We start from the raw sequence: 70,146 nt of genomic DNA on the forward strand, positions 1-70,146 counted from the left end.
TAATTTCCCCAGGTCATTTAGTAGTTTGATTTAGCGGTTTTTAGAAGCATGCTAGTTCATCTCAGCTTGTGGGAATCAGGATGCGATTCCCACAAGCGCTCTCCAGGCTGGGGGATGTGTTTGGGATGTATTGATAAGGGCAGATTCACGGAGCAGGGATGTATTGATAAGGGCAGATTCACATTCTTTGGGATGTATTGATAAGGGCAGATTCACGGAGCAGGGCCTGTCATTTCTTGAATCACTGCCTGGAGTAGCACGTTCTTGTTCACCACCAGTGCCTTGTCTACATGGGGTGGCTACACCGGAGTAACTGAAGTTAGGTCACCTGCAACTGCCTTTGCATCCACACACCACCGGTGTTGAAACCCAATTATTTGGCTTCTCAGGTTGCAATAAGTAATGCTCCTCCGGAGAGGTGTAACAGCACTTTGCAGTGTGCTTGTTCTCTTGAAGGTTTGGGTGGACACCTTCCCAGCTGGTCTGCCGCTGGCAGTCCTCCAATGACTGTCCCACGCTGCATTGCTTCACACACCGGATCAGCCTGTCCATCTACCGCTGTGCACTCCACGGTGCCAGGGACATCTTGACTGGCTGTCACCACTCTGTTTAAATGCTGGTGGGCAGCCAGGAGGGCCCCTTTCTGATACCAGGTAGTGAGGAGTTCATCCACTCATAATAGCAGTGATAGGTCTCCACCCTGTGCTCCCACATGGACCCTTGCAAAGCTCCCAGACTGGACTGTCCTCTTCGCATAGCTGCACATCCTGTCCCATCTGGAGCAGAGTCTCCAGAACGCAGACATCTACAAGGCACGGTTGGAGCAAAGCCAGGCGATGGGGCACGCCCTGCACTGGTCCCACCGCTGAGTCAAACCCCTGGCGCTCTGGCAGAGGGACCTGAGAACAAGGGACCAGAACAGGACTGCCCCAGTGATGTCTACAACCTGCCCAAATTATCAGCCACTGGACCAGATTTTGGCAAGGGATGTCACCACCGAATCAGAGAATGAGGCGGTGGATAGTTATCCACGAAGCACCTCAGACAACACAGAAAGCCGCCATGAGAATACGGCAAGCACCCAAAACCCACCGAAAGCTCCCTTGACCCCACAATAGGCCATGGGCTCCGACCAAAGGAGCCAAGGACGGTAGGACCCAGCAGATATGGACATGACACAAGAATCCCATACAGACAACCAACCTGAAACTGCGTCAGCAGAGCGCTCTACCAGCAGCCTGCCTAAACCTTCTTCAGGAGCAGCGGGAGCTCTGCCATGTAGCGTTGTGTACTTTTCATGGGGTGTAAAGTCCGCATGCTATTGAAGCCACAAAAGGTGGGTCTACACCGGAGCTGGAGGCATAATTTCCTCCGAGGGTAGATCTACCCGTGTTAGCTTTGATTGAGCGGGCACGCTGAAACCAGCCGTGTAGCTGAGGCCGGATGGGCTAGCTGTCCTGAGTACGTAGCGAGGATCTTGAATGGGATTGCACTGGGACAGTCCAAGCCACCTGCCCACAGCACCAGGGCTCTTTTTTAGCACGCTAGCTCAATCAAAGCATGGCCATCCACTTGAGCTGGAAATTCCACCCCCAGCTGCAGTGGAGATGTATCCGAAGGGGTTAACAGGGAGACTCGCTCCTCAGCTGGGGCTGATTGCTGGCCTTGTAAGAGCTGGGCAGATCAGGGCACAGAGGTGGCTGCCAGAGAGACCCCTCCTGCAACAGACTGTCAAGGAGCTGGGCAGGAAGTTGGATTTCCAGAGAGGATCAGAATGTGGGTTTGGGAGAAACCCCCAGAAGAGGTGAGGTAGGACGCAGCAAAAGACTGGGAGAAAATGGTTTCAGACACTTCAGACAGGGTCCCTGGGTTGGAACCCAGCGGAGTGGGTGGACCTGGGTTCTTCTACCACAGCAGAGGGGATAGGAAGGACTTTAGAAAAAAAGGGATCAGGTCCCCCCAAGGCCTGGCTCCTGATCCACCAGGCTCTTTACTGCCCTGGAAGGAGAGAGAATATTAACGACCAGACTGAGGTCATAACAGGGAACCCCTAGATTGGCAGGACTGGGAGGAATGGACCCAGACTTGCTGAAACACCCAGCAAAGCAACAAGAGGGCAACACGTTACCTAGGATTTTTGTTAACTCACATTCATTTTGGTGCAGTTTATCTGAAGATTATCACCGAGGTACAACTCAACCCATAAATGGATTACCCCCCCCCCCCCCCGATCAGTTCCTGATAAAAATTAAACAAAACCAGATTTCCCCCCGGGGTACAGAATATTCATCACCCACAACATCCCCTGGCCTCAAAGCGAGAGCCCCTTCCCACCCCTGACCGTGTTTCCTTGAGCACTTGGGGCATGTTGCAGAGGAACCTGCTCCGCCTATCCATCATGTTCAGAAGTCTCTCCACGTCCCACTCCTGCCCAGCCTCCGGGCTCTCTCCCTTGCTCTCACACGTGTGCAAAATACAGCCGGTACACGAGGCACCTAATGCAGTGAAGCCTCCGCCCTGTCATAAAGCCACCCGCCCCCCTTCAGCCTTCCGAAAGTGCCCTCCACTGACCTGCACCTAGAATCATCAGAGAATCATCGACTCTCAGGGTTGGACGCGACCTCAGGAGGTCATCAAGTCCAACCCCCTGCTCAGAGCAGGACCGACCCCCACCTACCCAGGCTGTCGCTGGGTTGCCGCTTTCTCCTGTCCAACCAAATGATGGGATGACTCATGACTAAGGCTAAGCTTTTGTCACAGATATTTTTAGTAAAAGTCACGGACAGGGCCACGGGCAAAAAAGAAAAATTTGGGGAAGTCGTGACCTGTCCGTGACTTTTACTAAAAATATCTGTGACAAAATGGGGATCTGTGGGTCCCCACACCCCTGAAGAGGGGCAGCTGTGCAAGGGCTAGCAACCACCTGCAGCAGTTGGGGACTGCAGGGTACCCCTGTCTGCAGCTCCGGGGTCCGCTGCAGGGTACCCCTGCTGCCAGCCACTGTGGGAGCCACAGTGGCTGACAGCTTGGGGGCTCCCCCGCTGCCCACAGTGGCCCAGGGCTAGGGGGTTCTCCCACCACTCACAAGCTTGGGGGTTCACCCACCCCCCACAGTGGCCGGGAGCTGCAGGGCCACCAGAAGTGGCAGGGGAACCCTGCAGCTCCCTGCCCCCGCAGGCTGAAGTCACGGAGGTTGCTGGGAGTCATGGATTCTGTGACTTCTGCAACCTCCGTGACTAAATCTTAGCCTTACTCATGACTGCACTAAGGTCGACCGTATTCTGGGGAACACTCAACAGGCCTGAGTTTCTAGATACCCATCTTTTCTGGATGACCCCCTTGTTAATACTGGTGGGACATTATCTGATTAAAATATTACCATATAGATCAGTGTTGCAACCACTGTTATATATTTGCAGCAAATCTTGTACAAAGGTTGTCAAGTGAGGTGTCTATGGAAAGGTTATGATTTGCTGGGTATGGTTATGTTATCTGAATACATGTATCATTTTTGTATTTGAAGTTATAAGTATTGGCTCTATACCTGGATTTCAAATGTTTGCTCTTGGGGTAACACCCAAAAGGTAGCTAGCCAGCACGTCTTGGCAGGACTGTTCAAATTGAGTGGCCCATCGAAAGAACATTTCACTAACAATGCACCATGGGAGACGCCCCTCTACATTTAATGGAATGTCCTGCTGTGACTAGGTAAAATGCCTGGACATGGGGCTTGCCCATGTGACTCCAAACTCCATCTTGTTGCTGTAATTTTCCACAGTAAGAACAATGGGTGTCCCTCCGCATGGCAGAAGAGATAAAAGGCCCTGGAAACACCTCCATTTTGCCTCTATCCTGCTCCAGCCTCTATCCTGCCCAAGCCTCTGGAATATGGATTTATACTAATGCATTCTAACCAAGAGATCGAGGATCTTCCAATGATTTGGAAGCAACCAGAGACTTGACTTAAGCCAGCAGTTTATTCCATCACTGCTACAAGCCTAAACCATGAACTTTGCCATTACTGTATGTATTTGATTCCTTTAACCAATTTTAACTTTCTTTCTTTCTTTCTTTCTTTCTTTCTTTCTTTCTTTCTTTCTTTCTTTCTTTCTTTCTATTAAACCTTTAGATTTTAGAGGCTAAAGGATTGGCATCAGCATGATTTTTGGGTAAGATCTAAGTTACACATTGACCTGGGTGTGTGGCTGGTCCTTTGGGATCAGAAGAACCATTTATTTGATGAGACTGGTTGTAAAGAACCACTCACCTTTAAATCCAGTGTTTTGGGTGGTAATACAAGGACTAGGAAACTGCTTTTATGACTTCTTGTTAGCCGGTGTGGTGAAACAGAAGTTTACTTTTGTTACTGGTTTGGTATATCCTGTGGGGAATTAGCCACCAGTCTTGGGGTTTATCTGGCCTATTTCTCAGCAGTTCGTCCTGAATTTGGCATCCTCAGTTGTGACCCACCGAGGCATGGTCACAACTGGTGATCCTTTCTAGATTGACTAACTGGGCCTTGTAGCCTCAAGGAGCAATGCCCCTTCCTGTTAATAAAGTCTTTGGCCTAGTGTGAGAGGCAAAGAATAGGCACATGTGTCCCATCAATAGACTCTCTGCAGTTCGGGGAGCCCCTCCATGCAAAGCCATCAACAAGCTCTTGTGTGTTGCCAAGCTATATGAACTCACATGGCGGCATCCTCCTTATAGCCATTCAAACCCTGACACAAGGGTGAGACAGCTGATCTACCAACACCAAATTGGCTAGCTACTGACTAGTAGCAGTCAGATGTGGTGAGCTTCCAGGTGGCGAACTCAACATGCTTCTCCATGCTGAGGGGAATTCTCATGTTAGTCTTCTCCAAAATATCTTGATTTGGAGATCCTGGCACAGTGCCCCTCGGGAGTTGTAATTCAGATGCCCCTTCTTCCCAGTTCTCCTCTATGAGCTGGGACCCCCAGCGGGACAACATCTCCCATGATGCACCATGGCCGGGGACTCCCGTGATTTAACTGCTTCCCATCATTATGAGGGGAGATGGAGGTATATCGTGGGAGATGTAGCCCAGCCAGGGAACCTGACCCAAAGAAGAGTGTGAGGCATGTGAACTACAATTCCCATGAAGCACCATGGCAGCATTTCTAAATCAACGTGTTTCAGAAATATTGTGGTGTCCAATTTTTCAATAAAAAGTTTAAATTTTCCACAGCAAAGAAGCCCATTTTTGGACCAGCTGTTAAGGCTTGGAAATAACCGGGTGTTCCCAGTGCCTCAATCATTGGGTATTTTACAAAAGTAAACAGACACACTTTAAAAGCAGCAAAGAGTCCTGTGGCACCTTATAGACTAACAGATGTATTGGAGCATAAGCTTTCGTGGGAGAATACCCACTTCGTCAGATGCATGTAGTGGAAATTTCCAGAGGCAGGTAAATTTCCACTACATGCATCCGACGAAGTGGGTATTCTCCCACAAAAGCTTATGCTCCAATAGGTCTGTTAGTCTATAAGGTGCCACAGGACTCTTTTCCACTTTTACAGATCCAGACTAACACAGTTCCCCGTCTGATACCAGACACACTTCGTTTCAGTTTCCTGGACATGGCAACTTTGTCTACAGAGATGCCGCATGTATCACTGCAGAGTCATTTTCCAGCTCTATTCTATTCCTCCCTCGGGTGCCTTAAAAGCCTGTGGGATTTTAGACCAGAAATCACAGCCTGAAGCTGGCACCCCAGCCCCAATAAACTTCCCTCTAGGGAAAGTGAAAGGCCTCCTGGGAAAATGGAACAAAGATCCCTTTGTCAAGGGCTCACTCAGGAGCTAAGCCATAAAAGTCTGTGTCAGGTCTCTTGTTTAAGAGAGATTAGGGTAATTGCTCTGATCTGCCCTGATGGTATCACGGGTTGTGCGAATTGCATGATCTGTTTCATGGAAAGCAGAACAATAAAAAAGGCTCAAAGGAGGGAGGGGAAGGAGCTGGGGGTCCTGATGAAAGGAAAGCCATAAGGAGGCTGATGTCCCCTACATGTGTGCGTGACGCCCCCCAGTGATGTGGTGGCCAGATGCTATGTGGAGCATGTGTGATGATTGGGGATGTGGCTGCAGAGGGCAAAGGTCATTGTCTCTTTCGGGAGGCAGGGCTTAGAACTGCAGGGAGCATCTGGCCTGGGTGGCTGTTATGTCCATCAATGGCTGTTAGCCAAGATGGTCAGGGATGAAAATCCTTACTCTGGGTGTCCCTAGCCTCTGTTTGCCAGAAGCTGGGAATGGGCGACAGGGGATGGATCACTTGACGATTCCCTGTTCTGTTCATTCCCTCTGGGGCACCTGGCACTGGCCACTGTCGGAAGACGGGATACTGGGCTAGATGGGCCATTGGCCATTCTTGTGTTCTTATATTACATTTGTGTGCAGTGTTTAAATAGTATCGTAGAAATGCTGGGCTGGAGGGGACCTCAAGAGGACATCAAGTCCAGCCCTGTGCTGAGGCAAGGCCAATTAAACCTGGAGACCATCCCAACCTGTTCTTCAAAACCTCCAGGGGCAGAAATTCCCCAACCTCCTTTGGAAGGCTGTTCCAGAATATAACCACCCACCCTTAGATCAATAACTGCAGTGTTCAATGCAAGCTGTTCGTGCTGTTATAAGGAGAATGACACAGGCACGGGATGGGCCTAGATAAAACACTGAGGGGTAGAAACTAGGATTGACCCAAGGGAGGGGATTGGAGAGCTGCTAGCACTCATCAGCTCTTGGCAGCAGCAGTGGGTGGAATTGACCCATGGGCATCTCACCCGAGCCCCTTTGCACAGCCTTCCAGGGCTTGGGTGGTGCTGGGTGGTTTCACCCCTCTGGGAAGGTTTCCACGAGACCCTGGTTGAAGAATACTGCCCTTCTCCACATTTGCCCTGTGGCTGCCAGGCTCCAAGACAGCAGCTGCATGTTGGAATGGGGGCCAGGATCCTGGCCCATGTGGGAGCCTGGGGCCCCCACATTACCCTGCAGCGTGGCTGTCACTGGTGATTTCATCACTCTAGTGAGGTGGGGCTGGAGTCCATCTGGCCATGACCCACCCCAGCCAGCCATGGGGAAAACCTGCTCTCACATGGATGCTCTCACATGGATGCAGGCCTCGTTGAAGCCAATTTGGATGGACAAGTGTAACTGAGAGCAGAATTTGGCCCAGTTGGACAAATGCAAACCAGGGTTTGTTAATGCAACACATTATTGCAAAGGAACAAATCGGCCTCTGCCAGTCGCACCATGTAACAGATAAACAGAATTTGCCCCACGGTGTTTGTCAGACCCGGTGGGAAAAATCAAATGCCAGTTCAGACCCTCCATTGGTGTAAATGGGTGTAGTGCTTCAATGGATGTGTGTCAGTTCATACCCACTGAGCATCTCCCCCATAGGTTCTTCTCCATGAGCATGGCAAGGCAGAAATCCCAGATCCCCCTGAAGACCATAACACAGAATAAGATGCTGGGAAATGGGTTAGAACAACTCAGCCAATTTGACTTCTCCTCATCTATACAGAACCAGACACCTCACTGAATTCTCCAAGCTCACATCTCTCCATTAACCTGGGTCAGGGCTGGATTTACACCTTACATGTCCCTAGGCACAGCACCTTCTGTGCCCCCCCCCCCCCCGCCTAGAGCTGACCTTCTTGTTTTCCATAAAAAATAAACCTTTTAACTTTTAGGCGCTCCTAGAATGAGGGCGCCCCTAGGCACGTGCCTACTGTGCCTAATTGGAAATCTGGCCCTGACCTGGTTGAGGGACTGTGTTTGGTGAACTGATGCTTCTTTCTGCGGTCCTGCAAACACTTTGGGCTGAATTCTGTTAGTCTCAGCCACTTGGTGCAACTGGGGCTGAAGTGAATAGTTGGGAAAGACACCAGAATTTGGTTCTGCATATATAAAAATAACATTGGAGCACTGGCCAGATCATACTGTTGGCCTGTCTGGTCCAGTAGCCTGTCTCTCTCGGTGCCTTTATCAGATACTTCCAAGGCTATTTGTCCCAAATCCTCAGCGCTATTTAGGTGCCTAACTCACATCAATTTCAGAGGGAGTAAGGTGCCAAAATATCTTTGATTTCCTAACCGCAGGTAGTTAATGATGGGCCAGAGCTGCTGCTGCTTGTTTTTCTTAATCCTGGAAGCAGTGAGGTTTTACATCCCTTCTAGCTAGCGGTGTTCCTATTATCCATACAAATGCCTAAGCCTTTCCGAAATCCTAGTAAGCTCTTCGCCTCAATAAAATCCCTTGGCATCAGGTTCCATAGTTCATTGTAGATAAAACTGAAGGGTGTATTGTATTCTCTTTGCTGCTGCTGAGACTTGGGACACTACCTCGCATTTGCAAGCGACAAGTTTGCTGTTCTCCAGAATATTTCAGGTTTTCTTTCTTACTCTGAAACCTGTTGCATTTTCTACACGTGTATAAAAAATTATTTAAAAGACAGTGGATGACAGAGATAGAAAGAAAAACTGAGGGCGAGTCTTGCTTGGAGGGGATGGTCTTTTGACAGGTTTATCTTTTAAAACCATAATTACAATCAGAAACCCCTCATCTAACTATCTATACCCACCTGTCAAAAGCAAGTTAATTCACCTTCCACTCACCGTGTGGGGCAGGGGATTGCATGCAGCACATGTGGTCGGAAACAAGCAAACTAACCCAAGTCAGGTTGGTTGGAGATGGGAATGAGATGTAGGAAGGGGGAAAAGTTGGCAATAGCAGCCCAGGTGCTACGGAAGGGAGATCTGCAATTATTGAGAGACACCTCAGAACAGAAAAGGAGGACTTGTGGCACCTTAGAGATTAACAAATTTATCTGAGCATGAGCTTTCATGAGCTACAGCTCACTTCAGCGGATGCATGCAGCGGAAAGGTTCCTGCAGCAACCCACACCAAGCTGTGCTGGATAGGAATGCACAGCAGAGTGTAGCATCTGAGCACTTCGCAAACGTTTGTGAACTGATGTCCACAGCCACCCTGAAAGGTATAGACGGGCTGTTGTCCCCATTTTACAGATGAGGGAGCTGAAATATTTTTGATGTGTTGACAGGATTTAGGTACCTAATTACCACTGAATTCCTAGGAGCTTTGGACAGTAAGGCCCAGATATCAATGGAAGTTAGGTGTCTAAATACCTGTCAGGATTTGGGTCTAATTTCCTGGGGTTCCCCTTGAAAATCCTAACATAAGTGACTTGCCAAAGGTACCACAGGGAATTTGTAGCAGAACTAGGATTTGAACCTAGGTCCCACAAGTCACAGGCCAGCATGTGGGCCACAATCCCAACGTTGCTCTCCTCTGGCTGGGAGACAGGTATTCTGCAAGTCTGAAGGAGAAAACACCTGTTCTCAGGAGCCCAGCACCCTGATTGCAAACCCAAGTGGCTTAGACAGTTTGGTTCTGATAATCCAAAAGCTGCAGATTTGAAAGGGACTGAAATATTTTTTTACTTTTATTTATTATATTTACTTTTCCCCTCCATGCATAGTTAAACTGTGCGACGCACTGCCGCAAGATGCCACCGAGGCCAAGCGGATTCCAAAGAGAATAGACATAGATATGGATATGGATAACAAGTGCAAGTTATTGTAGACAGGATAAAAATATATAAGTAATGTAAACCCTGATGCCTCTGGGAATAAATCAACCAGAGAGAGCCAGATTTTCAATAGAGACCAGCATCCACTGAGGCTCTCCACACTCACACTGAGAACAATAGAGAACATGCTCCACTCCTATTGAGAATAATGTGAGATGCTTGGTACTTTTTGAAATGTGGCCATTTTATTCAGCTGTCAAAGTGGAAGCGGAGCTCGTTGGAAATTCCCAATGGGAGTTAGGTGCCTAAATACCTCTGCATCTGGGCCTATCTGCAATTTCCCCTGAGGGTTGGTTATTCCATAACTGTCCAAGAATGGGATTCCTTGAGTGTCCCCCTGAAGCAGCTCGTACTGGCCACTATCAGAGACAGGATACTGGACTGGGTGGACTATTAATAAAGTCAAATCCTTTGTGTCCTTGTGTATCCTCAGCTTCACTGCTTCTCCTGCATAGCTGCTGAGTTAGTTTCTCTGGGGTTTTATACAATCACAGGGGAGCAAACCCCCTAAACGATAGGCAGGTATGATTGTTAAACCACACACATGGGCAGCCCCTGCAAGGGGTCTGAGCTCAGCTTTCGAAACTGATGGGAGCCCCTTTAACTGCCTCTTCTGAAAGCCCCTGCGTTGGAGGCTGCCTGTCCTGGGTAAAGGGGTGGGGAGCCAGGTGACTGATTCCCACCCACTCAGCCGAGAGAGGGAGCTGAGGCCAGAGAACAAGAGGCTGGTAGAACAGGCTTCTGAGCAGGGAGTCGCCCCTGAAAACCAGGGCAACTTGGTGCAGCGAGCGCGGCGGGCTGAACCCAGAGCAAGCGGCCAGCCAAGCTGGGGCAGACGCCGGCTCCCGCCCGCGCCGGCTGCCTTTTGGGAGGTGCGGCTAATAGGCAAATTACAGCTCTCCGCGCCTGTCCAGGTAGATAAGAGACCATGTGACACGCCCCGGCCGGGAGCAGGCTGCAGGCAGGGGAAAGGTGCGCAGGGCAGGGGCAGGGGTAGGAGCCGGGGCTCCCTTTCCACTTCCTCCGGGCGCCTCAAATCTGCGTCCTGTGCAGAGTGGGGCTTGAACCTGGCTCGATGTCTGGGGAAGTTCCCCCCCTTCTCTGAAAGCCAGGGGAAGCCGGGATGTCTTTGAACAGGAAGAACTGGTCTGCGCTCTCTAGGTAGGCGCTGGGGTTTGATGGTTACCGCTTTCCGGCGGGGGTGGGCTCGGGGGGAAGGCAGGGTGGCAGGTGGGGATGCAGAAGGGGCCGTGCTCGCTGGCAGGGAAGGAGAGTAGCCGGCGTGACTTCAAGCTGGGTAGGGCGAAGCCAGCCCTGCAGCGCCTGGAGGGCTCTCGAGTTTCAGAAGGACAAGCAGCCGTCTGTGCTGCTGGAACGAGGGGTGCTCTTGCACCCCCTGGCTTGAAGAGGTTTCCATTAGATCCTGGCTTTGCAGCTGGGTTCAGTGTCTCTCAGCACCACCGCGCTACAAACTGTTCCTGCGAGCAGCAGCTGAAGGGGGAGAGAGGGACCCTAATGCAACCCCCCCCCCTCCCCCGGAGAAGTGAGCTGTGCAGCGAAGGTGAATGGAGCAGTTCTGCCCTGGGAAGTGACTCTAAAGAGGCTGTGAAGGAGTCCTGTATTCACTGCACCCCAGCCACCATGGCTCTAATCGGCTCTGTTTACTGGCAGCTGGGTTTCTAGCTCCCTACAAGCTCATCCCGGGTTAGAGAGCGGAGCCACTGTCCTGAGTGCTCCTGCAGGGTGTCCGCTGGCAAAGGGAGCAGACTGCTGGCTCTGGGTCTGTGCAGCACCCCGCGCCCTGGGGCTGGTCTCCTGGTGTGGAGACTTCTGGATGCTGGCGCAACACAACTCAAAACAACAACCAAGGTCTGTGTATGCTGGAAAGCGGGTCTCTTTCACCAATGGAACTGGTCCAACAAAAGATCCTGCCTCCCCCATCTTGTCATGGTATTTAGGCACCCAACGCCCACTGAAATGTCATTGATTTCAATGGGAGTTAAGTAGGTAAATACCTTTACAAATCTGCCTCTTAGTGGCTCTGTGACTCAGTTTCTCATCTGTACAATGGGGATAATAGTGCTGCCGGAGTAGATGTATTATTGCGGGAGGGAAGGGGAGGGGAGGGGAGGGGGGGGGACACGCTTCAAACAGAAGTTTGGGGCTTGATGGATGAGGTTCTCTAGCTTGTGTGATGCAGGAAGTCAAACTACATCAGCATAATGTGCCCTTCTGGTCTTGAAATCAATGATTCACTTGGAATTGCTCATGTGATTGTAAAATCTGTGATTCTTCTTCCCCCCCCTCCCCCCCCGCCCCTGGGATGGCTAGTTACACCAGACACCCAATTAGGGAACTGAAAGTCACACGCTGAAGTGGCTCCCTGTGTCAGGGTACCTGTTCCCCACTGAACAAGGGGGTTAACCTTAGCTCTGCTTCCCCCTCCTTTAGCCCCGCTGATCACGGAGGGGAAAGGGCTATATACTGGTGGTTTGGGAGGACACTTTGGGGGACGATTCCATCCCCAAGGGCCATAGAACTGGTGTGACTCCCATGCTGGGGAATCTTTCTGTAGTTCTCTTTCTTATGGTAAAGTCTTTTGATTTCTGGTTATAAACATTATCCCTGCAGGGAAAGCCTGTGCTGGCTTCTGCTGAGTTATTCTACCAACGTACATGAATGAATATTATTATTTACGTTGTAGTAATGCCCAAGACACTAGTTAGGACGGGGGCCTTGTTATGGTAGGTGCTGCACATACAAAGGAAGAGAGAATTCCTGCCCTGAAAAAGCTCACCGTCTAAAACGGACAGGGCAGACTGAACAAATTGCTCCCTGTGACTAATATTGAATATACAGGTTAGTGCCACAAAGCCAGAGGGATTGTTTCTGTTCCCTCATTGAATGAGACGTAACTACCAAAACGACACACAATTCATGAACAGTCAACCTGTATCTGTAGACAAGGAATTATTCATGGCAGAAATGTGCAAATACTTTCTGATAATGAATAATTGGGAGAGTCTTAAAATGGGGGGGGGGGAGGAGAAATAAGATACATTGAATAGTGTAGTCCCATTGTGGATTATTTAATCAGCTATAGTTAATAATTCTCTTGATGGTGCGTGAGCCAGAACAGAATACAGCTCACGAATCAACAGCCACTTTGGCTCTGCGGGGTTAAAAGGCATATAAAATACAACCAGCTTATTTTCATCAAACAAGGGTGAAATGCACCCATGTGCAGAGGCCCAGGAAGAGCCCTACAGCCGACTTAAACAATCCATCAGAAACTGATCAATAACGGAGGGAAAACAGTTTTACAAAAATCAACATTTCAAAATTGTTTCCATTTGGCAGGGTTTGAAACTGACCCATAGGATGTCTCTCTTATGTGTGAAATTGTCCATGATAGTTCTACCAAAATAACTTATTGAAGATTTTATTAATGTTTATACTTAATCACGTTTGAATCTTACCAAAAACCCAGAACGAAGGCTTTGGTACGAGAGACTTTTGAAAACAATTTCTAAAATATGATTAAGTAAATTTGTGGGGTGGGGAAAAGCCTCTTGGGAGGAAAATAATCTTGGATAAACTTTTCATGCAAACATTTTCAACCAGCTCTAATATGAGCTTAGGTAGGTCTGTAAGTGCACCATAGACCTGGTTCTGGTCCTCTCCAGAGGGGTGGATTTCTCTCTAAGAGCCTTCTAGTTAAGGCTCCAATCCTGCAAAAGCTTATACACATGCTTAACGTGATCACAGCTGCAACTAGTAGTAATAATAATACCTAGCTCAATCATAGATCTCCAAGTGCTTTACAAAGGAGGTCACTGGTATTATCCCCATTTTACAGCTGGAGAAACTGAGGCAAAGGAAAGTGACCTTGCCCAAGATCAGCCAAAAGCTAGTGGCAGCTCTGGGAATAGAATCTAGATCTCCTGAGTCCCATGCCAGCACTCTATCTACTTGGCAACAATGTCAAGTCAATACTATCAGGTTTATAAATGCTTGCGGGACCTAAATGTGCAACTGGTGATCAGTACGATGACTGTGCAGTAGAGCACAAGTTTGCACACCTAAGCAACTGATTGTGAGCACAAAAGGCCTGATCTAAAGCCTGGTGATCTCCATGGGATTGGGATCAGGCCCAAAATGCAGTCTGGAAACCTAGCTGTGTGTGCAGTAATTTGAAGATGTGCAAAGCACTGTCAGCAGGATTACACAGTAGCAGGCTTTCGTTTTCTTCTTTTAGTTAAGAAGGCAGGAGGGTCAACTTGCTTCCAAAGTGCAAGGGCTACAGGACCGAATGCCGGGAGATTAGATCTGGCTCTGAATCACTTGTAGGGAAGTTTGGTCACAATGTCTAGTGAACATTGTATCTTTCAGAATCGGGTTATTGTAAAAGAGGGTGGGGCTATCTTTTTGCATTTGAAAAAAACAACACAAAGGGAAGGGTTCATGACTCATGCATGCTACAGTAACCAGCTCATTCAGTTCCTTCCCTCAAATTCTGGTGCCATTTCTCCTCCTCTTTTTCCAAGGGAGGGCAGGTAACTTTCTACCTAGAAAGTCAGGTTTGAAAGGTCTGGGGCTGAGACTTGTAGCTACTTAAATGCTCTTCTCCCCTCCCACCCCACTGGCTCTCTGCTTCTGCTTTTCTCCTCACCCTGTCACTCGAGCTGTCTCCTTTCCTGCCCCACACCTTGCAGCCTGGGAATGGGGAGTTGGGCAGAGAGGAAATGTGCACTTGTGTAAAGGTAGATCACTGGCATGGCAATTTTTAACCCACACAGTGTGACAGCTACAACTCACGGGGTTTGCAATGGCACGAATGCTAGTCTAGGCCTGATTCTGATCCCACTGATTCCAACGGGATCAGGATTGGGCCCACTTCCTCTTGAATGTTTTAAATGTAAAATGTGGCCTCAAGTTCAGAGTTGGCAAAAACCAAGCTTATACTAAGTCATCAACCACATGCTGTTCCCATAATCTTACTATCTATCTTTTTTTGATATACTCTAGTGGAAACACTTGCTCACTTTTTTTTTTTTTTTTTTAACACAAGCATATTCCCAGGAAGAGGTTGCAGCTCACAGCACTGCAGTGCTGTGAAATGCATAAGCATTGAAGAGGGCAGGCCAGGGCACTCCAGCTATGGTCTGTGGATTGCTGTTGGTCAGAGAAACACTTGCTGGTGGTCTGTAGAGACCTAGCTGGTCACCTGATGCTGGCCTGTCCTGTTTGTTTCTTGCAACTGCATTGCATTTAAAGACCGACAAAAATACATCCATACCACATTGCCACTTAAATGTCTAGTTTCCACTGGGCCATTACACAAGCGTGAATGGCAGGGGAGGTGGTGAGCGTATCAACTGATGAATGAAGCTGTGGCCTACACTATTAAAATGTCGGAGATCTCCTGTAAAGAAGGAAATTGATTATAAGCAAAAATGAAACTGATTTGTGATTTCATCGTTTGAGGGCTTATCTGGGTGGGGAAGTTCCACCTGTTATAAACTGGTATAATTATGCTGGTATTACTTAAACTGATTGCATTATATTGCTATAGTTCCCTATGTGGCCGCTCCTACTCTGGAATAGGAGTGGCTTTGTCAACTTAAACCCCTTCCAAAGCAACGTAAACCAAACTGAGGCTTTGTCTACACTACATAAGAACGGCCACACTGGGTCAGACCAAAGGTCCATCCAGCCACGTATCCTGTCTACCGAGAGTGGCCAATGCCAGGTGCCCCAGAGGGAGTGAACCTAATGGGTAATGATCTAGTGATCTCTCTCCTGCCATCCATCTCCACCCTCTGACAAACAGAGGCTAGGGACACCATTCCTTACCCACTTTGGCTAATAGCCGTTAATGGACTTAACCTCCATTAATTTATCCAGTTCTCTTTTAAACCCTGTTATAGTTTTGGCCTTCACAACCTCCTCAGGCAAGGAGTTCCACAGGTTGACTGTGCGCTGAGTGAAGAAGAACTTCCTTTTATTTATTTTAAACCTGCTACCTATTAATTTCATTTGATGGCCCCTAGTTCTTATATTCTGGGAACAAGTAAATAACTTTTCCTTATTCACTTTCTCCACACGACTCATGATTTTATAGACTTCTATCATATCCCACCTTAGTCTCCTCTTTTCCAAGCTGAAAAGTCCCAACCTCTTTAATCTCTCCTCAGTTCCAAACCCCTAATAATTTTTGTTGCCCTTTTCTGAACCTTTTCTAATGCCAGTATATCTTTTCTGAAATGAGGGGACCACATCTGTACTCTTATACCAGAATTAGGCCTGGGCTACACGGGGGCGGGGGTTGAACTAAGTATCTTAGTTTGACTCACCTGGCCGTCCTCACGGCACTGAGTTGACCATGATGGCTCCCTTGTCGACTCCGCTTACTCCTCCTGCCGAGGTGGAGTACAGGCGTCAATGCGATATATCGATCCCCGATAGAACGATCGCTGCCCGCCGGATCGGCGGGCAGTGAAGACATATCCTAAGAGTGTCCACATGAGACATTCTCTTGGTTTAAATTCAAACCTCTGGTTATACCCGTATAACGTTTCTGTGTAGATGAGCCCTGCGCTGAGTCGTGCAAAAGGTCAACAAACAGCATCTGTGGTGGAAAACCAATTTGATTTTTAAAATTCTTTGTTTTAATGATCTTGGCATTATTTGCAGCACAGCGTGGGACTGTGTGTGTGTGTGTGTGAACTGAAAAAAATGCCAATTATTTTTGGTGGAAAATTTCAAAATGTCAGTGGGGGGGGGGGAATAAAAACTATAACAAATATTTTTCTTAGTGTCAAAAGCTTTAATTTTTTTTAAACATTTTTACTGAACTACAGTTTGTCCTTAAAAACTGAAAATCTTTTACCAAAAGGACATTTTTTTTCAGCAAAAAAAAAAAATCACTTTGGTTGGAAAGCCACTTTTCAGTTCTTTGGGGTGTGTATGTGATGATGGAATGTTAATGACCTCTAATTCCAGGCAGAACTGGTAATGATGGTTGCCTGACACCTTCCATTAGAAGAGCTTGTTTTTTAGTTGTAACTTTTTACCATACTTCAGCCATTCAGACTAAAATTTTTCATATCAGGAGTCTACCTCTGTCTGAATTTTTGTCTTTGTAAGTTTAAGGGAAAAGCGTTCAGCCATTTCTGGGGGGGAGAAGAGGAAAACACTTTTGCCCATTATTAAAATAAATAAATAAATCTTACAACTCTTTCTTTAAGGAGCTCTAACTCCAACATGGTTGGAGCAGGGCCTTGGAAATTTGGCAGGGAGTTGGCCTCTATGCCAGGGTGGTAGGTGTTGCTCTTCCTGTGAAAATCCACCCAGACTTGGCCAAGTTATAAGCTTCTAGAAACATCCAAGTTTAACAAACCTCTAGTGAACAGTGTTGTTCTCCAAAAATACTGTTTGAAGTGAGTATACGCCATCTGCCACGGAGCATGCATCAGCCCAGGGATTGAGCAGGACTTGTCCTGCAATTGGCTGTCAGGGACTGCAAAAAGTACCAGGTGCAGGATCTGAGAGCAGAGAATCTGTCTCCTGTGCTCGCAATGTCCCTCCCTGCTGGTTCCTAGGAGAAGTCAGAAGTTTCCTTCCTGTAATGTGGAGGAGTGAGGAGCAGAGACTCCCAAAACAGATGGGGAAGTGGGGAGGGAGGGAGGGATTCTTGCTAGAAGCAGGTGTGATGACAGGGAAAGAGTCTGTGCACTAGAGCAGGTTCCCCTACAGACCTTGGACTGGAAGCCCAGATTCCAGAGTTCTAACCTTGCTGATGACCCAAATTGGGAGACCGTATGATATCATGTGATGGAACTTCTGGTTTGCTTATATCAAACTTAAGGATTTAAAAAATGTAACTTCTCTACATTAAAGGAACACTACCGTTCAAAGTCAAGCGCTTAATTCAGGAATTTCCTAATGTTTACAGTAGCCTGTTCCCATGTAGGTGTCAGGATTACACATCACCCATGATTAGATCTGTGTAATCCACTATGTATTTCGGCTCCTGTTTTCCATCCTGCCGCAGCCGATACCCACTGGGGCGGGACCCGGCCATGTATCTGAATGCGATGCTGTGCCGCTGGCCAATTTCACGCTGCTGTACAGCTCCTCCTTGACCCCTGGGCTGATCACTTGCTCTCTGCCAGCTCCGAGAGAGGTACCCTGGTTGCTGTGCTCCGACAGTGACCCAGCCCACTAGTATCTGACTGGCACGTTCTTGTATGCAGTGTTGTAGCCATGTTAGCCCCAGGATATTAACGGCCAGGTGGGTAATCTCTTTTATGGGACCCATTTCTGCTGGGGAGAGAGACTAATAAAAGAGATTACCTCACTTACCTTGTCTCTGGCACACCCTTGTCTCCTTTCCAAGCAGCCTGGCCAGGCAGAGGACTCTTGAGGATGAGGAGGAACAAGCGAGAGAACGTCGGCGGAGAGACCGCAACCTGAGCTCCGCCACTGACGCGGAGGATGAAGCCCTTTGCCCTGTGCAGGATACCAACAAGCAGGCGGTGGAGAGGTGAGGGAGGAGAGCGGTTGTTCCCTGGGACTGCAGTGCCGGCATCGCCCAGAATGCTGCACATCCACCCAGCTTGTCTTGCTCTGCCGGGCCTGAGCCAAAGCCCACATCTCAGTAGGAGTCCTCCCATTAAACGGGTTTTGGATCAGGGCCGCGGGGTCAGGCAGTTTCAATTCATGGTTCTGAGAAGCAGAAGGGTCTAGTGGCTAGAGCAGGAGACTCTAGGGTGTTAGGACTCCTGGGTTCTGTTCCTGACTCTGCCACAAAGGCACTGTGACCTTGGGTAAATCACTCCCCTGCCCCCTGTGCCTCAGTTTCCCCAAGTGTAACGTGGGGATAATGATATGCTGTTTTGCCGATCATGTTGAGAGCCATGGAGGACCGATGCAACAGAATGATTAATCACTGTTGCTTATGTTAGAAAGCTGAAGGCTAAGATCTTCAAAGCAGTCCAGGGGCATTAGACACACATTCCATTGAAATTACCCATCCAAATCCCCCAGACTCCTCTGAAAATCTTACCCCCCCCCCCATATTTTAATTTGAATCTACTGGTATAAATACCTTCCTCCACCTGCTCTCCAAACCCCCTTCTTCCTCGCCCCTCGGGGTAGTTGCCCCTCCCGAGACGAAGGGTAGGATCCTGCCCTCTTCAGAGCAAGACAAGGCTGCTCTGGATGCTGTCCCCAGGAGACTAGAGCACGTGGCTCTACCTCCCCATGTTGCTAGCTCGGTGCTACCAGGGCCAAGGGATGGAGGCCGATCTGGGATGCGGAGCCCCCACAATGCTCTGCCACCATCAGCCGCATAGGACCACACCGGTACCTAACCTACGCCTGCAGAATATGGATTCAAAGGGGGGTAACAGTACGTGCTGGGTGCACTGGGATAAAAGGGGGGGGGCTCTGTAGGTGTTAATCTGGCATCTCTCACCTGGGCTGCATTCACTTGCTGTCTAACAAGCAGCCTGCCAGCGCCCCTGGGTGTACAAGGCTGTCAGTGCCTTCTCTCTGTCGCTGCAGGCTACTGCGGCTCAAGGAAGCCGAGCCACCAGCGGCAGCCACGGCCGAAGAGGAGATGGCCGAGCGGAAGCTCACTGCAGTGCTGAGACCACAAGAGATCAGGAGGCAGAGGTGGCAGGTGGAGAGCTCAGGAAACCTCAGAAAGGAGAAGGAGCAGCCAGAGAACTGCAGGGAGCCAGACGTGGGAGCAGGCCACCTGGAGGCAGCCCCGTGTCAGGAGTCAGCTCTGGGTGGGAAAGCCCTGGCAGGGGAACAGCACCAGGGGGTGGCCCAGGAGCCAACGGGCCCGAAGGCAGAACAATGTCCAGAGTCGGCTCCGGAGCAGAAGGTCCTGGTAGGAGAATGGCATCAGGGGTCGGCTCAGGATGAGAAGGACCTGATAGCTGACGAGCCCCCGCAGGAGCCAGAGGTGACGGGAGGCCAGCCCCAGGGATCGGCTCAGGAGCAGAAAGACCGTAGTCACCTGGAGGTGAAAGTCTTCTCAAGGGGAGGAAGCCACATAGAACAGAAACCAGACTCCCCGGTTACTCGCCCCTCCAGCCAGCAGGTGAGAGACAAGGCACTTTACCAGCCGTCTCACGATACTTGGGGGTTTTCCCTAAAAGCCCCAGCTCCTGGAGTCAGGCCCCAGATCCTCAACGGGAGTGAGGTGCCTCTGAGGAGCTGGCCCGTGTAACTTTGTGAGTATCCTGGCTTCTGTTTAAAAAGGAGCCGGCATCTAACCTTCTGGAGAAAAGCTTGAAAACGTGAAGTGGGGGCGACCCAAAGGCTCCAATGCTAGACGGCAAAGAGCCTGGGACACATTAATTTAAAAATCGTGACTTGGATCCTGGGCTTGGTGATGCTGCATTTGAGCCTGGAAAGAGCTGTGCTGCAAAGGGGGAAAGGGATGCGGGAGGGGATGTTGCTTCCCCAACCCTAAACTCTGCCTCTAGATGAGGTAGCCCCAGGACCCACTTCCCCTCACTGAGCCAGACCTTGAACCCTCTCCTAGCAAACCCCCCATTGGCCTTGCTGGTGATTTGGCCTAGGGAGGAGGTTGGGGTTTGGCCCATCCAGTCGGGGTTCCTGTGGTCTGGGCTGTTCGGGCGCTTGGTGGATCTGCTGAGCCCCAGAGTGTTGCTCTCACAGCCATGGCTTGAAACCTTCCTGCTGGCTCTTGACGTGTGTGTGTGTGTGTGTTCCTTCCTCAGGATACAGCAAGGAATCCCCCCCAGGCTCAGAAAGCAGCAGGGTCGCCCTCCACCCACGACAGACCCGGAGGCTCCTCGGCTGCTTCCCCCACTCAGGTCACCTACAGCAGCTCTTTCAAACGCATCAGCCCGAGGACGGTCTCTTTCCGGGTGAGTGCTGACACGGGCAGTGGACTCCGAGTTTATTCTAGCTGTATGGGGGAGGCTCCCTCCAGCTGTCCTCAGCAGGAGTAGTTTGCTCAATTCTGCAGGCTGGGGGGCTTGCAGAGTCCGTTCCAGTGGGCACAGAGATCCAATCCCAGGTTTTCTCCTTTTGAGGCCGCATCTAGAGTCCAGGTGGATAGAGCATAGGAGGCAGAGGCTCTTCCATGTGGGTGCTGCGGTCCTGCTCAGATTATTTTCCCTATGGGTGCAGAAATCCAGTCCAGGTCTTCTCCTTCCCATTGTTACTTAGAATCTGCTCCAGCTGGGCTCAGGTTATTCCCAGATCTCCTCCTCCTTGTGACATTTACTGGAGAAGATGGCTGGGTTGTGTGTGTTCTGCACCCATGGGTGGGAGACTTGGGAAGCCCCATTAAAAGGATCCAGGGGAGCATGGAAGTTTGGAGAAGCTGGAATTGAAGCTCTTGGTCCCATGGGCCACAGAGGCGCTGCTGGTATCTGCAAAGGGCAGTGCCCAGACAAATCTCTGGTCATGGCTCTGCCTCAGGTTCCCCAAAAGGGTCTTGCAGTGTGGGCCATGTTCTTCCCTGCTGCAGCTCCAATAAGGGTGGCCCCAGGGGTCTGTGAACACAGCATGCAAGCTGCTAGCATTGTCTGTCCTGTGTCTTCAGTCTTCGCATTGCAGAATTCTGCTCAGGACCCCCAGAACCACCAGCCCCTGTGCTGCCCCTCTGTCTGGACAAGCGTGAGCTTTGCTGCTCCTAAGTTGTGGGTCCACTCCCTGCCACACCCGCCTCTCGGCCTGGCCAGCAAACTCTTCAAGACTTGGCCAGTCTAAACATTGCCTTGTGGGTAATAGTGAATCCCAGGGCCCAAGTTCCCCGGAGAGGCTGCCCTGCCATGTCCAGTGCCTCTCCCTGGATACTCACAGGAATTATGTTCGCTGCTTCCAAAGACACCGAGCACATACCAGCCTGTTAGGTTAGCTTCTCTGCACCTTGGTATAACCGCACTGAGATGGCTCATACTAAAACTAAGAAAACTCTTATTAACCAAGAGATTTAAGTGATATTTAGCAAAAATAAGAGACCGCTATGAATCAGCTAACCACTATGGTTACAAACACCACAAAGCATGCTTTCGAGTGACTACAACTCAACATTAGCAAGTTGCAATCTTTGGCCAAACAACGTCCTTACTTGCCTTCAGTTTCCAGCATCCCTAGCTCCCCAAACTAGGGACTCCAACTTTCATAGGTCCGGAGGGTGCTGTACCCTTATGTACCCCCTAAGTCAGGGCTTCTCTTCCTTTTTCTTTCAGAGGCCCCCACCAACATGCAATTGAAGTCCACAGCCCACCCTTGCCACAACAACGGCTTTTGTTTTTTCCCGCATGTAAAAGCCAGGGCTGGTGTTGCAGGGCAGCAAGCAGCGCAATTGCCTGGGCCCCCACACCACAGGGGTCCCGGCGAGGCTAAGTTGCTCAGGCTTCGGCTTCAGCCCCAGGTGGCAGGGCTCAGGGCCCTGGGCTTCAGCCCCCCACAGCGGGGCTCTGGGTTTCTGCCCTGGGCCCCAGCAAGACTAACCCTGGCCCTGCTTGTTGGACCTCCCTGAAACCTGCTCGTGGGCCCCCCGGTTGAGAACCGCTGCCCTAAGTGCTCAGGGGAGCAGAAAGACCTTTGATTTACGTTACCCAAAATCCATTGTCTCTGCCTTGAGCCAGGAAGGCTTCCTTGGGTGCAGATTCTGTCCTCAGGCGTGACTGTTAAACTGGCATCATCCCTGTGTGATAGCTTTGTTTACCATATATGTAAATGTCCTTTCATTGGCCTCTGCCTGTGACCCAGCTGGACAGACAGGTAAAGACACATTCCTTTGTCTCGAGTAGGCTGGGTCTAGGCTCTGCCTCCCAAACACCTTTAAAGAACCTGTTTCCAGGACACATCTGTAACTTTGTACACAACCCGTACATGCATCACTCCCTCACCTTTTTTTTTTTTTTTTCCGGAACAAGCGTGTCCCCAATTAACACAGGTTTTAGAAACATGTTGAGGCAATCAGCGAGCCAGGCCTGACGTAAGTTATGGCATGGTGGGCCCTCTGCCAGTTGGCATTGAGAGACTCGCAGGGTCACACGCACCTCTCCGACACAGTGATCTTTGCAGACTTGGAGAGATGAGGGATTTGTAATTCTTTCCTCTCCTGGCTCACGCTGTCCCAGATACGGGCGTTTTCTGCATCACATGCTGTATTGACCCCAGGGCTTTCCAAGTTGAGTAGCTAGTGAAGCTGCAGGGCGGTTTGGCTTTGCGGAATTGAGCAGGGGGCTGTTCTGTGCTGCAAAATGTCCAGCAGACGTACTGGGATCAGTCCCGCCTGGGAAAGGTTTTCATAGAGCTGGATTGCCACCTGGATCCAGAAAGAGCAGCTGGAACGGAGTCTGGGTGCTGTTGCCAAGCAGGTCGTAGAGCAGTTTCTGCAGGGATGGCCTTCAGCACAGGATGGAGAGGTGCCACCTCTCCATCGGGACGTCTGGCCAGAAAGTCTTTGTTCTCTGGGATTGCAGGGGCAGGAGGATGAGGTAGGCTGGCCAGGAGATGTGGGGGGGGGAGGGGGGGTGCAGTGAAGGAAGAAAAAGGGGACATTTGAGGGCAGGGGGAGGAAAGAAAGAGAAATGGTGACGCAAGAGGGATGGAGATATGCATGGGCTGGGGAGGAGGGAATAGACTGATGAGAGAGTCTCTCGCTCAGGGTGGAAACTGAACATGTTCTTGGTCCAGGGTTTTCCCCCATACTGTGGCCAGCCCCGAGGGGAGGGGACCAGGTTCAGAAGTGATTGGAACCGACCCACATTTTCACTCGGACCAAACCTTTCCTGAAGTCTGAAGATGTTGGGAACTTTTCAGTCATTTATTTGAGACACACACCACCGCTGCCCCCCCCCCCCCCACCGCAGTGCTCCATGGTCCCAGTTGGGATCTGAAGCAGAAGGGGTTCTGGACTCCAAGATTGCCAGTCCAGATTGCTCACATGGCTCCGAGAAGCCACCAAACGCTGCTCTGTGCCATGGTGAATGTCTGAGCTCTGGGAGACATGGGGATCAGCAGGGCTGTGTGAACTTTCCCAGCCCTAGGAAGGGGGCCTTCTCCCAACCCATCTCATGCCCTCCCATTGCTCCACATCTCATCTCCTTTGCTTGCCTTTCTAGGTGATCCAAAGAAAAGACAAGGAAGAAAATGCATTTACCAGAAGGTCAGTGGGGTTAGTTGTATTTCTGGTAATGTCACAAAACTGCTAATAACTCTGACCCTCCCCCACCAGCTGCCACCCAAAGATTTCAAAGCAGGCCCCAAACTTTAATGAGTTAATCCTGGTACACCACCTCTGACGGTGCGTATCCTCGCTCCCACAGACTTGCACAGCAAATCTAGTGATTGCTCCTGCTCCAGAAATAGAACCCGGATCTCCTCCCCCCATCTCTTTGTTCATTAGGCCTCACTGTCGTACATGAGAAGGGGTGTTTGGATGGCCCTGGTGAGAAGATCCAGACATTTTGTCTATGTTCATGTCTAAGTCCTCCTGTTTTATTGTCTGGCTATTGGCTTATACTGTAGCCCTACAGATCAGACTCCTATTAGTGCTTCCTACTAACCAGGCCCAGACTGCACCTTGGCATTTCAACCCTATGCAGTTTACCCCAGCACCTGTCAGTCTGGGAGGGCCTGGCCACAGTCAAAGACCTCTTGTGGAATTCGGGGGTGTCACCTTCCCCATGCAGGAGACCTGCCCTCAGTGCATCATTGTGTGGTGTGTTGTCATTTGGCTTCACTGGAGGGTCTGTCTATGGTGACCTGGTCCTGCTCCCATGGAATTGGCTGCCAAAACTCCCATTGACTTCCATGGCACCAAAATCCAGGCTCATAGTCTGTGCAGTGCTTTGAGATCCTTCAGGGCAACGGCCATAGTGGTGACACCTCAGCTGTGCTCCTTCCTGAAGTGGATCCATATTTGAATTTCTTGGGTTGAAATTGACCAAAGCAGGTGACTTCTTTTTAGTAAGGTCTCTCCTCCCTGGGCTCAGTTCTCCTGTCTCACCCTACGGTAAATCAGGAGAAACTCCATCCTCAATGGGTATCTACTGGAATAAAACTGATGTGAGATCAGAATGTGGGTCCCTGGACATTATCGATTACTGAATACCCGTGAGGGGAAGTCCTGCACCGAGGACAATGCAAAAAACAAACCTGTAGGGAGGGGGTAGAGAGCTTCCTTTGAAAATCTGCTCCCTGATGAATAGGAGGGAACCAGGCAAACGTGAAGTCTGTTCCTTGTCCAGTGAAATAAACCCAAGATCAAACTTTCTCTATCTAGGAAACACCCAAAGAATTCCAGATTTTGCCTCATTTCAGCCCCATAAATGACACCTGGGGTGGAAGCAGCTGCCTGCACGCAGAGGCTGGTGTGTCTGGGAGCTGACACACGGCTTAGCTGAGCAGAGAGAGGATCCCAGGGCAGCAAGAGGCTGGGGAGTCAGGGAAGTGGTCCCCAAACAACCGGGAGAGAGATGGAGACATTTGTCAGGTGGTATGAGCCAAAGTTGTCAGTGCATACGTTGCAGTTTGACAATGTGGACTCACCACTGTTTTGTGACTGTACTAATTACACCTGTGCAATGAGGAAATAGAATGGAGAAGTTCTCTCACTGATCACCGGGGGTCACGATTTGCTCCCCATCTGGAGGGAATTGGAGAGACAACACAACGTGAAGAGTAACTGGTACGAGGCCTCCGTTATCCCCAGGGGACCCTGGAAGAAGCAGTTGTTACGATGGTGTGACTCTGGTCATCCATGCTCCAGATCAGATGAAGGCAGAAGCTGGGATTTTAGGTTTGAGGACATAGCAGGGGTAGGATTCTGGGTTTGGGTCATGAACAGCTAGAGACTAGAGTCTGGCAAATCTGGGTCTCCTGATGATCCCTGATAGGTAAAGTGCTATGACAGCCTACGTCTGCTTTCTAGCTCTTCGGACGTAGGATGGCCCCATGTGTAGGGTGCTTGCCTGGGACTTCGTTGACTCAGGTTCAGTTCCCTGCTCTGCTCTAGATTCTCTGCATGACCTTGGGCAAGATCCTCAAAGGTATTTAGGTGCCTAGCACCCACTGTTGCACTGGGGCCTCAGTTCTGGAGCTGTACAGTGCGGGGATGATAGAGGTGTCCATGCCTCCCCAGGACCGCTTGTGAGGATGGATCCATCAACGATGTGCTCAGATTTGGTAATGGGCTATGTCAGGCAGCTTAAAATATTACTACACTGAAGCCAGTTAAGTAGTTAAGTGAAGCTAAAGTATATTTTATCCCCATTTTACAAGGGAGAAACTGAGGCAGAGAGGGAAATGGAATTGCCCAATGTCTCTCAGTGAAGAGCTGGGAATAGGCACTTGGTACCATGGTATAAGAACCTGAATGGAGTAGAACCCAGCTCCCTTAGTGCCAAATAGACTCCCCACGCTCCTGCCTGTCACTAGGCAGACCTTGCCATGGCATGAAGGATATTGGGGGATTTCACTCCGCTCTTTTCCATTCCTTCCCCCTCCCCAGTGCCAGTGTGAGACTCCCAGCCAGTAGCATCAGGATTGAGGAGAAACTGGAGAAATACACCTCAGCCGTACAGGTAAGTGGAGCCCCCGAGGCAATGGGGGGAGGGACCCTTCACGGGGGAGGGCTGGGCCTGCAGGCCTGTGAATGACTCCCTAGTTCTGTGGTCTCTAGGTGGAAGTGGGTGGCTTCTGAGCTCTGCATGGTTGTGCAGCGCGTGACCTGGGGAGAAGGGGAAGCAACAGGGAGTCCGGGAGAGCGTCTCACAGAGCTGAGGGCAGGGGCTGGGGAAGAGCCTGCCCTAGCCAGAGGGGAGTAGGGACCTGTCTCCGCCATTCACACAGAGGGAGTGGGGCCACCCTTTCCAAAGGACCGAGGACAACCCTCCGCCAGGCAGGTGATGTGGTAAGAGGGGTGGGCAGGGAGGGGAGAATGCATGACAGGGAGCTGGGGTAGGAAACTGGGCTGCCCTTTGTTCATGCACTTAGAGGCCCATGAGGAATGGGTGGGGGTCAGCCTTGGCAGGATCAGACCAGGCACCCTACATATACCTAGGGCTCTATCACAGACGGGTCCTTTCTCCGCTCCTAGCGATCCGAGGTGAAGTCGCCTGTGTCCATGCCTAGAAGTTTCCTCCTGTCCTCGGAGGGCGTGGCCAGCAAGCGCAGCATCTTCGAGGCCAGTGCCCCCGACAAAGCTGATCTGGCCCCTGTCAGAAAGGTGAGGGCTGAGGTGGGACCGAGCACGGGCTTGGGGGAGGGACCCCTGTGAGTCCCACTGTTTTGCAAACCCCACCCCCATCTTCAGGTAGGGGACACTGGGCAGATGGTGGGGGAGATTCGAGGTGGAGGAACCCTCAGAACTGACAAAGCTGGTCCCTCAGCTCAGTGGCACCTGCCAGGCAGAGGCTGGGTGGCTGCATGCCCTGGTGGATCCTCCTTCTGGTGGCTGCTGGCTGGGATCCCATGTGGCAGGTGAGCATTTCCTTTGCAGCTCCCCATGCTGGCTGCATGGCCAAGGGCTGCCCTGCAGCTGCGGGGGAGACTGGCTGAGGCCTCTTCCCGCACATGTCTTCCAAAGGTGCATTCTAGGAATGCTCCACGCAGGTGAGCAGGTGGTGCCCTGCCCTCTGAGTTACTCTTGTGTAGCACAGGAAGTGAGGGGTTTGGTCACCATTGCTGATCATGCTAAGCTGTGTTGCACCCCAGAGATGGCTGCATTCCAGTGGTGGGTAACGTGCAGTCTTAACTCTGATCCTGTTGTGTGGTAGGAGAATTTGAAGCTCCCTGGCACAGTGACGTCTCGCATCAACCTGTGGATAAGCAGGACCCAGGAGCCCAGCAAGGATGGAAGAGTCAAGGTATCAGATGTGCTGGGCATTGCGCTAAAGTGCTGGTGCTTTGACAGCCCGGTGGGGGGACCCTGCATCAGGGGAGCAGCCAGGTCGTGACAGCGATTGCAAAGTGGGCCAGATCATGCTGATCGGAACCTGTTTGTAGACTAGCGCTGGCCATGTTCAAGCAGGATTTAGGTCCCCTCCACCCTTTAGCACCTCCACTTCGAGCCACCTCACCTGCCTTACAGTTTCCCACCTGGTGGGATTTTGAGGCTCCTCCAGGAACTCATGGTTACACTAAAATCCCAAGCAAAGAGTCTCGACTTCTCCACTCCAGCAAAGAATTACTTCCCCTGCCCCTCCCCTCCTCCAGAAGGGGGCGCTGGCAGTCCGCAGTGAACTGGCCCCATGCTGAATGTGCTAATCACAAAGACTCTCACCCAGTGAAGCCCTCGCTCGGGGGCTGCTTGTGGACCCCAGACCGGCTGCACTTCCTCAGGGACCTTGCAAAAATCCCTCTGCAGGGCTGGCAAGTCTGCAGGGTTGGTGGGTCTGCCCATGACAAGACAGGCCATGGGTGGGGAGGGGGACTGTGGGGATTCGCTGCTCCATGCATTATCCCCACAAACCCTACAGGGACTTCTCCAGACACTAGCTCTTCCATGCACCACCCTTGTGCTGGGGTGGTTCTCTGGGCATCCCCTGACGGTGGGACTCTGCCAGAGACATGTGGCCATAGCAGTGGGGAGCCTGGCAGGAGGTCCCTCTGGCACTGCAACCACACCGGGCTTTTGGATGGATGACCGCTGGTCTCTGCAGATCAGGGTGGCTACTAGTACATATAGGAGTGGTGCAGAGGAGACCTCTCTGAGTTTACATGGGTGTTTCCCTGCAGATGGGAATCTGGGTCCAAGATCTCTGCTCCTGTCTGTGCTGCAATGCAGCTGTGTTCAGCTCGGCCTCCATCAGCTGAGCCGGGGGCTCAGTGAGCGCAGCCCCTGGTGCAGGTTACGGCACCCAGGGCAGATCCCCTCGTTTATAACCTGGGCAGCTCCTATTGCAGTGCCAGGGAATAGCTGAGTTTGCCAATGTCACAGCCATGCCTGCTCCTGCCCCAAACACCCCTCCCTGCCAAGCTGATGGCTCTGCACCTGCTGGGGGGATGCTGGGGGTGTTTTGGGAGGGGTTTCACTGCCAGTGTAAAGTGACTGTCCTGCAACCATCCAATTTCCCCCCCATTAGCCTAGTTTGGAGCAGTTCCAATGCTGCTAAGGTAATGGCCTGGATTTGCAAATCCCAGCACCCAAAGGCTCGGATCTGATCTGACCCGCTTAGGTCTGTTTGGATCCAGGGTTCTGGGTCAGGCCCCATCTTTGGTTTAGACCGATGCAATGGTCCGAGCAGTGTCGTCCATGCCCAGAGCAAACCCTAGCTCAGCCTGTTCCTCCTCTCCTTGCAGGACGCTGGGAGAACCGACCGCGCAGCAAAGCGCCATCTCTGGGCCAAGCAGCCCGACGACGACTCCAGTGACACCAGGGTAAGAGCAGAGGGAGCATGGAGCTCGCTCATGTGACCTGCCTGGATTGGGCCGCGTGCCAGTGGCTGAGTTGGGCTTGAGTCCCTAGAATCTCCTCCCCAGAGCAGCACAAAGTAGCCACAGCAAGGGCCAGGACCTGTCCCTTAATGGCTACAGTGCAGAGGTCTGAGTGCACAGGCTGGCCTGCCTCGCTGGGGGTGTGTTGGGAGTGTCGTCATGCTCTGGTTGATGGGAGGGGGAGCCCAGTGTCTTTAGGGGCTAATTTGCAAAGAGGAGCTGGTATTAGGGGAACTTGCATAGAGGGGTGGGTCACAAGGAGGAAGGAGAAGATGTGGTGGGCTAGAAATGGGGTGTGTCGTGGGTTGGGGAACAGCTGGGCAGCAGCTGAATATGACACTGGAGCACTGTGCCGGTGGTTTGGGCATGTTCTAAGCGTCTAAGGCTCAGTGCAGACACTGATCTCGGTAGTTCAGAGCACCTTTCTCTCTGTGCTGCAGCCTCTGGCCCAGCCTGATGATGCCCTTTGTCTCTCTTTCAGCTGTAACGCTACAAGACTCCCTGGGGATAATGTCTCGCTGTGATGATCAAAGTCTGGCCTTATGCAATCCTCCAGCATCCCTTCATGGCTTTGTCTCTGAGCATCTCCCTCCCATAAGACCAGCCCTGCCTGGAGACCCACATCCTGCTTTCCTCTGATGGCACTGGGGGTTTTGGGGGCCTCTTGCTTCCGACTGGTGGATGGGAAGGAAGAAGCTTTGAAGATGACCTGTATTCTGCTGTCCCTTCCTGCTACCTGGTCTAGCTAGGACATATCAAAGCCATGAGTGCTGTCCATGTTGAGGGTACGAAATCTTTGCTGCCCTGTCCCTGGACAATGCTTTGTGCCTCCAGTTACAATGCACTATGACACATGCTGTACCTGGAACAGACTTAACCAGCTCCAGAGTGGTGCTGGCAGGAGCCGGGCTGGGGGCTGGGGCCACTATAGCTTTGCCCCTGGAGGTCCCTGGTTAAAAGCCAGCCCAGGCTGCATGCAGTGGTAGCTGTAGGTAGCAGTGTTGGCTCGTTGAGGGAAGATCTGTCTCGGCCCAGTTCCTAGCTCAGCAGATGGCCCCAGCACCCAAACCACAACACAGCCATCCCTCAGCAGAGGGGCCATGAGGCCTGACCTCCCCTGCCCCACTAGAAGACCTGCCTGTAAGCCAGGGCTCAGGTGTGTTGGCTGGGTGTGGTGCACGCCGGAAACGGCTGCTGACCTGCGGCCAGCGGAGGATGTCTGCTGCAGGGTGTGGCATTCGTTGGACCAGATCCATGGGGCTGCTTTGATTGGCCAGATGCTCAGCAGTGCCAAGCACCTGTCACTGCTTCATACCCCATCCATTCACACGTGCACTACGCTGTCCCTCCCCCTGGAGACTCCCTAGGGCTGTCCTGGGGGAGCAGTGTCTGCATCATCCCCGGTTTGGTGTCACAGGCCAATGACTCCTTTCTCTCCCTTCCTCCTAGCAGATCACGTGTCCAGGCTAGCCTCTCCTCCCCCTGCCAGGACCCTCTCCCATTTAGCAAGGGAGGCCCACTTGGCAATTCTGGTCCTTAGTGCAGGGGTTCTCCGCCTAGAGGCCAGTCTGCACCTGGGATGGCTGCAGAGAAGTCCCAGACCCTGCTCACCCACCCTCGCAGAAGCCTGCCTGTTCTTATCCTTGCCTTCTTTGTATGGAACCGTAAAGCTGCTCAGAATGTGATGGGCCTGAACCAAAGCCCCGGCTTGCGTGCCCCTGCGCTCCCCAGCTGCCGCCTGGAACCCAGCCCTAGCTGTAGCCTTTCCCAGGAGCACGGCCCTCTCTGGCTGGGGAGGGGCGGGGGCAGCTCTAGGACACTGGGGAGGGAGCACAGCGGAGAGCCACTACAGTGGCAGTGTCCAAACGCCTCGGCATGAGGAGCAAGCACCTTAGTGCAGAAAGCACCTGAGCGTGGCTTTAGCCAGCTCTAGGCTGGGATTCTTTAGCTTGAGCCTCTGTGCTGATCGGGCCTTCCCCGGGCTCCCCCTGGATCCACTCTCCCCCCACTGGCTTAGGAAGGAACCTGCTGCTTTTGATAGAGCTCCATTTCTTAATAAATGGTGCTTTCTTTAAGATGCTCGTGGTCTCGGACTGTTCTTTGGGGGGCCCTTGCTGTGAATCGCTCTGGACAATGAGGCAGACGAGCTGCTGGCCTCTGGAGAGAGGGGTGGGGTGGGCGTCAGGTGGGACTTGACGTGGCACCTCAGCCATAGGGCAGATATAGGCCTGGGTGTGGCCACTCCCCGCTTTGGGGGCTGTGCGGGAGTAATGAAGTCCTGTGGGTATTTTCCAGCTCGAGAGCTTCCGGTTTGGCGGCAGCAGCAGCGTTCTGGTTGCCACAGTGGGTCAGGAATTCTGGGGCTCCCAGAGAGCTAGTTGTGGTGGGGCTTCGGGTCCAGCTGTAGGGGAGGACTTGTCTCCTGAGAGAGCCAGCTCTGATCTCCAGGCAGCCCTATGGGATTCGGCTGAACATCCAGGCTTGCTGGTGCTTATGTGACTCAAGCCTTTGACTGGCCCTGGGGCTTTCTGGGCCTAGCACAGAGGGTGTGGGGTGTCGTGGGGCTAGGAAGCAGCATGGGGCTCGGAACTGGGGTTCGGAGGTGAGCATCCGATGTCTGAAACCCAGGTCCTCTCCAGGCAAGAGCATTTTGCTTATCAGAGTTCTGGCCACTTGAAAGTGACAGCTGGCTGGCTTGTGTCAGCCCCTTGGGGACTTGTCTATCTCAGCCCTGCGGGTTTAAAATAGCAATTCTCTGAGGCCATACAACAGCTTGGGCTTATATGGGCTCATGGGGGGAGGGTGGGGGGAAGAGCTGCACCAGGGGCTGTGACCCACACTGCTGAAATAGCAAGCAAGTGTTCGCATTCCAAACCCTGCCACACTTGCGTTCCTCCAATCAGGCGTCTGGCCTGGGGGTGGGCTTCGGAGCCCTGTTAAAGCCTCACTCTTCCCAAGTGCATTTCACAGACGCTGTGCCGGCTGCCACTTGGCTGTGAGGGACCTCACCCCTTCCCTGGGCGAGAGGTAAGGAAACAGCTGCAGGGCACAGCTTGCCAGGCTTAGGGAGTTGATTCCCTTTTCAGAGGGGACCTGAGTGATCACCGGTCTGTTTGCCAGACCTAGGTATTAATGCTCCAGAGACAGAACAGGGGTCTGCCTCAACCTACTTGGCTGAAATTGGCCCCTCCCAGTTGTCATCATCCACCCCAGAGATGACTGCATTTCTCTGGTGAAGGGATTCCTCTGGGTATAGCATGAGTCTCTTCACACCAGTTTGTTCGCTGGCATAACTCCATTGACTTTAATGGAGTTACTCCTGGTTTACGTTGGGATGGGCAAAGAGGGGGAATCGGGCCCAGCAGGGTTACTCCCAATTTACGCTGCGGTGAGTAATAAGGAACTTATGCCTATCATCTCTGTACATTGCTCTGGGAGATGAGAAGTGCTCTAGAAACCTAAGAGACTGTTATGTTACCAAGTCCCTCGCTGGCAGGCAAAGCACAGGGCGGGCGCAGGATGTTTGTGCTATCGAGTTCAGAATGCTGCATCACTGCAAGTGGCAAATGAAACTACACAGTGGTTCTTGGAATTTTTTTTTTTGCATTGTTCTTTGAATAAACACGGCAGAACTAAACATTTGGAAATACACCTAGCCATTCATCTCTAGGACTTAAAGTAAAACCGTGATTTGGTACTTAGATAATCTAGTTCTAACCTACCCTGCACTAGATCAGTGTTAACCGGCATGTCTGAGGCATGTTAACAGACAAATTTAGAAGGATTCGTAGATTCCAAAGCCAGAAGGGATGACTGTGATCATCTAGCCTGACCTCCTGTATAACATAGGCCAGGGAACTTTCCCCCAAATAATTCCTGGAGTGCATATTTTAGAAAAAGGTTTTTTTTGGACTATTCAATCCACAATTAAAACAGGGATTATTTGCAGCAAATAATTTATTCAGCTCTTTGTGAATTGTCCACAGACTTCCTGGATTTTTTTTTTTTTTGTAGCTCAAAATCAATTAAATAAAAATTCTGTGCAAACATACTTACCGGTGTGTTGCTCATTCACTGTTTGATACTGGCAATTTGAGCTACCTTTGCTGGACATGCAGAGTACAAGGTATTTCTAGGTACTGCCTGGATGTAGATAACTCTTAAAATCAAAGTTTCTGGCACAAATATTCCAAAATTGCTTTCCTCGAATATTTGTCAATAGCTACCTAAAGACTGCAGTCTCAGCTAACGTGGTTTGTTGGCCCCTTGTGGGAAGTGAATGAAGCTGGAGAGAGGTCACTTACATTTATTCACAAACATTCATATATTTGCCTATCTGTCCGTGACAGAGCACTTTGCAAAAGGGGATCATGGGGAACGGCTTGATGAATATTTAGGTAGATTTTTGGCTAAATGATGAGGGCACGAGCGCTGTCTAGAAGTATGCGAAGGACACGGGCACCAGGAAGGGTCAGGAATTATGGTGGCTCAAGAGGGAACTAGGAATAATGGAAGGAGTTTAAAAAATGAACTTTTAACATGGAAAAACTTCCTAGTGGTCAGATCTATTAGAATATGGCATAAGATTATGGAACAGTCTAAATACTAATAGTGGCCCAGGGACTGAGCTGACAGCAAGGCTGTCAGCACTGGCAATCAAACTGAGTTCCAAAGGAAATGCTGGAAGACTTATCACTTAATAGGCTTAAAGCTAGAATGAACCAAGCCCTGGAAGATGTACTGTTATCTTGAGACCAATCCTGTGCTGGACTTCAGGATGTAGTAGGTCTTTCCTATCAGTAATGTTTCTGATTCTGGATTCAGGCAGCAAAGTTCTTTAAGTTAGCCTCTCATAAAAACTGAAAAGATGGAGCTGGGACCAGCTCTTACACAACATTGGAAAAGGGGGTTGTTGTACAGCAGAGCTGATTTGCTGAACAGGTGGTTTGACACATTGGAGTTATTCATAGAAACCTGGGGTTTGGTAGGAAAGTTTCATCTATTGTGGGGATCTGGGACAAACCTGAGCTGCTGGCCAGAGTTAGCAGAAGGTTCCACTGGGCTTCAGGAATGTTTCAGTGAGCTGAAAGCCTGCGAGTCAGACAAGACTCAGGGCATGGTGTTTAGGCAAGCCGGGAACCAAACAAAAAGGGATGGCTTGAGCAGAGATTCACTTCGGCGTTTATCTGAACACGAAACTCGGAGTGAAAAGCGTTCAAATGGACATTTGGAACCCCACTAACTTTCCAGACAGAGCTGTACTGCCCAGTGCAATCAACGGGCAATAAAATAATTGCTGAGAACGTATTTTAAGCTGCCTTCCTAACCAGCTTTGGTGGCATCGCAGCTGTGTTAGCCTTGCTGGTGAATCGTCTGTTAGCAGTTTGAACATCACCACTTCAGCTTTAAGGCCACTTCCCCAGCTCCTCTTCCTGGGTGTTTCCTTGTGCTGTTTCTTTGTGGACTTTGGACACTGTCCAATGGTACCTAGATCGTCTATAGAGAGATTAGACAGAATTCAGGAGAAACTTTTAAGACGCATAGGGCTCCAATGGAAATACTGATTTGTATCTGACTTCTCATCTGAAGAACTGAAAGCACCTTACAAAGATGGATATTGTTGTCTCCAGTTTACAGAGGGGGAAATTGGGGCATAGAAAGTTCATGGATTTCAATGGGAATTATGAGCCTAAAAACCTTGGAGGATCATGACCTAGGGGTACGTCTATACTGCAAAGTAAAACCCACAGCAGTGAGTCTCAGAACCAGGGTCAACTGACTGGGGCTCGGGCTGCAGCGCTAAAAATAGCAGTGTAAATGGCCCTGTTCTGGCTGGAGCTCAGGCTGTGAAACCCGGCGAGGGGAAGAGGGTATCAGAGCTGGGGTGCAAGCCCAAATGTCGACCTGGCTATTTTTAGCTCTGCAGCTCGAGCCAATGGACCCAGGCTCTGAGAGTCTCTGCTGCAAAGAAAAATTGACGCTGTAGACATACCCTAAGTGATTTCCCCAGTGTAACACAGCAGGTCAGCTGCAGAGCCAGGAATAGAACCCAGGAGCCTTGACTCCAGTTCCCAGTGCTCCCCGCTCACTGGGATGTATGAGCACAGAGATGTCCCTCTCCTTGACAGGGCTGCTGGAGGCTGACAGGATCTGGAAAGCTAGCAAGCGAGTTATTAATGAGGCTTCATGTCATTTTCTTTGCATGGCTGTGGTTTAAGATCACAGGACACTTGAGTCGCTGGTGAATCTTACTCAGCCCCAGAGAAGGGATTGGGACCCAGGATAAACAACATGTCAGAGGAGCTAACAAGCAGCTCTGAGATTCAAGGCAGGAATTGCAGTGCTAGCCTCCCTGCCTTCCTGATTGGCCAGGGGAAAGTGGCTGATTTTGCTGAGGAAAAGCCGGTCCTACGGCATGTGTCCAATGTGGCAGAAGGGAAAATGGCAGCTAGGTGCGAGATACCAGTCCTTAATGCTAAGAACTACTGAGGCGCAAAATCGGCGTTTCCTGGGTTTATTCTCCTCCCCTGCACTTCCCACTCAACATAACTCTCTCTTAGATCATCGCTGTGCAGAGAGGTTGCAATGTACCCTGGGCCTGGCTGGGAGCTCAGAGTTATCAGTGCTGACTGATGATGTTCCTTAGCTCTTGCTTCCTATTTAAGGAGAACTATGTTGCTGAGCCATGGGGGGGCGGGGGGGTGGAGTGGCCTCAGGAAGGGTTATCTCAGCCAAGACGCCATTGTTAGATTCCAGCTCAGCGTTGGGGTGATTATTTTCCCCTTTCTTTGTGAGATAATTATGGAAGTTCCTACCTGTTTGTGACAAGCACAGATCCTCTCAGGAACGAGCTCTTCCCTCTCGGCCAATTTACCATCCCTGCCTCATCGACACTGCAGCAACAGGGAACTTACAAATGCAGCTGGTTGGAATAAGGTCTGGCTGCCCACAAAAGATGAGTCCTGGAAAGGGTTTCCTTTGGCTCAGAAGTGGCAATGACTCCCCAGTTTCTCCCTAGGACTTCCTGCCAGGACACAAGTGGCCATTTTTGCTTTATCACTACAAAAGTGATCTGGCTGCCATGGCCCTGCTGAGTCTTAATGCAGCTGAGTCATTCAAAGCTGCCTCAAATCCAGCTTCACTGTCCACAGAAGGAAGGATTCTCCCTGTGTAACTGCAACAGGTACATAGAGGGAATCTTCAGGTGGCTCCTTAGCCATTCTGCTGCTAGCTACCAGCTCAGAAGGCATGGCTGGGAGAAAGTGGTGCCCCAGGGATCCTTGGCAGCCAGAACAGCCCCAGGTGGCCCTAGGATTGGGGAAGGAAAGATGTGGCTTAATGCAAGCATTGTGCACTCCCACCACTACACTGCAGCTCAGCATCTAGCTCACGGTGTGAGTGGAAAAGCAAAAAAAATCCCAAATGACAAGAGTTTTAATCTAAAAGCCAGCGAGACACAGGGATTTATTCACACCCACAAATGAGCTGCATTGTGTGACATCTAATCCAGCTCGATACTTCAGCATCTCCATGCCTTTCTAAGGCACCTGTCAGCATGGTAGCTACGCACAGGTGTGGGGAATTTGAGGAGGGGCTGGATCTGTATGCAATGAGCTTTTTGCGCAGGGCTTCCTCTCCCTCATCTGCCTGCTGCTCAGAGGAAAGGGGAGGAGGTGATGGGAGTGTGACGTAAGACACAAGTGAATCAAAATGAAAATTCCTAGTCTAAACAAATACTTTGGGCAGATCATTTAGGTTTCTCTGGCTGTTGGTGAGTTGCTGTAAATATCTTGCAAAGCATCTGAATCTTCAGACATGGCCCCTGATTTTGGGTGCCTGGATTTCTGGATGCCACCTCCACAGCCTGATTTTCAGACGTGGAGAGTGCAGCTTTTAGAGGGTGCTCAGCACAGCTGACAATCAGTCCAAACGTGTCTCAAGTTGGGCACCCAGAATCAGTGGCCATGTGGGAAATTGTGGGCCATGGGGTTGCACGGAGTTCATCCCAGATGGACACAGAAATCATGCTCCAATGTGTCTAAGAATGAAGGACTGAGTGCACTGCTGTGGTTTTTATTGTAGCTTTTAACACTCTCTCTAATTTTATTTTTCTGCTAGCTAACTGAAAATGTCAGACGTCGAAGAAATCATCGAAGAATACGAAGAGTAAGTGCGGTGATTTAAAATCTTCCCTCCTACGGCCAGCCCTCTTCATGCAGGGGTAAAGCAGGCAGCTTGCTCTGTGGCTGCCATTGCAATTTTGGTGTAGCTGCATCAAGTCCCATCGAGAGTCATTCATTCTCATTCTTACCCAGCCCTGTCTGGAGCTGTGGGAATGATTCACGTTTTTATTAGTACTAACAACAGTGCCCGCTAGTTCTTAGACAGCACTTTTCATCAGTAGATCTCAGAATTGCAGGCCATAAAACCATCCTTCCTTCCCATAAATGAGAACTGTGATTAAGTATTATATATATATATATTATTAATTTGTTTCTCTTTACCAACCCTCTGACCCCACTGGTGGGGATGACCCAAGCCCCGAGATCCAAACACCTCCAGACTTCGGGAAAGCTGGGACAAAAACCTTCCAGCACGGTCCCATCTCTGCTGCCATGTAACGAGGGGAGACAAAACACAGCCTGTAGAAATGCATAACACAACATAGTGTAAACTGGCCACAGAGGGCTCTCTGAACTCCCCCTGTCCCATAAAGCTGCACTGGAAACATGCTTTCCCATCCTGCAAATATTTTTGAGAGTCTAAAAACTTTCCCAATTCTGAATTCGGATGAAAAATAAAAAATCTCAAATGTTCGTGAGTCAGAAACACCAAAAAATTCAGGTTTCAGAGTAACAGCCGTGTTAGTCTGTATCCGCAAAAAGAAAAGGAGTACTTGTGGCACCTTAGAGACTAACCAATTTATTTGAGCATAAGCTTTCGTGAGCTACAGCTCACTTCATCGGATGCATTCTGTGGAAAATACAGAAGATGTTTTTATACACACAGACCATGAAAAAATGGGTGTTTGTCACTACAAAAGGTATTCTCTCCCCCCACCCCACTCTCCTGCTGGTCATAGCTTATCTAAAGTGATCACTCTCCTTACAATGTGTATGATAAACACCCATTTTTTCATGGTCTGTGTGTATAAAAACATCTTCTGTATTTTCCACAGTAGGCATCCGATGAAGTGAGCTGTAGCTCACGAAAGCTTATGCTCAAATAAATTGGTTAGTCTCTAAGGTGCCACAAGTACTCCTTTTCTTTTTGCAAAAAATTCAGATCAATCAAAATGTCTGAATTTTGAACCATTTTGTTAGGATTTTGAGCCCCCCCCCCCTTTTTTTTGGCCTTTTTTCCCCAGTCTAATTAGCTTAGATTTTTAAATGAACATTTATTTTGAACCAGAAATTTTCCTTTAGCGAATGTCAAAACAAAACACTTTTTCCCCAACTTCTTTTCTGAGTCGGGAGATTTGTCGAAACGGACGCTGTTTTGAGAACAGTTTTGTTTTGACAAATCCGCATTTTTCAATGAAAATACAACTCGCTGGAAAGTTCTGATCCGCCCCCATCCCTCCCCCGTTCCCGGGACCAGCCACTGGGAGAAACGTGCAACCGATGTTCTAACCCAACCGTTTCTCCTTTGGCTTTGCAGGGAACAGGAAGGTAAGAGGAAGAGCAGCATCTTTCTGCACATCAGGACAGACTGAGGCTCTAAGACTATCGGTATGACCTCAATAACCTGCTTGTTCTCTCTCCCTCCCTTTCTCTTCCCCTTTCCTGCAGAGGAGTATATTGAAGAAGGTAGGTTTTTCCCTGTTGTATGGGAGGGACAAGAGGGCATGGGGTGGTTGCTACTGGTTTATTTAGATACTTTGTTTCCTTTTTTGCTTGGAATGGTTTAGCATGGCATGGCTGCAGGTGGGCAGAGTCATGCAAATACTGTATAAAAAGGTCCTGGGAATGTTCCTTCCAATTTTAAAACAAATTTTGCTTCAGCTGATGTTCAGTTAGGGTGAAATTCACCCCTGTCCAGGGGACTGACGCAACCCACAGGGTTAATGAGCAACTTCAGAGGCATGTAGACCTCATTCCAGTCCTCTGCACAGGGGTGAATTTCACCCTAAGAGTTTATTTGGCATTCGCTTTAGTAGCGAGGATAATTGGAGACGGGCCTCAACTAAATCCTCAGATCTGAGCACGGGGAGAATTCAGGATTGAAAACTTTCGCAGCTCCGGCCTGTCTGCGATGATGATGTGATAACTGAAAGGAAGCTAGAGTCTCAACTGACTTGTGTGAGTGACAGTTCAGCCTGGGCTTGCTGCGTTTTCAGTATGAGGGCTGGAAGCTGAGGAGTTTATGCATCTAGCAGCTTTGCAGCCTTCCCTGCTGTGTGTGAGTGAGAATATTTGTAATGTCTGCTGGATATTGGTGAAGAAAAGCCTTAATATTCGACAGCTTTAACAACACCTGGGCAACACCTGCATAGCAGAGCCGGATAAACACCAGGAAAGCTGTAGGACGTAGCTGGGAAAATAGAGATCGATAACATGCCGGCGGACGCTCTAGCTAGATGCCACAGCTTTACGATACCTGACTAACCTTTTCCGCTTCTTCCTTTCACTGTTGCCACTTTCCACCTTGAAGAAGAAGAAGAATGGCTAGAGGAGGAAGATGGTAGTAAAACGTTTCTTCTTCTTCTTTCCCTTCCCTAATGCTTGCCAACGTTCTGCATATGCAATGTCTGTTATTTGTTGTATATATGTACATGCTCTATCTATGCGATGGAGTGTGACCTCCTTTCTTCTGCCCATTGCCTCTTGGTGTTGCTTGTTGTATCTTCCTCCCCGTTCCCCGTTTCTGCCCTAAGATCACATCTGAATCCATGATGCATCCTTGCATTTCTAACTTTCATCAATTTGCCAAACTCACCCATTGTTTGGTTCCTTCCTTATATTCCTCTTTCTCTCCTCCAGGCAGCGCCAGTCTTTTAAATCCCTCCTTAGAGCCCCAGTTGCCTACCAGCTTCTCCTCTCTCTCTTCCACAGAGGACTCTGTTTGTTTGCAGCAACGCTCCCTCTGGTGGAAGGAGGCGCTCAGATATGCCAGTGGTACCAATAGAGCGCGTGATAGGAGAAGAGGGGGAATGATTAAAGGCAGTTCCCTCGGGCACCCACCAGGGCCACTTCTGTTGCCTGAAGGTGGTTCAGGAGAACAATGAAAATCGCCCCATCCCTGCCCCGCACTGGGGCTAAGCATGTTGCGTCCCTTGTTGCCATGGAGAGTGGTGGACCTTGACCTGGATGTCACCATGTAGCCCTGCCAGACCCTTGGAGATACCATGAGAGCAGCCTCTGATGGCATTTGGCCCCTTCCCCTTCTAGCCATACTGGGAACATGGCAGGGCAGAGTCACATGGAAATGAGGGGGGAATTCCCCCCTCAAAGCATCAATAATAAAGGTCAGTTGAGTTTGGGGTGAAGGCTCAGGTGAATTCCCATTTTATGCAAACCGAACCATTACCTGTCTCCATTCCGTGGCCACACTGCCTTTCCCCCTCAGATACCCCTGTGGCTGGCTCACTATAACATGTACTTTTATCAGCCAGCCAGCCTGAGTTGCTCCTCTCATCTTGCATGTTGTTCCACAGACCACAAAGAGCACATAGAAGAACTAGAAGAGGCTGAGGAAACCCCAGCAGAAGGTAGGTGGTTGAACCTCTAGGAGACATCTCCCTCTGCCCAGCTTGCTCTGGCCTTCTCATGCATTTCAGTGGGCTGCCTAATCTCTGGGTTGGATTGCACAGCTAAGCTGCAAAAACTCAGGGATGCTTAAAATCACGTCATTAACTCAAGCTATAGCCGGACAAGGGACCCATGTCTCTTCCCAGCTCCGCAAAGGGGGCACTCTCCCTCAGGGTGCAGTTCCCAGTATGCTGGTGCCAAAGATAGATCTGGGCCGATCCTGCCAGGTGCTGAGTGCTCTCGGCTCCCAACATGAAGGCACCAGGAGCTCTGTCCATGGGGTTGTCGGTGTTTTGCAGAACTTTGTCTAGAATGTGCAGGATATCGGAGTTGAGATCCAAGAGGAGAATTTTGCCTGTAAGCAGGATACCCCACTACACCAGCCCCACTGCCCCAGTCATCACACTAGGGAAAATGGAGCCACACCTCCACCCAAACAGAGGAGGTCTTGCTCCCCTCTGCAGGCCTCATGTCCAAGTCATGCTCCTGCCCATCAATTCCCAACTTCACCGCTCCACAAAGAACCCCGGGAGAATCTGTGCATCAAAGACACTCCCTGAGACTCCATGCCTCCCTGAGCTGCCCTTTTCTATGGGGGTGAGGGGTAATATGCAGAGTCAGCCCTTTTGCAAGCTGCAGCAAACTCCTCCTCCTCCTCCTCTCCAGCTGGCTCTGCAGACTGGCCTGTAGTGGGCAGAGCCAGGGCTCCAATTACTCCTGACCCTCTCCAGGCCCATTGGTTTGTGTGATGGCCGCTATCTTTGTTAACGCTGGGGGTTGAACCAGGGCCCTCCAGAGTAAAAAGCTTGAATCAGTGCAGCCTGAGCTCAAGAGCCAGGTTCCCTAGCTGGGGACTATAAACAGCCTCCTGTCCTCCGTCGCTCAGCACGGACGGGGGCTCATAACAGACTGACCAGTGGGTCAAACTTGCACAGGAGCGGAGAAGCTGTAGCTCTGCAGGGACTGGATCCAAGAGTAGCCCTCGGGGGGTAACTCTCCCCTCTCCCTGTTCCCCTGTCTTTAGACTCACTACCATCTTCTGTGTGGTGTACAGCACAGAGCACCCCATCAGCCCTGAAATATTAATAAAATCATGTAAATAAAGAGAAATAACACAACTAGGAGCTGGCATCCTTCTGCTGTTGGAGAGGTCTGTATCTTTCCTCAGCCTGTTAATTTCCAGGTGTAACCCACACGCCTCCTGGGTAGGGTGACCAGATAGCAACTGTGAAAAAACAGAACAGGAGGTCGGGGGTACTAGGTAGGTGCCTATATAAGAAAAAGTCCACAAAATGGGACTGTCCCTTTAAAAATGGGACATCTGATCACCCTACTTCTGGGTGGGGTGTTCTGGAAGTAAAGACAGCTATAAAAGTTATATATATAGAAGAAAGGGGAAGTTAATAGTAATGAATATAAATCAGAAGCTAGAAACTGTAGACAATTTATAAGGGAAGCAAAAGGACACAAGGATAAATCTAGGGCTAGTAGAGTTAAGGACAGTAAGGAGTTTTTTAAGAATATTAGAAACAAAAAGAATCCTAACAGGGAGGTGATGGAATCTCCTTCCTTAGAAGTTTTTAAGGTCAGGCTTGACAAAGCCTTGGCTGGGATGATTTAATTGGGGATGGGTCCTGCTTTTGAGCAGGGGGTTGGACTAGATGACCTCCTGAGGTCCCTTCCAACCCTGATATTCTATGATTCTATGATTCTGTCCCATCGAGTAGCACCAAGGGGCAGGAGAGAGAGGGGGAGGGGAAAAAGAGAGAGAGAGAGAGATTAATGATTTTGCTCTACAGCTTTAGCTAAGGGCCAGTTGGCTTTTAGCTCATGCAGTAGAGGCTCATGCATTAAGTTCTAGAGGTCCCAGGTTTGATCCCGCCTGCCGACAGCTGGGGACCGGGGTCTGTTGGTATTACACAGGCTTAAAGCCAGATTCTGGTCTCTGTTACACTGCTGAAAATCCAGCCTGGCTCTGCAGGTTTCATTGAACCCACTCCCAAGCGACATGGGCGTGACTGATATCAGAATCTGCCCCTTATGGTGTAAAAATTGGCCAGAGCTGTCTCAGCTGTGATCATCCAATACCAAAATGCCAGCGGTGGAGACCCAGCCTGTGTGAAGAATGCGAGGAATTCCCCAGGGCATTCATGGGGGATGAATGTGTCTGCCTCCATGACCCGTCTCTGATCGAATTGTCCTTTCTGCTTTTAAAATAGAACACAAAGATGAAGCTAAAGAAAAAGAAGGTAAGAGCAAGAGCAAGACTGGGGAGAGGGGTCTGTTCACATGCAGGTCAGTGCAGGCCTGATCCCACTTGTTCTGAGCCCCGGGTCCCCCCTGTTCCATTGAACTCATCTGCTACTAATAATGGGGTTTCTGACTCCTGCTGTGTAAAAGCTGGCCGCCAGGAGGGACGCTGTCCCTGCCTGCCCAGTGCAGAGGGCCCATGACGCCCCCACGCACCATGTGAGATTGCTGTGATCTAGCCTTGTGCTGCACAGGGGAGAATTTCACACACCCTGTGGTAAGAAGGGGACGTTCTTCTGCTTTCAGAGTCTAAGCTCAGTGGGGTAAATGGAAAAGCTTGTCTGGGACTCTCAGGCCTTTTGAGTGAGCTAGGGCTTGGTTTGGAGGGAATCTGGGGTGTCTCCCATTGAAACCCCATAGAGCTCACGTTTCCACCTGAAGCCAGTTTTCAGCTGTGTTTTCCCCTTGGACCACGTATCAGCCCGGTGCTCAGCACCATGTAGGACTAAAGGCCAGATTTTTACAGGTATTTAGGTGCCTAATGGTGCAAAGAGGCACCTAGTGGGATTTGCAAAAGCACCTAAAACCTGGCCTTCCCAGCCCAGCCCTGCACACTGCTGCATACCCCATACAGCGTGCAGAGAGCTCTCAACTCCTGCACGTCAATGGCAATAAGGGTGCTCAGCACCTTGCAGCATCAGGCTGCCTGAGCTAGGCCTGAAGAACGCGTTTGCGTGTGCCGCCGCAAAGCCAAGCCGTTGTGCTTCGCCTGGCTCTGCGTCTGCCCCCTCCATGAGAAGGCGACGTTGGGGAGCTGTCCTCGCTCCACGGGTGGATGTCTGTGTTGGAGCTCTGACCTTCACCTTCCTGCCACTTCCCACAAGGCAGCTGGAGGTGTCCAGACTGACCCTGCCATGACAGGGTTTCCAGTGCTGGGGCTGGCAGGATAGGAGATGCTAGGCAAGGTTCAACAAGGACAAGTGCAGAGTCCTGCACTTAGGAAGGAAGAATCCCATGCACCGCGACAGACTAGGGACTGACTGGCTAAGCAGCAGTTCTGCTGAAAAGGACCTAAGGGTTACAGTGGACGAGAAGCTGGATAGGAGTCAACAGTGTGCCCTCTTTGCCAAGAAGGCAAACGGCATATTGGGCTGCATTAGTAGGGGCATTGCCAGCAGATCGAGGGACGTGATCGTTCCCCTCTGTTCAGTACTGGTAAGGCCACATCTGGAGCACTGCGTCCAGTTTTGGGGCCCCCACTATAGAAAGGATGTGGACAAATTGGAGATAGTCCAGCGGAGGGCAACAAAAATGATCAGGGGGCTGCGGCACATGACTTACGAGGAGCGGCTGAGGGAACTGGGCTTGTTTAGTCTGCAGCAGAGAAGAATGAGGGGGGATTTGATAGCTGCCTTCAACTACCTGAAGAGGGGTTCCAAAGAGGATGGAGCTCGGCTGTTCTCAGTGGTGGTGGATGACAGAACAAGGAGCCATGATCTCAAGTTGCAGAGGGGGAGGTCTAGGTTTGATATTAGGAAACATTATTTCACTGGTGGTGAAGCCCTGGAATGCGTTGCCTAGGGAGGTGGTGGAATCTCCCTCCTTAGAGGTTTTTAAGGCCCAGCTTGACGAAACCCTGGCTGGGATGATTTAGTTGGGGATTGGTCCTGCTTTGAGCAGGGGGTTGGACGAGATGATCTCCTGAGGTGTCTTCCAACCTTGATCTTCTATGATTCTATGATTCTAAGATGCCACCTGGTGGTCACTCGGTCAATGTGTTTTGCTCAACTGAGGCCCATGCGTCTCAAGTCCCCAGAACGGTGGTACTAAAAATCCATGGCCCGGTCTTGGTGGGACATGCCACCTGGGGATAAAGTGGGGGAAAGGCTCAGTCCGCGTCCCCTTCACCCCCAACCCATCCCTGCTGCCTCCTGGAGTGCAGGGCGTGTACAGTGGCACCGATTGGCCATGCAGGCGCAGATCGGGTGCGTGGTTGGGGGCTAAAGCTCTGTCTCTCCCACAGGTGGCGAGGGGGAGCACGAGCAGGAGTCTGGGGAAGGTAACGTACCTGTCCTCTCCCTGTGCCCCACAGGGAGTTGCGCTGGAGGGAAGGAACGAGCCCCAATTCACATACACCCATCCCTTCCTGGGGGGAGCGGACAGCAAACCCTCCTGACCACCCCGCTGCCCTCTCCCCTGCCCCATGATGAGCATGAGCACCCGTCACTAGACAGCAGCAGGACCAGGGGGCGTGGGGAGTTGGGGCACAGGGTGCCACATCCATTCAGGTGACTTCACTTTGTTAGGCTGTGGGGCGGAATAGGGGTGTGAGCTTTGGACCAGATGCCCTGTACCAGGCACCCACATACTAGCCAGGAGAGCTGTTATGTTCCCTGCTGGTGCGGGCACGCCGCTGGCTTGCTGTGGCTGAGGTGGGCCTGTACGGTGGGGACACTGCCCGCCCCTGCACTAACAGTTTGGGCAACTTCTTGGGGCAATGTGTCCCCTGTTCCCAGCCACTAGGGGAACCCCTGCCTGCCTGCATGGGGTGGGGAGCCCGCAGGCAGCCACGTTATGAATGTCTGAAGCAGTTGTGGGGCATGTACCTCAGTGTCAGGGCAAAAACAGGGTCTACCCTATGCAATGGAGTCCCTCAGCCGGCTAGCGCTGTCTGGACAGGCAATAGGAAAGGAGACTGGACCAATTGCTGGGAGCTGAAATACTCTTTAAGTGGATGGGGTGGTTGAAATCTGGCCAGATTTGACAGTCTGGGCCCATCTCTAGCCCTAGTGAACTGCCTGGCTCCTCCATACCTGACTCCAGGCTGTAGGTTTACCTGCAGCATGGCATGGAGCTAGGGTGACCAGACAGGAAATGTGAAAAATTGGGACGGGGGTGGGGCGTAATAGGAGCATATATAAGAAAAAGACCCCAAAATCCTGACTGTCCCTATACAATCAGGACATCTGGTCACCCTACATGGAGCAAAGGGAGTCTGGGGGCGCCCGGCCCATCACTGATATTTACATTGCAGTGGAAAGGCGAACCTCTCTGTGCCATTAACTCTGTGTTTCTCTTTGGTTCCCACGGACCCGCAGGGGAGTCAAAGCCAAAGCCCAAGTAAGTAGAAATGCATTTTGTGTAGGGGGATGGGAAGTTTGGATTGTGCATGTGTGCGGAATCGCTCTGCCGTATGGCTGGGCAGGGGCTGTATACAGTGCAGTAAATACCAAAGGGAAGGGGGAAGGGGTGGAGTCGGGGCTAAAGAGCCCCAGAACAGGAGAAGGGAAGCGAAATAGGGAGAGGGTGAGGGAGGAGAAAGAGAGAGCAGAAAAGCAAGCGGGGGAAGGGACGAAGGAGAACAAGGGGGGCGAGGGAGGTGGGGAGTGTGGCACAGGGAGAGTGCGATCAGAGCTGGTGAGTCGGGAGCAGCTTGTGCATTCAATGGCACAATCAGAACCTCGCACTCTGGCTTGTGATATAGGAGCTTAGTGGTGCATTCTCCAGTGCAGCAAAGCCCCCTGTGCATTCCTTGAAGCGACCTTCTCGGAAGCCATCCGAGCATTCCCTGAGACAACCACCTGCTCAGGTGGAGGAATCTCCTGCAGGTGAATGGGAACGTTCTCATGAATCCCTGGGAGCCCCAGTTCCCTGTTAGATGGACAAAGCAAGGGAGCACCGAGTGCTCTAGGCCCCGGGAAGGATACACCCTGCTAAACCTTCTCTTCCTTCCTCTCTCCCTACTCCTCAGTTCCACCCTTCCGAGTGTCGCCAGGTAGGCTCAGCTGTCTAAGCCTCTGCAATAATGCTGCTGCCTAACAACGGGTAGTGCACCTAGCTGGTCTGGGTGGACACACACGTTGCTTTTGCTGACAGGTACAAGGAAGAGCTGGACTAGCAATGTCCTCGTCTCAATGAGGTTCAAAGGAACAAAAGGGGTTTGGAGGGAAGCATCAGCGATACCAGTCAGCGAGCTCAGTCCATGATCATCTCTCCAGCTGAGCAGGGCTCTTAAGAGTGATAAGCCTGAAGCAAAACTTTTTCAAATTTGAAGCCGGATTGAGAATCAAAATCTGCACCCCAGGCTTACTTCTACCAGTAGATGCCTTCAGATGGCCCGGCAGACGAGACTGGACGGAACCAGGATGCCTGGGTCCTATATTTAGTCTGGCCACTGATTTAGTGTGGACAGGTCCCTCCCCAAACCCTCGCCTCAATTTACCCACCTGTAGGATAGGGCTGAGGATACTGCCTCTCCTTTGAGATCTGTGGGTGGTACCGTTTTGTCAGCAGGGCATTTGCATCTGGATACTCCAATAAGCACTTTGGCCCAGATCCTCCAAGGTATTTGGGTGCTTAACTCTCATTGGTTTCAGTTAGGTGCCTAAAAGTCTTGGAGGATCTGGGCCATTGCCATTATTTCTATGTACTGTGTATTGTGGATGATGAGGCTGTTTTACTGACATACTTAAGCACCCCAATGCTGCATTCAATGGCGCTATTAAGGTTCCCGTATTTGAAACTCGGGCCCAGAAGTGTCTGCCCCAGAGCTGCTGGATGGCTCACTTCCCCCAAACCTTCTGTTGGTCTTTTTGATAAAACTTTCAAGCCTATCAAGGGAAAAGCACCGGGTAGATACTCGTCAGCAGCTTGGGGTTGGCTGCCACATCGCTCAATTCTGGTTCCTTGCTTGAAAGTGTGACCGTTTTCTAAACCTTTGGGGTGCTTTCCTGGCACAGGTGGCTAGGGGACTTGTCTGGTAGCTGCCACTGCAAATGCCAGACTGCAGATGGGGTGAAATGCACCCCATGCAGAGGGCCAGCAGGAGGCCTAGGAACTGCTTGAGACCAGGACTTACATGAGATTGGGGCGGTGCTTTGTGCTTGTGCATTTCATCCATAGTGGGCTGTCACCTTACACTCTGTCTGTTTTTCACAAACACTGGGGCCTGGACAGCTCTGGGAAATAGCAACGAGACCCCAAGCCAGTCATGTCTAGGCTCACTGCTCCAGGCTAGCTTGAACTGGCCATGATCCAAAGCTGTTCCAGCTGTTCAGTAGTGATCCATGTGAAACGGAGCTGGGGGGTGCCCAGGGACAGGTGTCTTCACTATAAAAACAACCCTCCAACCGCTATTCCACCCTGGCTGGCAGTCTCAAGTTAGTATTACATTGCCCTGTGCTGAAAACTGACTTGTTCCCCCCATCTTTACGTATGCTGGGTGTGTGCGCGAATGACTTCTTTTGCAAGCTTATTTGCCAGGGTTTCATTGGTAAAAAGTTTGGACAATTATTTATTGTATTTTTGCCTCTGTGAGGGCCCGATCCCCTTTCCATGGTAGAACAGGGCCTACAGTCTATACATGCCAAAAAATGACAACACAACTCTATAAACCCAATTATCTAGGCAGTTATACCTCTGGGCCCCTAAAGCTCATAGAAACCTAATAGTAGATTGACTCTCACAGTTGTATTCACACACACATGCTACTTTCTCCTGCCACCTTTCACAGCAGTGTGCTGTCTAACAGGTCTGTATGAACACTAAATTAACCTACGAAGAAGCTTCTCCTACCTGGAGTTAAATGAGGCCATAATCCGTTTTCCAGCCGAATGGAGAGAAATTCCTTTCTGCTTCTGATTGCAGGCTCTTCATGCCAAACTTGGTGCCTCCCAAGATCCCAGATGGGGAGAAAGTGGACTTTGATGTGAGTATTGGGTGCCCAATGGACTGTGGGCCTGCTCTGTGGGTAAGCCATGGGCTTCAGTCACCGGGGCTGTCAGGCTGGCACTAAATTCACTCATGCAAGCATCTCCTAGTCCCTCCAGGCATGTACCCAGCATGCCCAGACAGTACCAAGTCTGCCAGCCCCTCTGGGTATGTACCCAGGGGACCTGGTACCATGCCTGCCAGCCCCTGCTCTCATCCTTAGATGGCCCCTGACTCCCACGGTGCCCTAGTGGCTATTGATCTGGGAGGGCAGTAGCGATGGCTGGCTCAGGGTCATGTTCCATACAGGACATTCACCGCAAGCGCATGGAGAAGGATCTGAACGAGTTGCAGGGCCTGATCGATGCCCATTTCGAGAACAGAAAGAAAGAGGAAGAGGAGCTGATCTCACTCAAGGACCGAATAGTACGTCTGGAGGTCCCAGATTGTCCCATTACTCCTCCCCCCCGCGAGTCTCCAAGTTAAGGGCCATGTTCTGTCCCTGCTGAAGACATGGGGGAGCAGGGTCAAGCCCTAGAAAAGCAAGATGCGGACTCAGGGGAGAGAGAGGGGACCAAGGTCCGATCCAGACTGAGGAGCCTGGACCCAGGACTTGGGAAGTGCCATCTTTCATTATTTGATACCAGGTCATGTGGTGCCCGGCACCCATCATCCTGGTGGCCAGCCATGTCTGGAGGAAGCAGAGGTCACGTGGCAGGGAAACGGGCACTCCTGACCATACCAACAGAGCAAATGCTTCCCCTTGGGCTGGGCCCCTAGTCACTTGGGATCCAGAGAGAGCTCTCCCTGGGTCCCTCATGTGGGGGCGGGGGTCGTCCCCGGCCTCGAAGCCCAAGCCTTGTTCTTCCCCTGCAGGAGCATCGGCGAGCGGAGCGGGCGGAGCAGCAGCGGATCCGCAGCGAGCGGGAGAAGGAGCGTCAGGCCCGCATGGCTGTGAGTGTCCCGCCTCCCAGAGCAGCAGAGGGCCAACAAAACCCCCAGTGATGGAGCCGGGTCTAGCCTTCTCCCCTGTCGTCCAGCTGGGAGCAGCTGCTGTTACCCCTTCCCGTACTGCAGGGACCTTCCTTCTAGCTGTGGGGGACTCCCCTTTAGTGCAGCTTCTAGATCAGCCGGCAGGGACGCTCCAGACCCACCTGGGACTGAGACTCCTAGGCCCTGCTTGGCCCAGGGAGCTGGTGGCCACATATTCCACCAGGGCCCCTTGGTTGAGCTGCAACCTTGGGCTGGGCTGCTCACAGCTCTCCCAAGCGATACAGGGCTGGGCTGGGTTAGCGCTCTGCTGGGGAGAGCTTGAATGAACCTCCAGGCAATGGAGGAAGTGGTGTTTGCTTCATCACAGGGTGTTCTTCCTCCCGAGCCAGCACCCAGCTCCAGAGGGGCTCAGACAGGGGCCTGCACCACTTGCAGTGTTGTTAAGTGACTGCGTTAACATGGTGACAAAGCCTGGTGTCCAGGCTGATGTCCAGTACTGGTGACTGCTGCCCTGAGCCCCACTTGCCCTTCTACTTGGGGGAGTTATTCATGGCTGGTGCACGCTGGCCACTGCAGCCTACGGGTGGTTGCTTCTGTTGCATGGGGAGGTGCCTGCAAGGGGCAGCAAAGCCCATCGGTACATAAGCAGCTATCATGGCATGTGACTGTGCAGCCCTTGGTCTGGTCTGTAGCTGTCTGTGTGTTCCCAGCGGCTCTCACTCTGCTGAGTCTGTCTCTCCAGCAGCAGTGAGTTCCCCTGGCTTCCCTCGAGACCCCTCTTGCTCTGGCTTTACCCCTGACAGGAAGAGAGAGCCCGCAGAGAGGAAGAGGAGGCCAGGAAGAAGGCAGAAGAGGATGCCAGGAAGAAGAAGGCTTTCTCCAACATGCTGCATTTTGGGGGCTACCTGCAGAAGGTACGATTCCAGCTTGGGGTGCTTGGGAACTGGCTGTGGTGGTGGTAGCCAGAGTCCCCACCCAGTAGCAGGACTCAGCGTGTGTGTTCGTTCTGCTGTTTACTGGGGGCCAGGTGCCAACTGGGGACCCTCATGGCAGCATCTCTCTCTGCAGCATGCCCAGTCCCCATGGCATCCCAATGACCCTGGGCCGTGCTAAGCTGGCCTCTGGCCGAGGCGATTCTAACTTTACAACTGCCTGCTCCTCCCACTCCTGATTCTGTTCCTGAAAACCAGAGGTCCCTTTGCAATCAGGCTGCTTCAGTCCTTGGAGCTGGCATAACTGAGTGGCTGGTGGCAGGGGTGGTGGATCGACTCTAGGTGCAGAGAGTGCGTATGGACCACCCTCAGGGCACAGAGAACATAAGAACAGCCATACGGGGTCAGACCAAAGGTCCATCCAGCCCAGTATCCTGTCTTCCGACAGTGGCCAATGCCAGGTGCCCCAGAGGGAGTGAAGAGCTAGGAAGAAACAACACTAAAGCAGCCAAAGGCTGGCTAGCGCCGCGGGAGGAGCTGCCTGCAGCAGCTAGAGGCAAATGTCTGTCTTCGGGCTGTAGTTGGGGGCTCCATCCCACAGTTAAAGGGGCCAGCTGTAGGGGAGCATGCTGGGAAAATTCCCATGAAAGGAAGACCCCCAAGTGGAGCGTTAAGGGGGTGAGGGAGAAGAAGCCTGAGCCGAGGGCAGAGGTTGTGGAGGAAGGGGCCGTTGGTGCAGTTCCACTATTCTGTCCTTTGCTTTTGCGAGGAGATTGTGCTTAAATCAGAAAACTCCAGGGCCCGATTCTCCTGCTGCAGGAGAGGGGTGAGTCTCACTGAAGCTTCCTGCATCCTTTGGAGGTGTTATTTCCTGTGCGATAAGGTCATCGCCAGAGCATCAGACTTTAGCTGATCTCCCTACCCACTAGACAGAACCATGGCAGTCACCTAGGGCAGCCTTCTTGCTCCCTTCTCTGTGCAGGGCACTCAGTCCTCAGGACTCTGCCGCGCAGACTTTACTGGCATGACAGGCTGCCTGTCTTCCAGGCTGTTTGTTCCGTGGCTGGTAGTTTTGGTGCTGTCCATGCCCTTCTGGGGAGAAGTACCATTTTTGGAAGTATTACAGCTCCGCCTAGGGGCCCAGCTGAGATCAGGCCCCCTTGTTCCAGGTGCTGTGCGCCCACAGTGAGAGAGTCCCTGCCCTAAAGAGCTCACAAGCTAACTATATAAGACAAAAGTTAGGCAAGGGAAACTGAGTCACAGAGCAGGCAAGTGACTTATTTGAATAACCCAGCAGGTCAATGGCAGAGCTGGAAATAGAATCCAGGTCTGCTGAGTCTCAGCCTAGTGCCCCCTCCACTGGACTAGCCTCATGGCAAGTGGACTTCCTGAAAAGGCTGGCTGGGGTGGGCATCTTGCTCAGCTCCGCTGGGCTTCCCCTTTGGAACCTCTCCATGCCATTGAGGTGTAGGGGTCACTCCAGCTCAGTGCAGGGAGAGGAGGGGGAATTAAATTCCCTCTGACTCGGGCCAGCTGATGTCTTCAGACAGAGAAGAAAAGTGGGAAGAAACAAACGGAGCGGGAGAAGAAGAAGAAGATCCTCAGCGAGCGGCGGAAGCCTCTGAATATCGACCACCTGAACGAAGACAAGTTGAGGTGAGGGTAAGGGAGGGACTGGGGCAATACCCTCCCCCACCCCCCACAAACCTACCAGGCTGGAGACGAGCTCACAGGCTGGAGCCTGAGTCCCAGAACCCTTTGCATCACTAACCCAGAGGGGCAGCAAATCAACCTGCCCCCTCCCACCTCTTCCTTCACCCCAAGCGAGGCCAGCTGCCCCCACTCCTGTACCAGACTGTGTGAGGAGCCCTCACCACCAGGGCAGCGCTGCGCACTGCGGTGGCCAGGCTGCCCGGGTTGAGCTGTGGGACACCGTCGATGCGGGCGTGCAGATGCAGGGGGGAGCGCCGAAAGGCAGTGGGTGTGCCGCGCTGGAGTGAGAAAGCAGCAGCAGATCATCTGTGACCCAGCAGCTCTGGGCTGCCTCAGCCCTCGATCCCCATTACTCCCGCTGCGGCCAAGGGGATGGCAGCTGTGGCTGCCGGCTGGGATGGAACTCATGAGCAGCAGAAGCGCAAGCCCCCAGCATGGGAGCCAAGAGGGAAACTCCAGGGCTGTGAGTAAGTAGCAGGCTGGTATAGTCACAGGGGCTGGCCGCTGGGGGAGCTGTGATCACACACCCTATGCCTGTGTTATGTCCCCATCATGGACCAAGGGCACTGCATGGTCCTAGGTGAGCTAAGCACCAGCAGGCAGCAGGTGCTGACATGGTGTGAACTCAGGCATTGCTCCAGTCCCCTGTATCTACCCTGTTGGGGGGCAAAGCCTAAAGAACCTCATCACAAGTGGGACTGGAGGCTGGTGGGGATCAGAACTGTGTGTGGTTCGGTGAATCACATGGATAACCTTCCGTGCCCCCCTGCATCTCCTCACTGGCTCCCCATGGCTTTCCCCCCAGGGACAAGGCCAAGGAGCTGTGGCAGAGCATCCATGACCTGGAGGCTGAGAAATTCGAGCTGCAGGAAAAGTTCAAGCGGCAGAAATACGAGGTGAGGGTTGTTCTGACCTCAGCTTCCCCCTGTGGCCCCATCTCTGCTGTGGGGAGCCGGCTGAGGCTATTGTAGCCAGCCTGCCAACTGTATCACGGGGAAACCTGAGGAAAGCTCCCTCATTCTCCTGGGGATGGAGGATGTGATGAGATCCCCAGTCCCATTCCCTAACCTGGATTTGAACCCAACTCTCCAAAAGTGCAAGGCCAGTGCGCTCAGGTGAGTTGAGCCAGACCCTGAGCTGGTATAAATCAGCAAAGTGCTAATGACTCCAGCAGAGTTATACCAGTTTGTGCCAGCTGAAGTGGTGGCCCCAGAGCTTTAGTGAATGCCATGTGAGCATTGTAGACCCCCAGCTATCAACACTGCAAAACAGCCTGCTGGACGTGGACACCTGTGGATCGTCTAGCCAGCTGGAATCTCCCTAAGCAGCAAACACCTGGCTGTCTGTCAGGCCCTCCCGTTCTGTACATTCACAAGTCGCCTAATGGCTAGATTATTTTATGCTCTCTCCTAGCACAGCGAACGGATAGCTGAACTATCTATCACATTTCCAGTGCATCCATCACCACACCCAGGGTTCACTAACATTGTTTCACCATCCACACCCTCCCTTAGCACAAGCAAAGTCTTTGTGGTTGTGTGCTAAACCCTGTCAGGGCATGGCTGGTGTCTCGCCAAATTTGGCTCTGGCTCATGGTTGAGAAGTTGTCCCAAAGAAGCCTCAGTTGAATGTGGCTTCCAACCATGGCAGCCCGAGTAGGGCATCTGCAGCCTGTAGCTCCAGATCTTTTTTCTATACGCCTTTGCTCTGGGTTCAGTCCTGTGAAGTGCTTAGGCCCAGATCCTCAAACACATTTAGGTGCCTAACTCCCTTTGAGGATCTGAGCCCGAGTGCCCATGACTTGCGGTGAAGATGAGTGCCCGTCACAGCATCAGGCCCTCTCTCTGTTAACCTCCCCTCTGAGTGCTTGCTTGTGTCTGCCTTTTAATGGTCTCTTCTCTCTAACTCCACCAGATTGTCACGCTCACTGCTCGCTGCGATGAGCTAAGCAAGTAGTAAGTACCACCCAGCTCACGGACGCAGCTTCCTGCCTGGGTTTGTGCTTGACACGCTGGCTGGCTGAGAGGGAGCAGACAGTCCTGCTGGCATAGGGAAGAGCCCAAGCAGAGATCTGTGTCTGTGAGCCCTAGATCCAGGTGGGATGTATTAAGATGGAGGTCTACTTAGGGGCTAGGTAACAAATGGATAGATGGGAAGGTGAATGAGTGAGAACCTAAGAATTGCCAGCCCAGATCAGCCCCCATTCCCCTATCTAGTACAGTCTCCTAACAGTGGCCAGAACCTGCTGCAACAGAGAAAGGTGCAAGTAATGTCGCAATCGAACATCCTGCCCCTCGAGGGAGATTCCTCCTGACCCTTATCAGCTCGTGCCCTGAAGCGTGACCCTTTTTTGAAACCTGTTTATGAAGGGACAGAGGGGTGAAAGAAACGGGGAATGCTCTACATTAAAGACCCCATTACCTGGTTTTAGAGCTATTGGTAACTCAGAAGTGCAGGATCTTGAATGCCTATGGATCAATCTGCTAGCAAACAAAGCCCAGGACTGGGTACTGGTGGGGGGCGGTCTTTTATAGACCACCAAATGACCGAGTCAGTTACTCCTTAATTACCTGGCTGTAATGTGTGGAAAAGAAACATTGTAGTGTTATGGGGACTTCTGTTTGAGAGACACTCACTCATGGTCTCCTGCAGCCAATAGAAAACCATTAGAATTTCTAAAACTTATAGGTGATGGATTTTCTAACAGACAGTGCACCCGGCGCAAGGCAGACCCATTTTGGCCATCATTTTGAAGATTAATGATTCAGTGGATGGGAAGTTGGTGGTTGCCTAGGGACCGAGAATCATGCCCTAATTATGTTAATTGATTCATAAATTCCAAGGCTGGAGGGGACCATTTTGATCATCTAGTCGGACCTCCAGTGAAAGGCCAGAGAACTGCTTCAAAATAGTTCCTACAGCAGACCTTTTAGAAAAACATCCAAGCTTGATTTAAAAATTGTCAGTGATGGAGAATCCACCACAACCCTTGGTAAATTGTTTCAATGGTTAATTACTGTCTCCAGTATAAATTTACACCTTCTTTCCAACCTTAATTTGTCAGTATAGAGACACAGATGGACTATAAGGTGGAAAGAAAACTGGCTAGATCGTCGGGCTCAACGGGTAGTGATCAATGGCTCCATGTCTAGTTGGCAGCCGGTATCAAGTGGAGTGCCCCAGGGGTCGGTCCTGGGGCCGGTTTTGTTCAATATCTTCATAAATGATCTGGAGGATGGTGTGGATTGCACTCTCAGCAAATTTGCGGATGACACTAAACTAGGAGGAGTGGTAGATACGCTGGAGGGTAGAGATAGGATACAGAGGGACCTAGACAAATTGGAGGATTGGGCCAAAAGAAATCTGATGAGGTTCAATAAGGATAAGTGCAGGGTCCTGCACTTAGGACGGAAGAACCCAATGCACCGCTACAGACTAGGGACCGAATGGCTAGGCAGCAGTTCTGCGGAAAAGGACCTAGGGGTGACAGTGGACGAGAAGCTGGATAGGAGTCAACAGTGTGCCCTTGTTGCCAAGAAGGCCAATGGCATTTTGGGATGTATAAGTAGGGGCATTGCCAGCAGATCGAGGGACATGATAGTTCCCCTCTGTTCAGCATTGGTGAGGCCTCATCTGGAGTACTGTGTCCAGTTTTGGGCCCCACATTACAGGAAGGATGTGGAAAAATTAGAAAGCATCCAGCGGAGGGCAACAAAAATGATTAGGGGACTGGAACACATGACTTATGAGGAGAGGCTGAGGGAACTGGGATTGTTTAGCCTGCAGAAGAGAAGAATGAGGGGGGATTTGATAGCTGCTTTCAACTACCTGAAAGGGGGTTCCAAAGAGGATGGCTCTAGACTGTTCTCAATGGTAGCAGATGACAGAACAAGGAGTAATGGTCTCAAGTTGCAGTGGGGGAGGTTTAGGCTGGATATTCGGAAAAAACTTTTTCACTAGGAGGGTGGTGAAACCCTGGAATGGGTTCCCTAGGGAGGTGGTGGAATCTCTTTCCTTAGAAGTTTTTAAGATCAGTCTTGACACAGCCCTGGCTGGGATGATGTAGTTGGGGATTGGTTCTGCTTCGAGCAGGGGGTTGGACTAGATGACCTCCTGAGGTCTCTTCCAACCTGGATAGTCTATGATTCTATGATCCAAACCGCTAATATATATACTTTGTGCTTCAACAGGGCTAATTTCCCAAAGCTGATGAAAGTTTTATGAGTGAAATTGAAGTGGGGGGGGGGGGTTTAGATAGTAAAACATGAATGAAAATTGGGATTTCTTAAACAAGAGTTGATTCGATGGTCATCGCTGTATAATTAAGAAATAGGACAACTTTGCATAAAAGTCCATCCTGGTTCAGTGGAGAATTGAAGACATCAATTTAGAAATAAATAAAAATCAAATGGGTTGGGGGGAAGGAGAAATACATCACAAGCAATGTAAATGAGTGGTTATGAAGTGTAGAAAATTAATAAGAGAAGTTAAAGACCTCAAGTTAAATTTCATGGCTGGCAGGTCTAAGGACAATAAAGAGGCGTTTTTTAAGCATGAACAAAAGAAATCTTAACAATAGTTTAAGCCTGTTAGTAGTGGTGATGGTAAAATTGTTAATGAGGCAGCAAAAGCAGAAGTGTTCAATAAATATTTCTGTTCTGTATTTGGAAAGAAGCAGGTTGATGTACTCATCAGATGAGGATGATAAACAGTATCTGCTAATTTTAAATCGGCAGGCCTGTATAACTTGCACCCAAAAGTCCTGAAAGAGTTGGCTGAGGAGATCTCTGGCCCGTTGATGTTAATTTTGAATAAATCATGCAATACCTCGGAAATCCCTTCTGGCCTTAAAATCTCTGAATCTAATATAACTCTAGATGTTCCCATTATAGTTATCTATATAAAGGTCACGTCCTTGTTTTTGCTCTTAAAACCAAAGGACCAAAAGTGGCCACTGACGTTGGGTGTTTCCATTTTGCTGAAACAAGTAACCACTTCGGAAGATGTTGGCTTCATCCTCTCTGATGTGTGTCAGGATGAATCAGGAGGTGGGGGTGTGAGTGGATATAATTGTGTAGTAGTGTGTTTAGGTGTGTGGGGAGGTAGTTGGCAGAGTAAGGACTGATTTGGGCTGTTGCCTTCCTTGGGTCCGAAAGGGCCCAGATGCTGTCTGCTCTCTCCATGCCCCTCCGTGAAGTGTGTTTGAACCTTGCCTGGCTTGCAATGCTACCTAGGACCTCGACTCACTCAGTAAGGGAAGCCACGCATCCCTTGCCATGGGACATGTCTGGGTAAGTACACGAGCCCTTTCTAGACTGTTGATGAGCAATAACTGTCCTGTCCTTCCTGTCCCTGTGCTCGGAGTACAAACTGAGTCAGCAGTTTTGGATCTAACCAAATCGCCAATGTTCCTAGCCAGCCATCTATGGATTTGCTTTCCAGCTGGTGACAGCCCACACCACCCATCCCCCTTCCTTTCCTCCTGTACACATGGCTCACTTGGTCCCTACAAGCAGGATGCGTAGGGCCTATGTGTGAGGCTGGAGATGCACAGGGCTGCAGCAAGTTTGCACTGGAGACCTCAGATCCACGTAGCCCAGGTACTGTACACACGGAGCCCATGTCCCGTCATTCATGGGAGCCCTGGCAGGATGTGCCCATCTAGGCACAGCCGAGAACAGCTTTTGCTTGCTCCATACCACCATGGAGGTCGGGCTCTACCATTCATCTCTGTGCAGCAGGCATTGTTCTGTGGCTGGCCTGGAGAGGCTGGTCATACAGGAGAGAAGCATTGTGAAGAACACCTGCAGAGGCTTGGCCTTGTGAAAGAATCTCTTTCAGTTCCTCTATGGAAGGCAGGCAGTGAGTGTCTCTGTTAGGGGGCTTATTCCTTCACCCACTCACTTCCCTGGTCCTTCTCGCATGAACAGAGAGCAACAATACCCGAAGTCCAAAGGTGCAAACAATTCGATGTTTATTGGGGTGAACTTCCAGCAAGCATGATTCCAGTTTCCTTCCTTAGTATCCTCCTTCCCAGCTCTGACACCACAGAGCCTTACACCTGTGTCCCTGTTCCCATTCCTGCCCTTAGCCAAACATGATTCCAATTTTCCCAGCCCCATTCCCTGTTCCCATTTCCCCTTTTAGCAAAACATGATTCCAATTTCCTTACCCCTATTCCCTGTTCCCATCTCCCACACCCACCCCCACAGCCACCCCTTAAGGTTAACCTGTCTCCCTTATTTTCAGGCTTGACTTGTTTTTTTCACCTCTCTTTCCTGGAGGGCCATAAACTGAGTCTTCTAGTAGCTTGTTTGCTGACCAGAGGTATTCGTTATTTGCAGCTCCTTTGTGCCCATCAGCTAGGTAATTTGCATTTACACACAGAGGCTTACTAGCTTGCTTTTGGATCCAAAGCTGTTAGCAGTTTAGAGTGTCTTAAAAGGGAAACATTCCACTAGAGTTCTGATTACTTTCCACTTTCATCTCCTGCTCCAAAACACACAGATCTGAAAAAGAAAGCACAACCTATTGTGGCTCCTTTTGGAGCCCTATTAGGATTTTAATGAAGTACCATGTTTTATTTGCATTTCTTTTACCCTTCTCCAATATACACGTCCTGGGAAAATGCAAATTCCTTCCATATAGTTTAACCTCCATAACATCATATTAGCCAAATTAATTTTACACAAGGTATAACTGCCTCCCCCATGCCCACAGAGTTTTCATGCACACCCACCAAAGCAACAATCTAATCCCCCAGAGCCATCCCAAGGCTCAGTGTTCCCATCAGTCTCTCACCTGACGCCACTGAGAACAGCCATGTGGGCTGCTCTCTGCATTCCCATGCACCGGTCGGAAGTGCAGCAGATGAGAGCCAGGTCTGGTCCATGATGAGAAGACCAGACGAGAAGGGGATTCTCTGTTGGAGCTGCGGGTCACAGACCTGCCCTGTGGCTCTCTAGCTCCTAGCCTGACATAACAGCCTGTGCTACCCACCATCACTTCCAGGGTCTCCCTGTGTCCGGGCCTGGACTAAGCAGGAGCTGTGGACTGCATGATGTGGCCAGGCCGCTCTGGAGGGTCAACTGGGGAGACCATTTCCTGCTCTGTCTTCTGCTGCCTTCTGGCAGCCCCCTGCCCAACGCAAGTGTCAGCCCCAGGACTCACTGTCCCTCTGTATTTCTCTTGCAGATTAATGTTCTCCGAAACCGCATTAGCGATCACCAGAAGGTGTAAGTACCAGGGCTGCCTTCCGCCTCCCCTCTCCCTTCCTGCCACCCTCTTTCAGCACTCGCCTGCTCTACTCTCTGCCTTTCCCCTTGGCCCCTCCTTTCCCCTCTTGTTGCCCCCATGGCTCTCAGCTCTTCCCTTCCCTTGCTGCTTCCTCTCCCTTCCCCATCTCTTCCTTGTCTGTATTTTGTTCCTTCACCTGTCCTCCGCCTCCCCTGCTCACCCTGTTGCTACTGCACATTGACAGGCACACAGAGAAGATCCCGTGATCTTTGTTTTTATCCTACTGGTGCCTTCATCCTTCTTCTCCTCCTGCTCCTGCTTACACATTTCCCCATCCAACCCCCCCCCCACTCCTTTTTTTCCTCTAACCTCCCTGTCTCCATGTCATTTCCCCTTTGCACCACTTCTCCCTTAATCTGGCATAGGGCGAGTCACATCCACCTCTAGTGGCTGGCCCACAGCGAAGATGACAACCTACTCTTGCTGCCAGCTGAGAATCCTTTAGCTCAAGTGTCAGGAGTGCTGGGTTCAAACCCTGATGATGTGGTCATAAGCCTGTGCTACTGGCCTCCCTTGTCATGATCCTGTATCATATATTGATTGGCTACAGAGCTTACATCTGAGTGAGGTACACACCAGGTGTGTTCAATATAAGGTCAGTTTATGCTATGCCAGGTATGGCTGAGGTTTGCTTAAATAAGGTATCTTACACACACCACCACGTGGTGACTGAACTGTATAATATAGTTTAGCATTCCGTTACATCTCCCCCTTTAAGTGCTACATTCCTACCATTTGCAATAGTTACATGCTGTTTTTGGAGTTCAGTACTGATCAGTCTAAGTGTCTCTGAAATCGTACTGGTTTTCTAATTACATGGCCTGATTGCATAACGCCTCGCTCATCCGGCTGTCTGTTAGTTGCAATGACTAGCTGTGGTTGGTTTGGAATCTTTGAGTCGTCATCGCATTCTGCATCTACCACCTGTAGAGTTTGCTCCGTTGATTGCTCTTTCTGAGGAACAAACTGTAAGTGTTGACGGTTTCTATTCAACTCTCCAATGTCGGTCTCGATCACATGATCTGGTTACTACATTTTTTTTCTTGACAACAGTTGGAGTTGTCCATCCATCTTGTCCATCTGATTTGACATGAACTTAGTCACCTGGTTCTAAACCCGGCGGTGCTCTGAGTGAAGTCTGTTGTAAAAGTGTGAGCCTTTTTATCCAATTTGGCTACTGTCTTTGTGTCTGGCCACTTTGGAGTTAGAACTATTGTTCCAGTTTTGGAAAAGAACATGAGTTGTCTTCCCACCAGGAGTTGTGCAGGACAATATCCAAGAGCTGGTGTTGATCTGTAGCTCAGAAGAGCAAGGAACGGATCTTCCGGCTGAAGGATTTTCTTGGCTGCCAGTACAGCTACCTCAGCCTTTCTATTCGCTTGTGAGTAATGTGGGCTGCTAGTAATATGATCTAAGTCCTGTTTCTTTCAGAATGACTTAAATTCTGCTGCAGTGAATTGTGGTCCATTGTCCGTCACTAGTTCTGGAATACTGAAGATAAGCAAAAGAGCACTTCAGTGTTTCGATAACACTGTGACATGTTGTCTTTCAAGTATAGTGTTTCTATGTACTTGGAAAAATAGAACACAGTGATGTCCTCTGAATTCACATATATCTGCAGCTAGTCTCGTCCAAGGTCTCTCTGGTAGGGGTGTAAAGGTTCTTTGTATTGCACTGGTCTGTTAGTTCTGCAATGTTCACATGCAGATACTTTATTCTTTACGTCTTTGCTGATGCCTGGTCACCACACCAACTGGTTGGCCTGTTCACAGCATTTAGTTAATCCTTGATGTCCTTCACGGATGAGGTTTAGGATTTCTCCTCTCATTTTGTTTGGAATTACAATGCAGTTGCCTTTTAATCATAAGTCCATTTGACTCGCTTAATTCTCCACACAGTACAATGTAGTCTTTTTGTCACTTACTTAGTGTCCTTTTAGATACTTGGGTCAGCCACCCATAATGTAACTTAGAACTTCCTGAAGTTGCGTGTCTGTCAAGGTTGCTTTTTGTAGATGGAGTAGTTTTTGTTTTTTGTTTTGTTTTGTTTTGTTTTTTTCTGACACTGGTCTGTATGTGTCCACGAACACCTCTACATCATCTTCAAGCTCATGGGTAGCTGAGTGTGATGCTGGGCTCTGTGACCGTGTCTGGTACTACCAGCGTTTCCCAGGAACATATTTAGCAATTGGGTTAAATTGAATCAACCGTAGCAATAGACATTGGCATCTCAGTGGTACTTGATCCAGGTCTTTTCTGTTGATGAAGGTTGCAGGTGGTCTGAGTGGAAACAAATCCAGTCTGCGCCGATATCTGTAAAAGGTCTCTCCTGCCCATGCGCTTGCCCGTCTCTCCTTTTCAATCGGTGCATATCGTTTTTCTGCTTCTGTGAATGAGCAAGAGCAAAATGCAGCTGGCTTCTACTCAGAGCCCTGTTAGTGCAACGATACACACCTAGTCCATAGCTACTTGTATCTGCACTGACAATGGTGGATTTCTGCATATCATAGTGCTTGAGAATTGGAGCTATGGAGATCATTTCTTTTACTGTAGCTCAGATGTGTTGGAATTTCAGTTCAATCAGTGGTTTTGTTACTGCAGAGAGGCCTTGCTGATATCGAGCAAGGTAACTTACTATCCCTAGTACATGCCTCAGTTCTGGTGAATGTATTCCACCAATGAAGGTATTCAGTTTTTGAATGGCTTTTACTTTCTCAGACCTAGGACTGGTTCCATCTTTGTCTATCCCAAAAACACAATTTGGGGCAGGCAGAAAATGCACTTTGCTTGGTATAGCTTTAGCTTCAGGCTGACTGACTGATGTAGGCTCAGGACTTCATTGAGGGTTTTGTTTTTCTTCCATCAAAGAACGATGTATCAGAATATCATCCATAAAAAGTACAACTCCGTTTGTATTTGTTAACAGTTCTTCCATCTTTCTTTGTGAACTTTCAGGTGCACTGGTGATTCCAAAAAGTAATCTTCAAAAACAAAATCTCCCAAAGATGAGATAAATGTAGACAGTTTAGCACTGTCTTTGGCTGAAGGAATTTGCCAGATTCCATTCGAGGCATCCACCTTGGAGAATACTGTTGCTCCTTTCAGTTGGGGAAAGAAGCCATCCAGTGTGTGTATGGACAACGGGGGTGTTGATGTTTTGCCACCATCATACGTGATCTGGGCAGTGAATTCTTTCTTTGCCACAGCTAGAGTTGTTTATCTTTTTTCTCCATCACACTTGTGACCCCATGTCATGCTCCTGGATCAGATATAGATTGGTTCCAGAGTTTATTTCTGAGCATGATACACACCAGATGTGTTCATCATATGATCCTTTAACGGACTGCCAGATATGGCTGAGTTTAGCTTAAACATGGTATTTGACACGTACATAGCATCACCTGGTGACTAAACGGGATAATACAGTTCAGCATTCCAGTACTCACACCCAGCTCCTTTCTTCTCATCTTAGCAGGATCTCTTCCATCTCTTGTCTTGCCTCCTCGGTTCTCAGGCTCCCTGTTCCCCCTTGTCTTTGTTCCTCCACCACCGTTCCCCTCCCCTCTTACCCTACTCACTCTCCTGGGCCCTGCTGAGCCTTCATCGCTTGCGGTCCCTTCTCTCCTCCTTTCTTTCACTTGAGTTTCTCCCTCCTCCTTTACTCTCTCCCAATGTCTCTTCTTGTCCCCCCCTTTCCCTTTTCCCCCCGCCCTGCCTCACTGCTGCCGTCCCCTCCCAGCCCCCTTGGCTCTGATATTTCCTTCTCCCCTTGTTGCAGTTCTTTGAGCTGCTCTTGGTTTTGAGACCCATCTGTAGTGGGTTCTGGGGGCCTGGCCCCATAGGAGGACAGTGGGAGGGCCTGCGTATGGAAGGTCCTTGCCTCCAGTGGATCTCAGAATCCACAGGCCCCACCCCCACGGGAGGCCCCCCTCTCCCCTCCCCCCCATATCCACTCTCTTTCAGAGGAGCGGGGATGGGCTGCCCTCTGTGTGAGGCAAATGCAGGCAGCGTGATACCTTACAGCAGCCTGGGCTGCTGTATCTGGAAACCATGTCCTCTCTCCAGCCAGCCCAAGTAGCACAGAGAGGGACCCAATTCTGAATGTCTCAGACTGACAGTCTGTCTAAACCAGTATCCTGGCCTCAGTCGTCCTATCACATGGCGTAAGGGTGACAGGATCAGGCCCTCCATTGCCATGGATCCTACCTGGCCCATTCTGGGCCAGATCCCCTGGTAAACGAGAGGGGTTCCACTGAACGTTGGGAATTCCCATTTCCACCAGGTGAGGGCAGGGCACCAGCCTGTTTGGATACAATTCTCTCTTGCCTGCTTTTTCTTCCCTCTAATTCTTATCTGAGGATCGGCGGGTTTGAGTCAGCTCTCTTTCACTGGTGTAACTGTTTTCAATGCCATTTTCACTAGTGTGAATGAGAGGGGAATCTGGCCTCAGGGGGTTACTTCTGATTTATACCGGAGTGAGTGAGAGTGGACTCAGGTCCATCACTAGAGCTTCCTTAAAAAAAAAAAAAAAAAAAAGGTGGGGGGGGGGCATAATTTGAGTGGAAAATCTTCTCAAAAATTTTGTCCCTTTTTTAAATCATGATTTTGAATTTCAGAACCTTTCAGCCCGCTCCATGCGTTACATCTCCAGGCCCATCCCCTTTTGCATCTGTCCCACGCCTGAATCAAACCCCTCTGCGGCTACATTTGGACACATGGCTGGGGGCAGTTTGGCTGGAGGGTCGTTTTGTACTTGGGAGGGGAATGGGAATAAGCTGTCGGAGCAGCAGAACTTGGTAAGGCATTGGGCTCGTGTTCCCGTGTGGATGTCTCTCTGGTGACCAAGAGCAAGGGGCAGAAAGAGACAGGGGAAGCCCAGTAGCTAACAAGTCATTTAGCCTTTGCCTTGAGGCATCAGCCAATCTATAACCCATACTGATGAGTAGAGCACCTTTTAAACCCTGCTCTCTGAGAATCTGATGCCCAGTCATGTGGCAGCTAGGAGCATTCTGCGCTGTTTACGCCAAATCTCTCTTCTCTCTTCCCCTCTGACGTGACCCGGCCCTACAGCAAAGGGTGAGTAGCATGGCCGTCCTTGTGCTGCGTGGGTCTGATCTGGTTTACACTACATGCATGCTGCATGGGGAAACCGGTTTGAAGTGAAGCTGAATCTGGGGAGGGAAAACTGGGAGTGGTCTAAGCAACTTCTTGTCACCATGGTATATTTGCCAGGGCCACTTTTCATAGTGTCCTGGGGCTTGGGCAGGGGAGCTATGAACAGACCAGAGCAAGAAGGAAACCTGGCTCCTTTGGGCTCATCTTATTGGAAGGGTTCAGTGATTACAGTAAAAAATCTAACTCCTTAGAGCATTGTTATATTTGGATCTTGAGCTCTGTGATTGGTCATTTAGTCACATGGGGTGGTTTCTCTTCCCTGATTGGATACACTAACCCTTATAAACAGAGGGAATTTCTGAGGCATTGAACTTGTCAGGTACTGCAAGCAGCTGGAGGTATACAAGCTTCAGGGCTTGTGGGACCTGGGCAATCTCAGCCTGACCACTCTGCCCCAGGAAGAGCCATGGTCCCTCAAAAGAGTTAGCAATAGAGGGCTCCTCTCTGGGGGAGGCAGAAGGGAAGGCCCAAGCCCCATTGACTGGCTGCCAGGACAGAGTTGGGAGTTTGTTCTGAACTCTGGGAAATAAAGGTCACTTTTCTCCTCACTGACTTGGGGCCGGATCCCTCCTGGTGTAAAGCAGCATTGCTCTCTTGACTGTAATGGAGTTGTGCCAGTTTACGCCAACTAAGGGTTTGGCCCAGACACTTTGACACACTGGCCAGTCCTAATGACCACAGACACACCATCTTGGCTTGTATTCACCTCTGCACCACTGTCTGGGCCCTTCCCTGTCTGACCAGGCAGAAGGGCCACGTGAGCAGAGCACATATAAAACACGTGGACTGGAATGCTCTTAGACAAATTCACCGGCCCTCCCCCCGGGCCTGATTCTTTTCTCATTGGCACCTGGTGCAAATAAGGAGGGCCAGTGTAGACGAGAAAAGAATTGGGCCCAATGCACTCGAATAATACCCACTCACCATCACTGCCACTTGGTGGAGGGGGACATTGTGTAGCTGTTTCTACCCCGGCCAAGTCCTCAGGATTGACTTCTTCATTGTTTTCCTAAAGACTCTTTGGGATGAGAGAGGGGATGTCGCTGACATACGTGCCTTGGCAAAGAGTTTTGGCCAGTCTATTTGGGTCCAACCCAAACGTGAAATGCGTTTGCTAAGAGCCAAATCCTAGCTCCATGAAAGCCAATGGTAAAGGCCCCTTGACCAGGATTTGACCCTAGGGAAGGCTGCCCCAGAGATTTCCTCCCTTTGTTTGCAGTGAGTTTCAGTCTTCCCTTCCCTCTCCAGCTGGGAAGAGAGCATAGCTCCTGAGGAACCCAGACCGCTCCCTGCTCTCAGCTCTTTTCACACCCCCTCGAAGGAACACCTTTCAGCAGGTGCTTCTCTGCTTCCCTTCCAGCTCGAAGGCTGCCCGTGGGAAGACCGTGGTTGGCGGCCGATGGAAGTAGCGCCCGTCGGATGGGCACGAGGCAGAGAGGAGAGGCCCAAACACGGAGCGGTGCATTCCTGTTTGGTCAGCCAGCTGGATTCCGTTTTACCACAGATCCTGCACGAACCCACCCGCCACCCCAAAGGACACAAACCCATTGTGCTTGCACAGCTCTCACTGCAGGGGCAGCACTGTGTGTGTGTGGAGCAAATGCTTTGCTAGGTCAGTGCTGCTTGCTCTCTTCACCGAACCCCGGGATGCTACTGTGTCTGTAAATAAAGAGCATCAGAAAGGGAGATGTGCCTTTCCTGCCCAGCCATATTCCATCTGGCCTGCTTGCTAAACTTGACCTACTGCCCTGAAGATTCAGGCTGTGGAGCTGACCCTCAGCTGGTGTATGTCACTGTGGCACCATTGAACCACGCGAATAAACGCTACCAGAGGATCAAGCTCGCGGAGTGCAGTGGAGCTAGGTTGAGCTCCAGCCGCTGAGTGTCTGCTCCCTGCTAGTGCTGGATGAACCTTAGTTTCAGAAAGGTCCCAAAACTGTTGGTTGAATTCCAAACAGCCCACTTGATTTTGAGAAGCTGGGCTGGGAGACTCTTGAAAACCCATGAGGGGCTTGTCTACACGTCTGTTTGGGTGCAGTAAGCCAGGATGTGAATGTACAGGGTGCTAGCTTGCCATGTGGACACCGCCCCAGTGCACGGAAAGCTCTGAGAGAGCTTTGACTTAAGCTATGTCTACACTACACAGCCACGGCCCGAAAGGGGGAGTTCTGCCAGTTCAGGAACACCAACTCCCCCAATGACATTAGCGCTCTGCTGTTTGCACAGCTGCGTCTACACTGGGGGTCTGTTGGTGTAGCTCCGGCACTCGGGGTGTGGTTTTTCACACCCTGAGAGACCTAGCTAGGCTGCTATAAATTCTAGTACAGTCCAAGCCTTCCTGCACTTTGCAAGTAGCAGCAGCTACAGCGGACTCTGGGACTTTCGCGGCACTGCTGCAGTATCTGTGTGGGACGTTGCCACGCAGCAGTGTAGCGGGCTGTAGATTTATACCCTGGCCAGCTGTACAGTAATGTCTCCTGCAGATAAGCCCTTAATCACGCTCGTGAGGCACTTCCAGCTGTTGGATGGGTCAGAAATATCATGAGGCTATGGCCCCTCTCCCACACTATTCCAGTGCTCAATCTCTGTCATAGAGTTAGAGCTGTAGGGTTGTCTTGCTTGTGTCCCTGTGAGTCTGAGACAGGAGCAAGGGCGAAAAACTGATCTCTGTCCTGCTTCAAGTCACAAACAACTCCTTCTCTCATTTCAAATCCACTTGGTTTAGTTTCATGACATAGCTCTTAACGCTGAATGCTCCCACCTGGTACAATGGAAGGAACGTGTGCTTTTCTCACGTCCCGGTCTCGCATGGTGCACAGGGCCCTTGGATATCTCTAAGTGGCCTCCTATGCTCCCATGGGCAGGCATTGTAATCCCAAGTGCCTCTGGGCCTGCCCCATGGAGCAGGCGGTGGGTTGTCTCTGCAACACCTCTTGCTCCGATGAATAGTTGGAGGCCCTGCTGCCAACTCCCACCAGCTCCCTGCCTTGCCTTCCAGATTGGTAGACCTAGGAGCCTTTGTTTGCTTCTGACACCATCCACTGAAGATGTGAGCCAGCGCGCTCTGTAAATCCATACCTGTGGGTCCATCAACTCAGCTCTCTTAGCGGGCGAGCCTGGAGTATTGCTGTGACTAGTCAGCAGAGCAGCAGCTGTAATATTTGCTGCTGTGTACAGAGCAGGTCCACTGCAGATAGAGGTGGATATAATCTCTTGGCAATGGGGCTGGTGTATGATTCTGCACACGTGTGTCAGGGGAGAGCCTGTTTGGGCGTTGGGCCTTGCCATCCCCGACTGGCCTAGCTCCTAGGACAGTGAGTACCTGGCTGTTTCTCAGCAGACTCCTGTAGTGGACTAGGGCCTGGCTCTGAGTAGCTGCTCAGTATGGACCATGGGAGGAGGATCTACAACAGGCTCTATCTGCCCACAAATGGGTGAGACGGGCGGAGGAGGCGACCTCATGGGGTCCTTTGTCTTGCAGTGCTGTCTGTCTGGCTGCCTTCCCCGTCTGCATCCACCACACTAGTGCTCCCGGGGCATCCCAGCCCTGTGCTCAGTAACTGAGCTGGCTGGCAGTGGGGTCAGCCGACTGGCATCTCCTTACTGCCCCCTGAAGGTGGGTGGCACCATCCTGCCCCCTCCAAGGACCCCCCCCCTCAGGAATTGGGGGCACACCAGGCCTCAGCCTCCCTGCAACGAGCCTCTCTGAGTGGGAGTGACCATCCACACCATGAAAGGCCAACGAGAACAGAGGGGGCCCACTTGACCTTCCCTGGGCGGGGGGCAGAGAGGAGTGTTCCCTGCCCCCCCCCCGCCGGCGAACGGGCCCGTGTGGTTGAGCTGGGGCGTCCTAGGTGAAACTGATCTGGCAGAACTCACAAAAGGCCAGACCGTAGGGACCGTCTGATGGCAGCAGGGGCCTCAGCCTGGGTGGGTGGGATCGTTTCCCAGCTGTCGTCTGCCACAGAGGCCATGAGCAGGGGGCACTGGGGGCTTTGCTCTAGTTTAGAGAAACAGCCTGACACCCCTGTCCATGCCAGGAACTGGGACCCTGGCAGCCATGCAGAGAAAGGGACTCTGACACGCACCCACATGGGCTCGCCACGAGGTGGCACCATGCACGCGCTCCCTGAAGGCCCGGTGTGCGGCTGGCCACACCCCGGGGTGCCACCTTGCTTCCCACACAGCCGCCTGTTTAAAGCAGTGCTGGCCCCCGGCCAGGCCAGGATGATGCGGCCACACCTGGGCGCTCTCCCAGGGCAACGCTCAGGCACCGTCCCACCCCATGCGTGGTGTTCGATAGCTGAGCCACGAGAGAGCAGCTGAGTCAGCAAGTGGGGAGAGCCAGCTCTCAGCTGGGCCTTCCCCAGCCACAGCCCCCGTCCCTCTCCACCCTCCCTCCTGCCTCAAAGGCCTCTCCAAGTAGTCAGCTGCCTGCTGGCTTCAGAAGGGCCAGAGACCCGGCCGAGGACCTAGTGGCGGAGGGAGGTTTCTCTGACCGAGCAGCAGAGGAATGCAGGGCAGTAAGAGCGATGGGGGATGTTAGCGTGGTCAGAACCCAGCCTCCACGTGCCCGCTGCTGGGGTCAGGCTGCAGCACCAGGTCCTCCGGAGATGCCAGCCATCCAGCAGCAGCCTTCTGCACAGCCCCACTGTAGCGAGCAGGTCAGAGCAGAGGTAGGGTGCAGAAGCCATCAGCTGGCTCAGGACCATGCTGCATGCTGGGGAATCCCTTAGCCCTGCAGAAAGCCGTGCATGTGGAAAGGGAACAGGTCCCCAGCCCTGGTGATCGCAGAGGCACCGTAAAACGTAGTGCTTGTGAGTGACTGACCAGCGGGGTGATGCTGGGAGCTGCCCCTTGCTAGGCCTTCATCTGACGGTGGGTGGTACAGTCTCCTCCGCCTGCTGTAGATAGAAAGAGGCATTTTTGGCACTCACTGCTCTCTGGGAGTCAAGGGGGGGAGATAAGGCTGGCAGGACCACAAACTGTGCCCCAGCAAGACCACCAGGGTCAGGCACATTCTGCTGAGAGGGTGGCTCTGGCAGTTGTTCAAAGTGCCAACCAGTGGTCCCGCTTTTTGGCCTGTGTTGAGCCTGAGTCAGCTGTGACCACCCGTTCCACATGGAGCCTGGCACCCAGTGTGCACCCAATATTCAACCAACCTACACCCAATGTACACTCCACATGTACTCCGCATACTTCCAACATACACCCAGTGTACACCCAACATGCACTCAATGCACACCCATGGT

At 51.1% G+C, this 70,146-nt stretch overlaps 2 protein-coding genes across 2 annotated transcripts; both read left to right on the plus strand.

Moving 5' to 3' along the window:
• The first annotated feature begins 10,751 nt into the window (after positions 1–10,751).
• Positions 10,752–29,564, plus strand: LAD1 (ladinin 1). The gene is made up of 10 exons (XM_077839587.1): positions 10,752–10,789; positions 18,033–18,176; positions 19,199–19,745; positions 20,392–20,541; positions 23,761–23,804; positions 26,151–26,223; positions 26,739–26,867; positions 27,418–27,507; positions 28,943–29,020; positions 29,559–29,564. The coding sequence occupies exons 1-10, from the start codon at positions 10,752–10,754 to the stop codon at positions 29,562–29,564; spliced, it is 1,299 nt and encodes a 432-aa protein (XP_077695713.1).
• Positions 29,565–37,205: 7,641 nt separating this feature from the next.
• TNNT2 (troponin T2, cardiac type) lies at positions 37,206–59,663 on the plus strand. Its single transcript, XM_077839588.1, has 16 exons — positions 37,206–37,243; positions 38,738–38,748; positions 38,869–38,886; positions 39,734–39,760; positions 40,734–40,787; positions 43,047–43,076; positions 45,101–45,136; positions 46,176–46,197; positions 46,829–46,852; positions 48,724–48,784; positions 49,096–49,212; positions 49,663–49,740; positions 50,583–50,693; positions 52,258–52,367; positions 53,230–53,320; positions 59,619–59,663. Exons 1-16 carry the CDS (start codon positions 37,206–37,208, stop codon positions 59,661–59,663), a joined length of 873 nt encoding a protein of 290 aa, XP_077695714.1.
• Positions 59,664–70,146: the final 10,483 nt, after the last annotated feature.

This window comes from Eretmochelys imbricata, chromosome 21, assembly GCF_965152235.1.
Source record: "Eretmochelys imbricata isolate rEreImb1 chromosome 21, rEreImb1.hap1, whole genome shotgun sequence".
NCBI lineage: Eukaryota > Metazoa > Chordata > Testudines > Cheloniidae > Eretmochelys > Eretmochelys imbricata.

What these genes read in the sequence shown, in the direction of transcription:
- LAD1 (XM_077839587.1), top strand. Translation starts at nt 10,752, where the DNA reads ATGTCTTTGAACAGGAAGAACTGGTCTGCGCTCTCTAG. An exon ending in GAAAATGCATTTACCAGAAG is followed by an intron (nt 23,805 to 26,150) that starts GTCAGTGGGGTT and finishes CCCCCTCCCCAG; the next exon opens with TGCCAGTGTGAGACTCCCAG. An exon ending in AATACACCTCAGCCGTACAG is followed by an intron (nt 26,224 to 26,738) that starts GTAAGTGGAGCC and finishes CTCCGCTCCTAG; the next exon opens with CGATCCGAGGTGAAGTCGCC.
- TNNT2 (XM_077839588.1), top strand. Translation starts at nt 37,206, where the DNA reads ATGTCAGACGTCGAAGAAATCATCGAAGAATACGAAGA. An exon ending in TGAAGCTAAAGAAAAAGAAG is followed by an intron (nt 43,077 to 45,100) that starts GTAAGAGCAAGA and finishes TCTCTCCCACAG; the next exon opens with GTGGCGAGGGGGAGCACGAG. An exon ending in ACCCTTCCGAGTGTCGCCAG is followed by an intron (nt 46,853 to 48,723) that starts GTAGGCTCAGCT and finishes TTCTGATTGCAG; the next exon opens with GCTCTTCATGCCAAACTTGG.